Source organism: Manis javanica, chromosome 10, assembly GCF_040802235.1.
Source record: "Manis javanica isolate MJ-LG chromosome 10, MJ_LKY, whole genome shotgun sequence".
Classification (NCBI taxonomy): Eukaryota; Metazoa; Chordata; class Mammalia; order Pholidota; family Manidae; genus Manis; species Manis javanica.
The window spans coordinates 98,201,689-98,270,630 of record NC_133165.1 but is presented as its reverse complement, the minus strand read 5'-3'; the positions used below and the strand labels follow the sequence as shown (position 1 = coordinate 98,270,630).

Below are 68,942 nucleotides of genomic sequence, written 5' to 3'. Positions count from 1 at the left end.
CAACCACTAAAATGTTTAATGTAGCATGATTGCTAAAATATGTGATTATGTCTAGGCAAAATATAAATATTTTAGTACAATAATTTTAGAAAACAATATAATAGCTAAGATAGCCTAAGCTATCTATTTTTAAATTATTTAATATATATTGAACATGTAGTTTATGGAACTGTGAATATCTCCAAAATTCTGCTTTGGGCTCTCTTCTCTTACATTCTCTTCCCAGGAATTCCCTTTGCTCCCATGGTGTTAGCTTTCATCCTTTATGTGAAAATTATTAACATTTTATATTTCATATTTTCTAGGTTTATTTTAACTTTAAAGCAATTTTAAATTTATAGAAAAGATTAAAGAATTGTACTAAAGACTTCCATATACTTTCACTCAGTTTCCCCAATTGTTAACATTTTGTCAGTCACTTTATCATTTTCTCTCTCCCATTTTATATGCACATCTATGAAATAATATACACACATATAATTACTTATTGTATATATCTATATAGATTCCATATACACACAAATGCACACATATATACAGATACCTATACATGCACATATATATACATATTTGTCCTGAACCAATTGGGTTGTTAAATACATGATGTCTTTACTCCTAAATACTTCAGTGTGTTATTTCATAAAAGACAAAGCACAGTCATCACAAAAGATATGAACATTGATATAATACTACTAATTCATAGCTCCTACCCAAATTTCCCCATAATGTCATTTATAGCAATAAATAAATCAAACCAAAAGCACTTTTTTGTCTAGTACAGTAGCCAGTCCAGAACACGCTGCACTTCATTTTCATGTTTCTTCACTCTTCAGTCTGGAACGGTTCTTTTATCTATGTCATTCATGACCTTGACATTTTTGAAGAATACAAGACACTACCTTGGAGAATGTCACTCTGTCTGGATTTCCTCTGTTTTCCTGTGATCATATTGAGAGTATGAATTTAGGGGGAGAGTTTCATAAAAGTGACCCTTTTCCTTTCTGGAGCATCATATCAAGAAGACACATGATGTTGATTTGTCCTACTAATGGGGAGGTGAACTTTGGTCACTTGGATAAGGTGGTGTTGCCAGGTTTCTTTATTGTACAGCTACTATTTTTATCTGTAATTACTAAGTAATTGATGCAGAGATACTTTTGAGACTACGTAACTATTCTGTTCTTTGACAAACTTTCACCCACTAGTTTTTGCATCTGTCAATAATTAGTGCCAGAATCAATCAATAATTATTGTGATAATTGCCAAACCACAGTCGTACAAAAAACTCTATCAGTCCTGTTTATTAGTATCCTACTGTAATAAAGTGCTTCCCTTTCTCCTAATTTATTTAGTTCATTCTTCATTTATTTATATCAGTGTGGACTAATGGATTCCTATTTTATTCAATGAATTATAAGCTAATATTTACATTATTTCTTTTGATGTTTATATTGTCCCAGATTTGGCTAGTGGGAACCACTCTGAGCTGATCCTGTATTCTTTCAAGTTCCCATCATTTTTTGAGCACTTTGTAACTTTCTGGTACAGCAAGATGTTCCAGGTTCACCTTATACTTTTCTACCCCAGCGCTGAGATCAGACATTTCTCCAAAGACCTCTGGTTATGTTTAGAGGAGAACAGCATTTAGACCCCAAGATCTGGGAGCAAAGTATGCCCTTGTTCCAGGATGTTATTGCTTCTGGGCTCTCACAGTACACACACACACACACACACACACACACACACACACACACACACACACACACACACACACACACACACACACACACACACACACACACACACACACACACACACACACACACACACACACACACACACACACACACACACACACACACACACACACACACACACACACATTTAAATCAATCTATACCTTTCTTTCTTTTCTTTTCTCTCTCTCTCTCTCTCCCTCCCTTCCTCTTTCTATTTTTCTTTCAAAAGCCATAGGTTCACAGTAATACCTCCAGTTCCAAATCAGAATACCATGGGATTCATTCTAGCCTTTTTTCTTTCCACATTTATAACTCCCCTCTCTGATGGAGTTAAAACTGGTCTTCATTATCTCCAATATATTGTCTTTTATTAGCTCATTCCCCTTGATATAACCAAGGTCCTAGTTCTGCTGGCAGCTTCCTTGGCATCAGTGTTACAGGTACTATGGGCCCTGGCTACCTGAAGTGAAGAAAAGAAACGAGTAAGGAACTAATTGATATTTCTTAAAGAGTAGAAAAAGTAATAGGAAGAGAAGGGAAAGCAGCTGTGTCTCTCTTCATTAACCCCAAATCTTAACAGTACAACAGTAAAAGTTTACTTCCTGCTCCCATAAAACTTGGTTTTGATCAGGTGACTCTCCAGGGAGCTCTCCTCCAGGCGGTGACTCAGGGATCAAAGGTGCTTTCATCTTACAGCTCTGCCATGTCAACATATGACCACTACAACTACAGGCTTGGCAGAAGGGGAAGAAGAGATGGAAACTAGGAAGAGGCACACCCACTCTCAATTGCCTCAGAATGAAAATGACACATCACTTCTGCTCATATTCCTTGAGCAAGAATTAATCCCATGACACCACTCGGAAGCATAGGATCAAGACAGAGGAGCATATGGATATTCAGGAACCCGTCATCTTCATCAGTGTGAACACATTTGAATAGATTCTGTTTATACCTAGATAACAGTGTACCTTCCTGATGAACATTCTTAGAAGGCAAGTGAGGTTAACCAGGGAACAATGAGCAAACCTGTTATGCATTCCCTTAGATACACACTGGGGAAATGTATAAAATGATTTAGGTTTTGGATTAGTTCATTTAAAGGCAGTTTTTCTAGCAGTACTTAGTAGTTAGCAGGATCACGTGTCTATAACAGCCATTCCTGCTCCAAAGGCTAATACCTTTTCTTATGGTGTAAGCATCTCTAGTGTTAGGAAGTGTTCATTAAAAACCTGCTGTATGATGGACGTCTCTGTGCTTCCTTCTTTAATTATAATCATTAAAAAATTTTTTGAAACAATTTCAAACTTAACAGATGTAAGAATAATACTAAGAATTCTCATATATATACTTCATCCAGATTTGCCAGTCTTTAACATTTTGCCACGATTGCTTTAATGGTTTTATCTATCTATCCATCCATTCATCTAGCTATATAATTTGAACTATTTGAGACTGTTTCAGACTTATCGCATTTTACCCCTTCATACTTCAGAGTGCATTTCTTAAGAACAAGGATATCCTCTTACATAAACACAGTACAATCTTAAAGCCAGGAAATTTAACATTGATAATCTACAATCCATATTCAAAATTTCAAGTGATCCTAACTGCATCCTTTGTAACAATGTCTTTTTCCTGGTCTGCATCGGATTGAAGACAACACATTTCATTTAGTGATCATGTCTTTTTTAGTTCCCTTGCTCTGTAAATTTGTCTTTGTCTTTCATGACATTGGCATTTTAGAAGAGAACAAGGTCAAGTATTTCATAAAATTTTTCTCAATGTGGGTTTGTCTGTTGTTTCCTCCTGAGTAAAAGTTGTGCATTTAGGGAAGGAAGACCATCTAAGTGATGTATGCTTCCCAGTGTTCCCTCAGGAGGCATTCGTTGTTTTACACCATTACTGAGGTTAACTTGGATCACTTGGCTCAAGGTTGTGTCTATCCAGTTTTGTCACTGTAAAGTTATCTTTTCCTCTGAATTAATAAGTAATTCGTGGGGAGATACTTTTGAGACAATGTAAATATCCTGTTTCTGAAAAATTTGGCAACCACTCATGATTCTTGTCTAAGTCAACTACGATTGTGGTTGCAAAATGGCAGTTTTCTAAGTCCTTGTTCTACACTTTTTTTAGTTGACTATTCAACTTTAAGAATGAGCTTTCTTATTTATTTATTATCAATATAGAGTCTGGATTCTGGGTTATAATACATTACTATTATTTTGATATTCAGATTATCCCAGTGAGAGCCACTTCCAGCTGACTTCTCACCTGCTTTTAACGTGTTTATACTTTTTAAGCACATCTTTATTCTCTAATGCAAGATATTCCTGGCTTATTTGTTCTTTTTCATGCCCTAGTCCTGCTATCAGTCATTCTCCATGAATCCCTGTTTCCTTTTAGAGTAATGGTATTTTAGTAACCAAGATCCAGGCACACCTTAATCCTTTTTGAAGGAAGGGCTCACCTTATTGAGCCTACTTATTTTGGTCATTCTGAACTGCTAAACTGAATTAAGTTCCATCTGCTCAGGCTAAGAAAGCATTCACCTCCTTTAAATTACCTATAATTATCTAATCAGAAGTTCTACAAGGGTGTTTTGCTCACCAATAGATCCTCAGCACCTGGAGCGTTAGACATGCATACACGAAAATGTCCCAGAAGTATTTTCAAATGGTTTACAAGCTATCAAGCCTGCCTTACAGAAACCTATTTAAGATGTTTCCAGTCCTAAGTGCAAGGATTACTATAGAGCAGTTAACATTCTTTGCATTCATTTGTTGCAGCCATTTGTCACGCTATTAGATTCATAGCTTAAAATAAAGTATATACCCTACAGTTTACCTTGATGTTTATTGGAAATCATATTAGCAGCCTTTAGGAGCCAAGAGTTTATTCTACAAAAAATTTTCAGTGTGCCTTTTTCAAGACTGTCCAGTTTTCAAGATTTTCTAATAGGAAGTTATTTCATTGAAGATCATTCCTTTTATTGAGACTAACGCATTATGAACATTCTAGAAAGTCTAAGGTGTTATTTCAAAATGAATAGTTGATTATTTGATGCTTATTTTCCTTGATAAACTGGGATTATGGTCATTGTCAGGAAAAAAGAAACCACACGAGTTATTTTAACAGGATGTTTAATATGGGGATTGGTTAAATGGGCAATGGAGAACTGAAAAGGCCCAAAGAGAACACCAAAGTCACACAGATAATAAGCACAGAAACCAGTTATCACTCCTAGTGCTGGAGGATCAGAGAGGTTGGGGTTGTTAAGAATTTAGCAGCTGAGGGGAGAGGCCCCGTGGAACTGGGACCCAAATCTCTGAGAAAGCACTGACAGCTGCTGCTAGCGTCTCTGAGGGGACACAATAAAGCTGACTCAAAAAGCTGGGGACAGAAACGAACTGTTGCTGCCAGAGTGAAGGGAGGGAAGACTCGAAAGATTCTGACAGGAACAGCAGCAAAGTCCCATCACTCTCCTCTTGCCTTCCAATCTCTTCTAGCACCCTTTTGGGGAAACCTAAAGTAGTTTTTTGCTTGCCTCTGTCCTAATGCCACAGAGTATATAGAGAGTGGGTTTGGAGCTTAGAGACAATTAATAACCAGCCCAGCAGTAATAGCTGTTTAAAGCAATCTATTACATTGATACATTTAGACTCTGAAATACTACCCTATAGATAGAACATTTGAATGCCTACTGGATGGATTGATACCTATATATACTTGATTTCTTTACGTTCAGCTTTTGTTAAAGTTCTGTCAAGATTTGTGTGTTAATTCTTCGAAAAATAATATTGAGATAGAGAGTGCTGCGAGGGGAAAGAGAAGATTGGAGGGAGAACTAGAAGAGAATGGAGGCTTGTGGAGGGAAGTTGTGGAGCCCCAGTGCTAGGAGGGGATTAAGCCTGTGCTGGGGGTGAGGGAGCTGTGCTGGAGCCAGGATTCCGCTGAGACATCTGCTGTGAGAATAAAGGAACCCCTTTTGAAACCCCCAACTTCTTGCCCATGTCTTTATTGGGTCTTACTGAATTCACAGCAAACTTGCCCAGGGCAGGGAATCCTCTCCTCCCAGAGCAACATCCCAGCTATCGAAAGTCTCCTTTTGCCACTTTGCTTTTACCAAAGGCCTACATTAGTACCTGTTTTTGCTAACCAAAATATATCTCAAAAGGATTTCCACTTTTATGAAATGGTAATTGTTTTTTTGCTTTTCCCCATTTCCACTAAAAAAAGGCGTCTTGGAAACACTCTACTTTTGAATACCAGGTCAAACCTGTATTACAAAGTACAGTGAGTTCCACAGTGACATCTAGTGTACCTTCTTTGTAAAACTGTTTAGACTTCGGTATTATTTCTGAGATAGTTTGTGGCCATATGGCTCGGCCTATGTTTAAAGGCCTGAAGTAAACAGACTAACCAAAGTCTGTTTATTAACCCTTATTATGCTTTTTTAGATTACAGTACAAGATGTGGTAGTTTGGGGTTCTCACTGTACATGTGTGTTAGCTGATTAGAACTTACTACAGCAGTTGACACTGCAGTCTAAAAGTAGTTATGTTTGGTGGCTTTAAAAATTTATGGTAAAATTTACATAGTTTATGAGAAAAAATTACGGTTGTTTGAATTCATCCAAAAGTTTAAAATTTATTAACAACTCTCCAATTCAAAGCTGTTTAACTCAAGGTGTTAGTGTGAAAGTGGCATAAATGGGACCTGTATACATAAAACAATAATTCTTTTTGTAGAATATTGGGAAGGTAGAAATCACATGATTGAAAATACCAGACACTCTTGACGAATAAAGTTAAGACAGTAATAGGTGTATGCCTTGGCACCATTCTCTTTAGTATGGTAAAAATGCCCAAACCAATCCAAAATCACTCACTTACAAAACAAAACAGCCCATAAGGGAATATTTACTGATGATGCCATTTAACTTGTTTCTGTTATATGTATTTAGAATAGTCTTAGGTAAAGCGTCACCATTTCATAATACCGCGCCCCCCCCCAAAAAAACCCTTAGTAATACATCTCTAATTTAACTAAATAAACATCACTTAAAGCCCTTCTGACCATTTAACCAAAGAAAAAATTTGACTTACCTGATAATGGCAGTCACTTTTTGCACCACCATTTTCATTCTACTCTGTTCTAATTTGGATACTTTAAGTAGGTGGAATCATACAGCATGTTTTGTGACTGGCTTATTCCACTTAGCATGTCCTCAAGGTTCATCCATGTTGTAGCATGGATAGGATTTTGTGATTTTCCAAGGCTGAATAATATTTCATTGTATATACATATCCCACTGTTTATCCATTCAATGAATATTTGGGTTCCTGGCTATTGTGAATAATGCTGTTATGAACATAGGCATGCACATATATCTTTTCCAGATCTTGCTTTCAAATCTTTTGGATATATTCCCAAGAGTAGGATTACTGGATCATGATTAATTCTATTTTTATTTTTTTGAGTAATCTACAGTTTCATACTGGTTGCACTATTTCAATTCCTATCAATAACACACAAGGGTTCTAATTTTTCCACATCCTCAAAACACTTAAGATAACACTTTGACAGTGGCCATCTTAATGGGTGTGAGGTGATAGCTCATTGGATTTGTATTTCTGCAATGATTAGTGATGTTGAGCACCTTTTCATACACTTGTTGGCCATTTGTTTTGTTTTAGAGAAATGTCTACAAGTCCTTTATTCATTTTTTAAATTGGGTTATTTGGAGCTTTGCTGCTATTGAGTTGTAGTTTTAAAAAATATATTCTGGATATTAACTTCTGATTAGATATACAATTTACAACATGCTGTATAACAAGATGAACCTTGAGGACATTATGCTAAGTGTCATAAACCAAAAATGCATTTAAATACACTTTATCCACCAAACATCAGAGCTTAGCCTACCCTGACTTAAATGTGCTGGTAACAGTTACATTAGCCTACACTTAAGCAAAATTACTAACTCCCAAAGCCTACTTTATATTAACTAACATGTTGACTAATACTGTACTGAAAATGAAAGAATGGTTTTGTGGCGGCTCTAAGTGTATCAATTGTTTACCCTTGTGATTGCATGGCTGCTGGCAGCTGTGGCTCAGTGCCACTGCCTAGCATCCTGAGAGGGTATGGTACTGCCCATCACTAGCCCAGAAAAAGATCAAAATTCAAAATTCTACTGAACGTGTATCACTTCTGGACCCTCATAAAGCTGAAAAATCGTTAAGTCAAACCATTATAGGTTGATCATCATCTGTACATCTTTAAACAGTGTTAATTCTCTCATTTTGAACTTTAATTTGAATCAGATCATGTACTATTTTCAGAACTTATTCTGAGTAAATTGTCATATACATGTATTGGGGTTATCTTCTGCCATTGAGTTGTTAACTTCTTAACAATGTCTTTTGATTTGTACTTCTTAGTATGAAATCAATTTACCAATTGGTTGGTGCTTTTCAGATTCTATTTAGGAAATGTTTGCCAACTCTAAGGTCAAGAAGATATTCTCATGTTTTTTTGTAGAAGCTGAATTTAGCTTTCCTGTTTAGGTTAATGATCCACCTCAATGATTTTTTGTGCATAGTTGAGTTGGGGTCAAGGTTTTTTCCTATATAGAGATCTAATTTCTCTAGCACTAATTTTTATACATAGGTATGAAAGTCATCCTTTCACTGACAGAATTGCATGGAACAAGTTGAGAAGTGACTCATTGATTTCTGGTCCTTGGGAGTGCAAAACTGGCGGGATGTTTTTTTTATTATATTCCTGATAAATTCATTATAGAGTCTTGATAGAATTCTACCATTGAGCTTTCTTTCTGTATTTGAAGTTATATTTTCAATTTAATAGGTACAGCACTATTATTTTTTTCCTGAGTTAATTTTGCAAATTGACTTCTACCAATTATGTCTCTTTGCCCCACATACCCTTATTCTGCTTTGTGATGTTGAAGTTAGGACTCTGCAACCACATTTCTGCTCTGCAGGCTGGTTCCCTGTTAAGACTCTGCTAATGGATGCTGGAGAACAGGGAGACTTGTTCTTTCTTGTGGACTTATCTTGCAGTTTCTGTGATAATCAACTCAGCGATGACTCTGGCAGCTGAAGTTCTTTCCTCTAACAGTAGCTGAATCCAGTGTGGAGTTTCTTTGTGCCCCTCCTTCAACTGGCAGCATTCCCTCTTCAGAGGTCTGTTTCAGCCCCAAGGGTTCCTGTTCCAAGCTTCTAATTTTTAATAGTTTCAACCTCTTTGCTCTCTCTAGCCCTTAGGTTTTGTAGCTGCTGTAGTTGCCATCTCCACAGAACATCAAAATTCTCTTAGTACTCTTTCAGTTACCTAGTAACTTTGGTTAGTAATTCCTTAAATTATTTCTGTTCAAATAACTGGTGTCACTTCTGCCTCCTGATTGGAATCTGATATACTGACAAAGGGCTACTACTATCCAGAACATATAAAGAACTTCTACACATCAGTATGAAAGACAACTGGCACAGAAGCAAACCCTATAGCCCAACAGACAGAATACTCACACATGCACCCACCAAAGGACATGTACAGAAATGGTCACAGTGCTTTGGCAATGGCCAAAACCTTGAAACTACCCAAATGCCCACTGAAAGTTAAATGGATAAATTATGCTATACCCATAATGAAACACAATATAACAATAACAATAAACAACCTACCCCAACAATTATATAGATTAATCTCATAAACAAGTGAAGTTAAAGCCGCTCAGAGTACATGTAAGGCATCAAAAGCAGGGGAAAAAAGTCCATGGTGTTGTGTTCGCACAGTGGTTACTCTACACAGGGGTTGGGGAGGGACAGAAACGAGAAGGGAGATGAGTTTGGGATTTTTTTCATTGTTTCTTGATGTACATGCTTGTTGTATGGCCTCACTTCAGACACAAAAACCCTTCCTTGACATACTGTCAATTTTCAAGCTACTGCCTTATTCTCTTAGAGCTGTCTATACTTCTGTCCCTGTCAAAATACTGCAAGTACTGTCACCAAAGTCACCCAATGGTCAATGTAGTAGACATCTTCCTCTGCCTGCATTTTGCTTGGCGTAACTGCTGACCATTTTTCCTAAAATGCTCTTTAATGACCTGGTGTTCCTTCAATACCCAGACCTTGAATACTGATACTCATCTGTAGCCCTTTCTGACTTCCAAATCTGGACAACCTTATATATTCCCACCACTTGGAATATATTGGAATCCTAACTATTTCTACTTTCGCTGCTAAGGTAGTTACCCAACAGATGACCTCCATTTGCATTTGTATATAGTGTCTGAGTGCTTATTATGTGTCAAGTATTTTGTTAGTTACTAGAATTTCCCACAGGGATATCAAAATCAGTACATTCAAACCCTAAGTCTATCCTTTTACCCATCTATAGTCTTTGGAATTCTCTTTCGGAAACTGGCACCACCTCCCACTAAGACAACCAAGTAAAAAAACCTCTAATTTTTTACTTATCCTTCTCTGACCGTATCTTTTCAAGTCTGTTGAATTTACCTTTGAAAGGTAACAAATCTACCTCGTCTCATTGCTGTTTTCATTCACATTTAACTTTATAATCAATTTTTTAGCCTGAACAGATCAAAGTGAACACTCCAAAGAAATGTCCCTATATTAACATGTTTCCAAATGCTATATTAATTCCAGATTAAGTAGCTATATAACCCCTCATTTTAAGGTAGTTATGTTAGCCAAACTACAAGATGAGCCCCATTTTCTAGTACTTTTACTTCTTGTGTAGTTTCTTCCCCACTTTATCAGAGTTGATCTGTAAGACCAATAGAATAAGGCAAAAGTAATGGTATATCATTTCTAAGAAGAGGTTACATAAACAGTGTGGGTTTGATCATAGGTGCACTTTCTCTTTTGGAATGCTTTCAGAGAAGCCAGCTACCATGTCATGAGGGCACTCAGGTAACCTATTATGTTTCCAGCCAACAGCTGCCATTAAGGAACTGTGACCTGTCACCTACCCTGTGAGCTTGGAAGCAGATCCTGCTCCAGCTGAGCCTTCAGATGATACCCCAGCCTTGTTGGACAGATTAAATACAAAGTAATGGGATCTGGAGTCAGAACCACACAGCTAAGTCAGACCAATTTCTGACCCATCGAAACTGCAATAATTGTTTGAAGCTCCTAAGTTTTGAGGTTACATGGCAATATAACTGATTTCTTCTCTCAATCAAAACACAAACTGTGATAATTTGTTAGTAGGACAAGTAAAAGAAAGCACACTTCACACTGCTTCCCAATTTCAAAGTATTCACTATCACAAGATCAACATGTTAGATTCTGGACAATAAAGTCAATACTGGTGTAGTATAAAAGCATCTGATTTTCATAATCAGCTTTGCTTTATTTCAAACAAGCTGACAGATCTTTGGTTCTTTGACTTACAATGGTTAAACATTACTGACTTCTCACAACCAAAGAACAATTAATAGTAACATGTAAACTGCTAATAAATCTGCAGTGCTGCAAGTTAATGGAATGGTCAAAAAACTGAAAAACAATTTTCCTAAAAGAATACCAAATACAAGTTCAAAGATATTTCTAAAACTGCATCCATACACTCTGCTGAAAATTATACCTGGCACAGAGGCATCAAATAAATAAAGTGGGTGGTAAAATTTTATAAGCCATCAATTTCAAAGTACCACAAATACATAGCATAAATATCAAACTAATGATGTATATCAGAACATAATATGTTTTAAGACCCCCTACACTCAAATTCTGTGTCTTCTCCTCTACTTCGTTCTCAGATCTTAGTGGCAAGATGGTACGTGACCTCTGAAAAGCTCTCAGTAACTACTAATTCAAAGTGAAAGACTGGCAACATTATAACCTCTTCCTCTTGAGACTGTATTAAAAGGATTTTAAAATGCTTAACACAATGACAGAATGGGAGAGAGATACATCAAAAGACAATACATTTCAAAAAACTCTATGAAGATGGAAAACAGATAAAAAAATAGAAAATGAAGTAACAAGGTAAAGAAAGGGTACAACCAGAAGTGAATACTAAGAGAAATCCTAAAGAGGTTTGGAACTTGAGGTATCCTCAAAGTTGTAGAAGGAGCAAGAATGAACAGGACAGATGGCACTATGTATACACTGCTGGTCTTTTAGGTTCTCTCTGCCATATCATATGCAACCAGAACCATCATTAGCCAGCTGTACAAACCTGGACAAGTTTCTTAACCTCTCTTAGCATCAATTTTCTCATTTGTAATGATAGGATAAGAAAACACCAACTGCATAGGATCATCTTGAGGATTGAGTCAATACATATCAAGTGCATAGAACATATCTAGCACATACAATAAAGTACACTGTATTATTTTAAGCCTCTGATGCTATTTGCTTTCTGATTAATTACAGTGTATATATTACTTTGAGAATCACTAATTTAAATTAAATCACCCTTGGGGGATACATAAATGATGGAGATAAAGGCACTTTCATCTTGTGAATACAACTCCATGATGAATATATTACAGTAACATCTTTGCTTAGTCTCAAAGGAAGACTAACAATCATGAGTGCCACAGGTTAAGTACTAACACAGTGAAAGTGGTGAAAAAAGGGAAATGGAGACTGACAAGTACTAGTTACTACCTGGTAAGAGAGTGGGAGAGGTGTCTCAGAGTTTCCCCATGTCATTCTGTGAGTATAACGGCTGTACATTGCTTACCAAGGAGCAAACAAGGACCAGAGTACTACAAATAGAAGCAAAACATGAAACAAACTTCAATGAGAACGGAAACTCAACAATCCATAAATACCACATAAGAAACGTTATCAGGAAATTTCGGTTTGGGCTATCTGAAAAGCATTTATTACAATGACAAAACTAGAGGTTAATTACTTTTTTATTATTGAATTATATTGTAAAGTCTACATCTACATTTTAATCAGGAAGAAATGCTTTGCATTTACATCAAGGACACATTTATTCTAGTGGAATAAAACAGACACAGACAAAAGACCAAGTACATATTAAAAAAAAGTCTAGATGTTTTACCTGGTCCTACTTTTGCTATTTAGGACCATAGCTTTCCTATTAGAAAATTGATCTTACATATACATTAAGTCTGATTTATCTTCCCACATTTTTAAACATTAAATGCAGTTTGTCACAATTTCTAATTATAAACAAGATTGAAAATAATATGGGAGACAAGGTTAGAGAAAAAGAAAGTAGAAGTAGGCTATTACTATACAGCAGAAAGGTTGAGTAAAATGTGCCCCCTCTGTGGCTCATCTCAAAGAAAGACTTTTACTCAGAGAGGCAAGCATTTCTGATCTCAGAGTTAAGTTTCCCACTTCCCCTGTGGGAACAAATCTACAGATGTTTCTGGCCAATTACAAAGTGAAAATATCTAAAAGCTAAATATCAGAAAGGGCTAATACAAATTAAAATTGTGTGCTGGTGTAAATATACATCTTCAGCTTGTTCCTTTATTAAACCTTTTTATTTCAGATGATATTTAAAAATAACTTACATCTTTAGTGTGCTTTATGGTCAATGATGGTAAAGTTGAAACTCAAATGAGTAAGTTTAAAATTTTTGTTTCACTTGATTCTACTGAAATTTCAATTACCTAGTACTTTACTTAACGAAGATATGCACGAGGTAAGTTTTAGCTAAAAAAATAAAATAAAGCAACCATTTCAGGAGTACACAAAAATCATAATGCCCATCTCAAATTTTGAGTTTATAAATTTATGTATTAACTATTGTGTATCCAAGAAAAGTTTACTATGTAATTTAAAAAGCAAATATTTCTTGCACTTTCAAATCAAATTATGTTCAGAAATACAGGGGAAAAAAACGGCAAAATTTGTTTTTGGTAACAGAAGACAATGCATAACAAATCCAAATGGAACCTAAGACCAATGTCTAAAGTTTCTAACTTCTAAACAGACGCACACACATATTATTTAAAGGTATTTGGTAGCAAACTGGATTGACAGAATAAATGTTTTGTTGTAAATAAAAAGTGTAAGTTTCCAATAATTGCCAATAATTGCCAAAAATTCCAATAATTTTAAAAGCTCCAGCTTTTAAAAACACATACAGTCACCTAACAGTTCTCTAACACATATGTATATGTTGCACAAAGATCCCTGCTAAAAATCAAGTGTATTTAAATGGGTCTTACTGAAGTAGGAAATTTCATGATACTAGAAATCTTTTAAAAAATGAGTACAATAGGGCTACAACAACATTACTATTAATAAAAATTACAGAAGAGATTATTGCTGTACTTTCCCCCATAAACACCATCAAACTGTTGCAATTACAAAAAGTACAACCCCAAGTTACCTTTTCTCTTACTGAATTTCATGTTTCACATATCTCTAAAGTTTTTATTCAGCAGAGAATAAATCTTTTCTGTAAGATTTAAAGTATTTAAATGTGTAGCTTCACATTATACTACCATGATTTGCACTTCTCGTTTCCCAAATACACAGAAACAATGTACATTTTTCTCAAAAATGAAGATGTCCACATTAAAAAAATAAAGCCTACAAAAAAGTTCCATAGCTAAAAAACATTATTCATATGGCACAAAGTGATCTCCTACTAGTCTAAAGTCCAAAACATTTAAATGAAGCCATTTATGCGTCGTGTTTGCTTTTCAATGGAATACTACATTTACTGAGGGGAAATCACATTATTTTTTGTTCTTGAGTTAATGAGTATACACAAATTTTTTTATACAGTTATTAAAAAAAATAGGAGACCAAGTTGAATGTGCCAAAGAGATATAGTTCAGTTGGATTTTCCAGAGACATTAAGAAAATTACTGAATGGATTTACTTGGTTGGTTTCCATTGCTTGATAGACCAAAAACAAAAAAATGGCTACAACAACAAACAGCAGAATTTTTATCCACATGGGAACGGAGCGTCCCTTTTTTGTCTTTTCTGACTTGACATCTGCCAAGGGCACATACTTAGGAATGTATTTAGATGAAAAAGATTCGTCCATCCTGAAATCACTGAATTCTAACGGCCGGCCTGCAGCCCCTTTGATCGGTCTGCGGCAGCTAGCACTGTCGGGATTGAGAGGAAGAAGAAAATAAACTTCAGGTGCAGTCATGATTTGGGTAACATAACATGTCATTGCCACTCGTAATTCCAAAAACATTCCTTGAGTTAACAGTAGAAAACCGTCACATATGAACAGTTGAGGTCATAGGCTTAATGAAAACCTCTATACACCTTTCATTTGAAAAGTTCAGATGCTCTAAATTTTCCAATATTCAGAACATGGAAAATATTCACTAGGCTTGTCTTCTTAAAGACCTTTCAGAACTAATGTATGTAGGAGATGAGAGGAAAAAAATTAAGTAGTTTGGCTGTAATTCCTTCAGTCAGAGAACAATTCAACAGGTATCTACATAGACTTCTCAATTAGAAAAGAGAGCTTAGGGGAAAAAAGGATTTCCCTCTCAATATGTTTCTGTTTAAGTTTAAAAATAGGATTTAAATAGTAGGTAAATAATTTATAATACAAAACTGACCTAACTTTCAAGAATATTAACTGGTAGCTTAGAATTAAACTGCTCCCAAAAGAACAGCTGAAGTAATAGAAATGCCCTAACAGAATATACTAATACTTGTTTCAATGTTATCTGAATACCTAATTCCTGTTGGTGTAGATGCTTCAAAGGGAAACATTTCCTTAAGAATATCCCTTTCTACTCTTCTTTCTTCTGTTTTTTCTCCCACCTAATAAGAAACAAACAATCACAAGTTAAAATTTAGTGTAAATGTGCATTAATTAAAACATAATTTCAAATACCAGTATCAGAGAATACAATGCACTTAAATCTATCGTAGCTTTTGTAATTGCTATTTCCAAATTCATTATCGCTTAAGTATCCACACACTTCCAAGGTTCTCTCCAAACTTCTTCAATGTGAAAATATGTTAATGTCGTTTTGAGGGGTTATGGGGAGTGGTGGGGAGACTGCCACACATTCAAGTAAGTTAAAAACATGAAACAAAAACCTAAAATCCAGTACAGCTAATATGGCAGCCTAAGTTCCCTCACTGGACTTCACATGCTTTTCATTAAGAGTATACTATTTCTTCCTCTGCTAACAATGTTGTAATAAATAATCAAATATAGAAGAGATCAAATTAACATGGATCTTTAACAAATTTTAGTACTGTTTTTAAGTACAGTCAATCCAATCATCCTAACTTAAAAATGTAAAACAATTTAATAACCTGGTTGTTTTGCTGCATTTACCTTTATGCCCAGATCAAAATAACCTTAAAGATTCATTAAAATTATAGGGTACCATGCAGTCAGTACTTTAAAGCTTAATTATACGAGTTAATAAATTCAAGCATCATACAAAATCATGTAGAGTCCCATCATGTGACTTTTCAACAAAATACAGTATAGCTTCCCCACAGCCCAATAACATTTAAAACACATCCATAACAAGGAGTACATGTTACAAGCAGCACACAAATGACCACTTCTTTGAAAACTGGAACTTAAGAGGCACACAGTAGCAAAAGGATAGTATTAGCACATCATACTATATTAGTTACTTTCCATTGTCACTAATAAAAGTATGTTTTTAAAATAATATATGCACACACACACACAACCACACCCAATAAAGCTTTGCTCCCTCCCACTGCAAAAAACAAATATATTGTCTTTCAAAGATCAATGATAGCATCGATCTAAATTTTATGCATTTACTTCAGCTCTTGTCAATGGTTTCTTTGGTGTTCTTCTGGATATGTCTGAGAATTCAGTGATTGGCAGAATAGGAGCTGCATGCTTGAAATTTCCAGTCACCCTATTGACAACCTGCCAAGATTCAAATTATTCAGACTCAGAATTATCCAAACATAACAAAGACATGTAAAAAGAAAAGAAAAAAAGATATTCTATTTCTGTAATATTTGACTTTTCCTTAATAAAAATTTAGGCAAAAGAACCTATACATGAACACACTCAGGCTTCACATGTGAAGCTCATTATTCTTGAAATATTTTATCAGAAAAGTATCCTTACAATACTTAGGATTCTTGCACAATGAATTAAATTTATATATATAAAATTGGCTGTACTGAAAGATTCTAATATTCAGAATTATATGGGGAAAATGAATTTAAAGTAAAATATTTAAAACCATTAAGTTTGAGATTTCCAAAATGTACCACCTCCCCAATTCTAATTAAAGGTTAATTTACAAAGAATACCACTTGTATAGTTTATGAAACATATTTACTAAGGTTTCGTTGCTTGAAGCCATTATAGTTTCAGCTATGGGAGTACTCTCTGAAATTATTGCACCATCTATACGAAAATGTTCTGAAGTTTCCACCTGTTAGTTTGAAAACAAAACAAAAACAATAAATATAAAATCATCACTAAGGCCCTACCAATCTGAAAACCCAATTCTAAGCAAGAAGCCTTGAATCACCCTTTTCCTCGGAGTTCTTCTCGACCCTCTCGTGGACTCCCTAGTTAATGCCTGCCGAAGTCCGCCTTTTGAAGATCCACTTGTCCATTCAGTCTCAGTTATTCCAGCTTGAGAATAGCTCTATTCAAGCATCGACACATTAAAAGTCATATTCTAACATCAAACACCTTAATAATTGCCATATTAGCACAGTGAAGCCATGAAGTCTCCAAACACCAGCATTTTCAAACAATGCTATGCCCTCAAAATATTTCTAAATGATATTAATTGAACCAATAGAGAGGCATCAGAAAACACTTCAAATATGGTTAAATACCCTAAAGAGTCCAACCATAGAGCTCACAAATTATAATAAAAATGAGCGAAAAAGCACATCATCTATCACTGGCTCCTTTTGTGATTTGCTGTTTGCTCTATGGCTATAGTATCGCATCTCTGGCTATCTAAAAAAAAGTAGGCTAATCATGATTTATAAGAAAGTCATTTATATAAGAAGTATTATAAAAATACAAATTTCAAAATTGTTAGCCTAAGATTAATTAAATCATGTGGCTGGAATGATTTAAATAGTCAGTTTAAATCTTACCAGCTATTTGAATGTAAAAATCTCCAGGTGTCAAACTCTTCTTACGAACAGGTATTAAAAATAAGCAGCAACAAAAGCCTGGTGGTTGATCACCTCTTTAATGAACACATGAGCCTAAGATGTCACCACCTAATCTTAGTGCTACACCCTCCTCACAACAGGAAGATAGAAAGGCAACAGTAATACACAATTATTACCCTCCAGATTCACTCCTCCCTGAAGAGCCGACTGACTTTTCCTCACTTAAAAAATAATTTAGCAGGTTTTACATAATAATTTGAAAACTAGATTCGTGCTTCTCAAACTGTACTGTGCACATCAATCACCTGGAGCTTTTGTTAAAATGCAGATTCTGACTCAGTAGTTCTTGGCTGGGGCCTCAAATTCTGCATTCCAAGCAGCAAGTTATTCAGTGTTGAAGCTCCAATTAGTAGATGGTTCTTTCAAATTCTTTTAACTATAGAACATCCAACAATGATTAGTATTATACGAGTGTGCTTATATTGTCACTGTTGCTTTCAGCTGATATTTTACCTAGATAACGTATGTTTTTCTACCCAAGTCACTGTCTATTAATTTTAGACATATATTTCACTCTTATCCTAAGATAAGAGTAGTCATCCAGTAAGTATGCTTTTTTGGCTGGAAGCATTACTTCCCCACAAGGTATAAACATAAACATGTATCTGATTTTGTATTTTATCTATATTTGAGATTGACATGGTAAGAGTTTCCCTTTGACTCACAATCTAAATCTCTGGGTTCCTTTTCTTGCGGTCAATTAAAAAATATTTGCTAAATGCAAACTTAATGCTACTCAAAAGACAAACTTGTGACCAAATTAAACACATATAATAAAGGCGTTAGTACATAACTAAAATAAGCTCAAATTTAACTAACAGTTAAATTCCTGTTTATTTCAATACAAAGGAACAATAAATTCTCAATCCTAGCAGCATGGTGTCATCTGGGGAGCTTTTAAAAAATATCAATTGCTCCCAACCCACCTCAGACAAGTCAGAATCTCTCCTAGAAGACCCTGGGCATAGTTAATTTTTATAGCTCCTGAAGGGATTCTGATGTGCAGTCAGGGTTGAGAATAACTGGTTTAAGATCACATAAATGACTTATGATGCATCTCAAAGCCAAATGTATACTTTTTAAACTACTTTCAAAACTGCTTCCTCTTTAATAATCAATTGTTTCAATGCCAAGAAAAAGAATTAGTGGTATTTAAAACCTTTTTTCTTGAAAGGGCAAAGAAAGTTCATACGATGAAGACCAGATATTTTACCTATGTCCATGGAGGGTAAAGTGGTGGTTGGGGGGTGGGGTGGGTGAACCATCCTTTTTCCTTAAAATTGGCTATCTATCAAATGCCAGGCCTTTCCATTTATTGTATTTTATTCTGGATATTTATTTTGAGTAAATAACTAAAATAAACTCATCAAAAATATTACCAAACATCTCTTGGCATTATTATGGGTAATTGAAAAAATAATCACATTAATCTTTGATATTGAAGGCCACTTCCATTTAAAGATTATTTTCTTTTGTGGAAGGAAATAAAAGAAACTCATTGGATGCATGTGGGAATTGTTGGGAACAGATACAAGAAGGACACTTTTCACTATTAATCATTTATAGTTTCCTTTATTCAGGTTAATTAAATTCTTTGGTTGAGCATATCAACCAATTCTATTAAGTTCCTGACTATCATTACATAATTTGGAATTACTGTGTTCACATAAAGTTAATTTACAATCCATGATACAACTTGAAAAGGTACCCAAGATCAAAATTTTTTTTCCTACCAGAATCTACTATAACAAGTGACTTTAAGAAAATATAAATTAAAAAATAATAAAATTATATTCAATGTTGTAACTACTCAGTAAGATGGATCAAACAATTCTTGATTGAAAAGAAAGAAACTTACTACTATGTCAAGTTAGTAGTCAATGTGATTGCTATATGCTCTGTGGCCAAAGTAAGAACTGCAGTGCCATCTATTTTCAGCAAGATGTTCTATACAAGGTCCTGAATTTATCATGAAGAAAAGAGCAGGAAGAAACAAAGACTTTCTCACTTTTTGCCTTTTGATAGGTTTATTCAGAAGACATTAGGTAGGTCAGGGAGGAGCTGAGCTATCAAAGAAGCCTATAATATTAAATGACACACATGAAAAAGGCTGTTCACTGGTTCATCCTTCCATTATTCAAAATAGCACATTAATGAATGTAACTCAAATATCTATTGCAAAAAAAGTGGCTGAATACATCGCAGTACATCCATAAAGTGTGGTACCATACAGCCGTACAAAGCAGTAAGGAAGAGGGCTATATGATATTCTGATATGGAATGATCTAGGATATACGTATAGATCAAGAACAACAAAAAAGGAATGTGCAAAGCAGGCTGCCTTTTATGAAGGAGAGCATAAATAAATATATAAATCTACGTACTTACTTTTATTTTTAAAAAGAAACAAAATATAAACTAAAACTTAATAAACATGGTAACTGGTGGATGGAAAGAAGCAGCCAGATTTGACTCCATCTCATATTGCCTAAATAAAACCACATATTCTCAATGATTAAAAAATAAATACAAAAGAAAAAAATTTGTTCAAGTGACTTTATGCACAGTATTCTGATTTTATATCCTAAAGACAGTAAAAACCGGCCCCTCCTAAAATTAAAAACTGCGCTTAGCAGTTTATTAGTTGTAATACTGTATTACTTAGAAACATATATATAGTGATAATTACTAAGTAACAATATTTTAAGAACCAAGGTAGTCAGCATAAAAGAAATGCAAGTATAACACATATAAGTTAGATAGCCTGTGTTCACAAATTTGATGAATTCATGATTTATTTTCTTTCTAAAAAATAAGCTCTCTTTACTGAAAGGGCGAGAAGCAATGACAACCCAGTAGTACCAGTCTAGAAACCAGATTGTAGGTAGCACCCAAATAATATTTCCCATTAAAGTGATTAAGGTTTTTTGGAAAAATGACTGATGTTAACAGGCAGGAAATATACATGAGCCTGGGACATCTTACTGTGCCAGGAAACAAGAAATTACAAAAGACAAACAGGGTCAATCAAAGGATACAGGAACCAACCCAGTAATTTCCAGTGGCTAAAAATGGCACAATTTGAACATGAAAAAAGAATAATGATTGCAATGAATCGTAAATCAGATATATAAAAAACATCTAGTAAAAAGATCATATTGATCACCTTTCAAAGTGACTAGGGCACTTCAATTTGAAAAACGGCAAAAACAAAAGGGAAGAAGTAAGGATTTATCCTAGCTTTCGTATGAATTTTATTTCAAGGTAACTAAGCAGTTCATTCATGAGGCAAAGTTCTCCATAAAAGAGCTCTAGTTACAATTGTAAAGAATAAGGGGATAAGAAAAATCACCTTACAACCTCAAAGGAAATAATGATCTAGGCAATAATCACAAATGGCCGTCACAACCACTAATGAACCATTAACAAGTGATGTGGAACTTTATAATGGATGGATCAGGCTTTCAACATCTGTACCTATTAGTAATTTATTTTAGCATCATCAATTTATTTTGTGCCTCCTGAAATGATGCAAAACGAAGGCCACAATATCATCTGTAAAGCATTCTTGTCAAACTAAACCTGCATCTAACCACCTTAAACCTGTGCTGTCCAATATGGTAGCTACTAGCCATAGGTGACTATTTAAATTCAAATCGAATAAAAAAATAAAACTTCAGTTTCTCAGCCACACAAACCACATTCCAAGTATTCAACAGCAACATGGGGCTACTGGCTACCATAATAGACAAAAGATGTAGAACATTCCCATTATCACAGCCCTACTGACTCCCAAGAAAGAAAGGGTATAGAAAAGCAAGTTAAATGACACTTGAAGAAGCAATCTTCCAAGCTCAGAATGAGAAATTCTGAACAGAACTGGTTTCTTTGCCAAATAAATTTGGAGGGGAAGCAGTTACAGTGGCTGCTTTTCTATAGCTGTAAACTTGAGAGAAAACAAAACAAAAAACACCAAATGATATGTAGAGCTTGCTTGAATCCTGATTTGAATAATTTAGTCATAAAGAGACATTTCTGAAACTAGAGGAATTTGAACATGGATTAGATATGAAAATAATTATTAATGTTATTAGGTATGATAAAGGCATTTTATATATATATATATATAAACAGCCCCTATATTTCAGAGATACATACTGAAATACTGACATTTTAACTTATGAAATGATATTATGTCAGAGATTTACTTTAATATACTCCAGCAAAAAACAAAACAGCAAAATCAAAAAGAATTTAAAAAGCTGGAGGGCACTGGTGAAGAAGAAACTAAAGTAGTGAGACACTGGTAATTATTGTGGGTCTGTAACTGGTGAGGGTCATTAAACTCTTGACTCCACTTTTCTATATGGTTTGAATTTTGTATAAGGCCATTGTCTAATTCTGCCTGTCATCTGCTACATTGACTCTCTCCTTTGATTATCCTATCCTTTAGTTTAGATTGCCTAACTCAAACGATTCCCCTGAAACCATCTTTAATACCATCCACCCTTCCTCCTTTTAACATATTATTTGACCAGTTATGCATTCTTGCTAGCCATCTTGGCTTCATACTCTGGAACATAATTTTCCATGATTGTCTACTTTAGAGTCCTTACACCAGACTTCCTACTTTCTCTTGCTCCATTAATTCCTTATTCTTCAGCACATCCCTGCAGCTCTTCCCTAGCAATACTAGATAAAAGGAAAATAAAGTACTTATTCTAATATTTGGTTCTATTATTAAACAAACTCTTCTTTCATTCAACATACATTCTCTATACAGCCACCAAGCTCATTTCTAACAAAGAGATCTGAAATTCAACTCATCAACTACACCAAACCATGAGACATGGCTTAAGAAATCAAGAATCCATTCTCTGAGGATGTGTGACTTTAAAATGACAGAGAAGATGGAAAAGATAAATAACTAGACAAATCTTCCAGCTAGGCAGAATAAGGATAAGGAAAATGACTCTAGGGATGGCTGTTTTAAAAAGCATCAATGCTAGATCAGTCAACAATTTGTTCCTATAAAGCAGTTCATTTATATCTGTTAATTTTATCTGCTTATTTTCCCCCTAGTTTCCTACAATTTTCCTTTTGAAAAACTGCATCTTACCTCACCCACAATAATAGATTTAAATTTTCATCTAGAAATAGCAAAGAAAACAGTGTGGTTTTAGTACTAGACTAGCTTCAGAGTTGAGGAAAAAGCCACAGAAAACAGACAGAAGTAAAACCAAAGCCAGAAACCTAGAGGTAAAGACACAAACATAAAACCCTTCCCAACTTTTAGAAGTTACATGTCAGAATTGCTTAGGTATTTCCACCTTTTAAAACATTTCTCTTATAAAGCAGTATGACTGGCTTTGAACCACACTTAGCACAGAATCAAACACAAATGAGACATTAAACATTTGTTTTGCAGTAAGCACAGGATACACTACTGACAAAAAGTTTCAATTTCTAATACCATTTAATGAACAATGGAATGAACACTCTCTGGGTGACAACTATTAACCAAAGGCTAGGACACAGGCAAATTAGTGTTCTCCGATTACTTATACCTGAATACAGCAATCATAAAACTAAAGATACCTGATTGTGCTCAACTCTTCTTTGCTTGAGTGTAACTGGAGTCTTTGCTCTGCCCTTTAGTGGTTCTCTCTTCTCAAGCTTGAGCTCTATTTTAGAGTCTGGAAATAATATTGGAAAAACCATTACTTTCTGAAACATAATAAACTATGTCATCCTAACATTACTTTGGAACCCTGGTTTCAGGTACACTAATATGTAAAACAAGTTTGTCTGTTCATATTACCTCAATAGACCAAAACTGTTTAAAGTTTTTTTTCCCATTCTTATTTTATTCCAGTTTTATCACCCCCACTTCTTAATCTGATCACCACTTCTTTCTATGCAGTCTCCTTTTGTTTTTCTGGGACTGAGCCTAAAGCATAACCTGAATTCAAATTGCTCCTAGGGCAGCTTTTCACTAAAAACAATTTAAATGTGGGAAAAGGACATTAAAATATAGTTATCATTCTTTTGTCCATACAGTCACTACTACTATATAAACAAAGGTTAGCTGTTAAAAATTTAGAATATGGAAGAAAACCTATAGGGAATTTTAAGAATGGAAAAACACACACACAAAACATCCTGTATGGTACTAGCCTCTAATGACAAGTGCAGTGATGTTAATACATAAATGCAGTTTAAATTTCTTCAGTCTTCTTTTTTGATGTGATTATAAAAAGCCTGGGTACAACTGACATAAGGAGGAATCTTGTTCACAGAAAGTACAACCAATCACAGATCAATTCTCCTCATAATATAAGTACTATTTCTTTGAAGAGAAGCTCTTGCATATTACTTAGTACATCACCAAGATGGCTGTTAACCTAACAATTCATATGTATCTTTTGTAGGCTTCAATACTCCATTCTCCTAGATTTTATTACCATTTGAAGAGCTAGATTTAAAGAAAAAAGAGATAAAAATTTTAATGTCCCCAGTTTTGTGGCCATTTATCACAGTATAGCAAACTTAATGTCAGTTGTTACTTCTAAAACTTGCATTACCAACAATTTGTTAGACTTTTACCAGACAAAAATGAAGTCTTGAATAAAGCTTTGTTTTGTATATTTAAGGGAGTGTGAGCTGAGAGCTATGTGTCTTGCTATCTAGTCTAGTACATCAGTCCAGAATCTACTTGCAAGTCTCCCAAAATTAACCAGTGATTTTTACCATTAGTCCAAATAATCAATCACTTTTTTTACAATTAAGGTATCAACTCTATCCCCCACTCCACAATACTTCTATTAATATACCTGTTATTTGGGACAATCATTAGCATTATAAAATCTTATGCTTTGTTAACTCAGAATCAAAAAATTAGAAAGCACAAAGTAAAATACCCAATAGTAGTTAAGCAGAAATTGATGAAACAACAAATGAGGATCTGGTTACATATTAATTCCTCTTACAAATTTAAATTCCAACAGCCAATAAAACATGGTCTTCAAATTGAAGAAAAACCATGTAAAATGTATTTTCAACTATACCATTAGAATGTCAAGTTGAGTTTCAGTGATGGAATGGAAAAGGGATGTTCCTCCGCAAGTATCTAACTTGTTGTAACTCCAAGAATAAAACACACATACAACATGTTTCTGGAGACCACACAAAACTGTTCAAGTTTAACTTTATTGAATTTGCAGAAGCATTCTACAGTAATACATTAAAAAAAAAATCACATAGCACTTAGTAGGTACATGTATACATGTACATTTCAGAAGACAAATAACAAAATAAAATTACTCCAAGAAAGCTACAGAGATGGACACGTATAGTCTAAGAATATAATAATGGCTAGGAGTATCCATGGGGCCATATTTTGCTTATACTTACTACTACTACTTTCCATAAAAATACAAAAAACCCCCCCCAAAAACCCAAACGTTTCTACAGATAACTTGTCTTACAACTTACAAGAAGAAATGAAAACAGAGGTTAATATACAGCTTTATATAGACACATAGACATTGGCGTATTTCTTAGGACTTTTTAAGAAAAAGCTAGTAATTCAAATTTGCTTTTATAATTTAGATTAAGCCTAATCATCCATGAACTACAACATACTTTGAAAGTGTTACTTAAAAAACAAGAAAAAAAGCCCATCTTTCCATTGTCTAGTTCATCTGACAGACTATAGTGATGGTGAGAAAGGACTGTCCCAGAACTGACCTAGAGCAATATTTCTCAAAGTTTGGTCCATGAACTGTTTGCTGCCAGTCCATGAAGCTCTTGCACCAGATGTCCATCAGCATACTGTTTTATCAATAAAATTTTAACACAAAAATAAACCTTGTCATTGACCTAAAATATCTCTAGGTTCAAATTCTGGAGCATGCTTATTTTGTCTGGTGACCAGTAACAGTTTGAAGACTGGCACTTTAAGTTGCACAGATATAAGTATTATGAATGATACTGCAGACAGAAGTAAAAAACAAAAGTAAGAAAACGAGAAAAAAATGTAGATGAGTTTTTGAAAGTGAAAGGATATTTACTAGTATTTAAAACTGAAGTCTCTATACTCTAGTTAATGGAATTTTCCTAATTTTGAAGAGTTATAAAATCTTAAGTAAAACAGGAAAAGATGTGATCTAGAAAACTTTAAATACTATCAGGCTTTCTATCTGTGCAACTTTTAAAAAATGTAGTTTACACAGGCCATTATTTGTAGACTGTAATTTGCTGGGTAGGAGCTTGAAATTAGCCCAATCTGGACACTAGAAAGACTTTAAAGGAAAATTTTCGCAAAAAGGCACTTGGGATTCCTAGAAAAGCTTCTAAGTCTCCCATATTAAAGATAAAATGTATGTATTTACTCTTGACTTTATTAGTGTTTATTGCCACGCTTTTTAATCACTTTGTATACTTCTCCTCCAAATAATGTTTCACCTTTAAAGGGAATAACAGCCATTTTATTCTTAGAAGCTGGATTGATTTTGCAATCCTTTAGCCAGAGATATCGGCGACCTAAAGTAGAAGATCCCATGGTATGTGCAGCCACCTTCACTTCATCAAATGCAGCTTCACAAAGAAATGAAGCTGCATCGTATGTTTTGCTCAGAATCCCAAGTACCTGGTGCAAACGACTAGGATCTGAGCTAAGAATCTGTGCAGCCTGACTAATGTCTGCTTGCACAGCCCGAGCTACAAAGGCAGTATGGGTCGCTATCTGCAACGCTGATGCTGCAGCTTCATATGCCCTACAAAGTGTTAAGTCCAGCTGTTTATCACAAGACTCAGTGGAAGATGCCTGAGTTCCTACAGGCGGAGTGGCTTCAGAAATAAACCCCAGGATTTCATCATCTACTTTTGGAACTGATAATATCTGTGTTGCCTCTCTGGAAGAAACTGGATATTTGCATGCCAATGAAGGCAGCTGCCTATCAATTTGCTGCCACTCCTCTTCAATAATTTTTAAAATAGATTCATGGAAGGGAAAAGATATCTCTGAGGCATCTATTTCATCAGGCTGTGATTGCTTAGGCATTTCTATGCCTAAGGTAGTGAGTGAGTGAGAGACAACAGTTTTGGCTGAAGAAGACATCAGTTCAGATCCAGGTACATTTTGAAATGCTACCGAGGAACCTGTATCCTTTTCCCCAACCGACTTTTCACTGAGCTTAGGAAATTTTCGTGGAGGAGACAGGGTTTCAGTTTCCTGAAAATTAGATTGATCAATTCTCTTCCATATATTTTCTACATCCAGTGGGGGTGTAGAGTTAGAAGTCCCAGGCACACTACCTACCCCACCCTGGACCAGCAGAGAATTAACATAATCTCTGATTGCCTGAGCAAGTGGTGGAGAAATTACTTGTGATCTCTCAGACTCTTCTAGTGCTTTCCTCTTACTGGAGAGAGCTGACTGATCTGAAACATGGGACCTTTTATTACGTAATGGTTGAATTCCACTTTTCTCTCCACAGTAAGTATTTTCTACTATGTCTTTATAGCAAGTAGTGGTGGTTTCTTTAATCAGTGAAGGAGAAGCTGCAGCAGAGACCAACCTGGCAGTGAGTTCATGCTGAGAAGATGTCGAAGAACTTTTCTCTAAACATCTATTATGGCTAGATTTGGAGGAAATAAACAAATTCTCTCCAGAGGCTAACTTCTGAAACTGCTCTCTGCCAGGCAAAGTTGTGGCAATAAGAGGTTCCCTAGGTGGATCTCCCTCAGAGGTATGTACTTTCTTAGCTGCCTGTTGTTCAGTCCTGCCCAAAGGAGGACGGGTGGAGATTTCAGGAAAAGAAATACCCTGAAAAAATCCACCAGTGGGAGTAGTTGGAAGTTCAGAAAAAGGAACAAAATCCCTAGTGGACTTCACTTTCTTGTGTTCTTTCTTCTTTCCTGTAGAGGCAAAAGAGGCAGGAAGTTTAAGCATTACTTGTGTTTAAGCTGATTTTATTCTTTGCCTCTTTGCTAACATAGTGCTGTTGAAGGAAAAGACTATATATTTCATATTCTGAACAACCAATTTGACTGTGCCCTGGTAGACAATGCTTATAGAAACATAAGCAACTTGGGTCAAATTAATCATGAAATTACCAAGTCATATGAATTAAAAGTTTATTAATATGAAATTGTTTTAATAATAAAGTTTGAAGAGTTCATTTATTTCTTGTACTATTCTCAAAAATATTCACACGTCATGGCCCAATTTTCTTAAGTCTACTAAAAATGTCAAATATTTGCTTTAAAGTTGCCTTGAAAACAGATCATCTAGCAAAATCTATAAATTTAAATGCCTATCAACAGAAAACAGAGAAAACATGCCTTATGTAAAAAAACCTGCTATAAATTAATTACTCACAATAAACCAGACATATATGTAATAAATCCGTAAGATGAGATCACAATACTATATAACACAGAGTAAAGAAGAGCAAGTGGTAAGTTTTAGTATATTATTTATATAGATTTTTTTAAAAGTACAAAATAATATCATTATTTGATAGATGCATGTGAAAAAGTATTTAAAAACAGGCTGGAAAGATAAGCATCATATGAAAGAAATTGCTTCTGTGGAGATGATATTTGTAAAAAGAGTAAGTGGGAGATTTTTGTCTTTATTTGTAATACTTTATTCTTAGAAAAATGAGATTTAAAGCAAAAAGGAAAAAGTTACTTGGTAATTTTAGGTGACAAAAAATTAGATATTTGTACTTTTCTGTTCCTTAGATTTATCAACAAAAGGTATTTAAATCAAGTTACATGGAGGGTTACTCTAATGATATGAACAAAAATCACATGTATTTTGGTAATGTTTTATCTTCATGATCACTGTATCTGAAAAAGTTACAGATATTTGATTAACATCAGTTAAAATTTTACCTTCTTCATTGTCACTGTATCTGTCAGAATCATTACTTCCATTCTGTCTTGTATTTTCTGCTGAAGAAGAAATAGATGGCAAAGGAGTAGACGATCTTGAGTCTGTTCCTTGTTCCCTCAGTTTCAACAACTTTTTCTCATATAGCTTCCTGGTTGTTCCTGTATAGTAAGGCAGAACTTACCTTAGCACTTTTATTATTTAAGATTCAGCTTAGGCATTATCTTTAGTAACATTAAAATGTTACTTTCACTTTTTTCTGAACTTAAGTGCTTAAAAATCATTTATCATGGATTTTTTTTCTAAAACAGGTATTTTTCTGAGATTTTAATACATGATTACAATGTTTCCTTTAACAGCATGGAATACATAGATGAATACAGATCTTATTACAGATCATCTACTGCAGAACCACGTACGAACGAGTATTTTTGACTGAAAAGTTTTGGACTTTGTGTATTTTCTCCAACACTATGTAACAGTACTTGCCTTCATAGAAAAATTATTTGTAAGCAACAGACTGTAGTCCTCTAAATTACTATGATTAAAACCCCACAACCCTGAGAAATTAGTATGCCTATAAACAGCTTTTAATGGCAAAAGTTCTATAAATCTCTTCTTAAGAATTGAATGTATTTGACATACAACACTGTGTAAATTTAAGGTGTTAAATCACATTTAAATATAACTACTTAGCAGTTGAAATGACATTTTATGGAAAATGTGTTACAAATAGAAATTATATACCAATTAGACAGAAGGGTAAAATTGCAAGATGAATTAGTAATGGAATCTAGTATACTACAGGGACTGTACTCAACAAAACCTTGATATATACCTGAAATTTGAAAAGGTAAGTCTTACGTGCTCTTACCATACATATACGCACAAAAGAAAACTATGTGAGGTGATGAATATGTTAATTAGCTTGACTGACCACCATCTCACAATGTTATGTACATCAAACATAAAGTTGTACACCTTAGGATGGAAAAGAAAAAATGAACATCTGGTATACCAACATACAATTTAAAGGATGTTGATATATGACACATTTTCCAGCATCAATCTTTTGGAATTTTAAATGAAAAATTTTAAAAGAGAATGAAATGTCTACAGGTAATTATATTAATGTGCTTATTATAATCTATTTGGAAGCAGTGCATTAAATGAAACAGAAAACAACACTCTAAATCCTCATTTGGAAAAAACCCACAGGAAAAAACAACCCTCCAAATCTGCAGTGTTCAAAATTTTATATAACTTAGAAGATCAAATTAGACCTTTATCATCTTGAGGGTATTGCAAAGACCCTTCAGAATTAAGGGATAATGAGCCGTACAAAATCACCAACTAACAGCAACCCAATGGTGGAAAGCCAGTGTTATTTCGTTCCAAGTTTTCTTTCTTTAGTTTGTTCTTTATAGTATCACTCCTGAATCCCCATCATGGCAAGACTCAAAGGTACTTTTAATGATAACTGAAAGGAGGTACTATACCAGGCACTGAATAATTTTTGAGTTATATTAGCAGGTCCGTCACTAACTTACTGATATGGATGAATTTGGCCAACTAAGTTTCCTCATATTTTCCTCAATTATCCCATAAGACACATAGGTCTGACTAGGTAGTGTGCTCCGAGCACCATAAGACACAATCTCCACAATAGAGGTAATCTCAAATATTACCTAGTTTAAATCTCTCATTTTATTCCCCTCATTTATAGTTAAGGAAACTAAGGTCCTGGTCATATAAACGATTCATGATAGGCAGGCCTTTATAATCCAAACTCTGTTATACAAGAGGGGAAAACAATTTGGGACTCTGCTTCACTTTTAGAAGATTTGAAATGTTATCAACGTACCCACAATAGGACCAGGATTCACTCCATATTTCACCAGCTGATCCAGAAGGTCTTCATTAGTGAGCTCTGCTACATCTACATCATCTTTATCTTCTAGTCTGGGTTTATCAGTTTTCTTTGTGGCTTTCTGTAAACAAAGCCCAGTTATCATTTACTATATAAATAATACCATATACAATTAAACACACAAAATCACCTTCAAGTTGATTTACAGTTATATTCAGCCTTAGCAATTTGATTAAATTTAAAACTAATCACTTGGCAGTATTTTCTAAAATCAATTATAATTATACAAACCTAATAGCCAAGGAAGTAACTCAAATTTTAAATATACTGCCGTTAAAATAGTAAATTTTGGCTGATTCATCTACAGGGGGAGGGGATGGCATAAAAAATCCAAAAGAGCAAACAGACATTTTCATCCAGATTATCATAAATATAATTTACCCCTGGCCTCATTCAATTAGCCTTAAAAGTTTAAATTAATCTAGAAATGTTTAAGACTTTACCATAAAGGTTTATACTTAATTATTTATAAAAGTGATTTCCTTTAAGCAAGCATATCAGAACTTAAGGAACTCAGATAACCTTCTTTTGATATAGTGACTTTGGTAGCCAGTTTTTGACACATGGAGGATGTCAAACTTACTTTATGCCTATATATCACCCTGACACAGCTTTGTTACCATGCTTAATTCTATATGACCATTTCACTAAGAATAGTTTTCAGACTGTGAAACAAGCTTTGAGAGAAAATTCAAAGTTTTTAAAAGTAACTTAAGCAATACAGCATTTACTGGAAAAAAACATGAAATTCCAAGGTTAAACAGAATTAAGGGAACAAAGTATGGGTACCTTTTAGGGTTGAGACAAATAGCCTTACAAATGTCTCAGTAATCCCAGAAAGCATCAGAGTACTGAACAAAAATGGCTGTTTAATGGCCACAAATATCAAAGTCAGTTTAGGCCCAAATTACTATTTAAAGCACAAGAGTCGATCCTGCATCCCAAACATATTTTATGCAAAATGGCAAAAATCATAAAGGTGTAGATACTGCTTACTTCCCAATGATGCTAGTGGGTTAAAAAAAAAAATCAGGCATTATTTGTCCAAGTGTTAGAATCTGAAATACTTTAAATAAAGCAAGATGATAAAACATTTTTTCAAAGATAGCTGCTAATAAGAATGATGTCAATTCAAGAGAAATCTTTAATTAAAAGATGGCTATTAAAAAGTGAGGGTACTTTCCATAGGCTTTAAAACCTGTATTACACTGATTTGGGATCATCAGGCTCAAATCCTGAAGCAAATCATATACTTTAATGTCAAAATAGTTGCCTACTGTCTAAGAGTTCTAGATAACAAAGTCTTGAAATTCTTTAAAGATTATTGAAAAATCAAACACGCCTACTCTCGTGTTAGTGACCTATTTTCTAAAAAGCATGGTGAAGTTGGGAAGAAAAACTCTTATTACACAACATAAATGTTATGTTATTTGAAATGTACTTTAAATAAAGAAAATCAATGAGGTACAGATTACTTGTAGATAATCCCTCCTACCATAAAGAATGTTCAATTTCTATCAACGAAACATTCAGGAATTTCAACTTCTTGCCACAGCATGAGGTTTTCAAGAAATCTTTTTCTTTGGCAATCATCACGTTCCACCTACTTTTTGTTAGTTATTTGTATACATGCTTTATTTTCTCCAGTGAACTCCTTGAGCAATTCCCAGAGGCGGTTTGGTATGAAATCCTCAAAAACTTTTGGAAAAGTTACACCTATTTTACAGTCTGACCCCATTCTGAGTCCTAATCTTGGGCGTGAAATTTGTATTTTAATATCTGTTTCAGGTGATTTGGGTGCAGCATTTAAGAAGGTAGCAGAAAGCATAATAAGGACTGTCATATTCCTATTTGTATCCCAATCATCTCTTTTTTTAAAAAAAAAGGAGCAGGAGAGTAGCTGACACAAGAATAGGCACCTGGTAGATGTTTTGTTGAATGAATCAATGTATCATCTGGGCAGGGGAAAATAAGTCACTTATTTTAAAAATACCTATTTCTTATTAGGTAATAACAAAGGCTTACCAAATTGAAGCAGGAAACAAGCTCTCTTGTATTTTATTAAAACCTAATGTAAAACTACAGCTTTAAAAAGAAATCTTGAGGCAAAAAAATTGGCAGAAGGTAAACACAGAGCATGGTCTTGTAAGAGACTACCTGATTTCTATTTTTAATTTATAGGGAGAAAAGTAATGCCATTTTATGAAGTATCAAATTTAAGAAGAATAATTAGGAGACAGGTAGTATAGTGTATGTAATTATCAAGCTGGTAGTTTCAATCAGGAAGAAGGAACCATTCTTTGTACTGATTTCTGCCTCCAGAGAGCTTTGTTCCTTTAAGTAAATCATGTAATCCTAAATTTCACTCAGTCAAAAACACTGAGTACCCACTACGTGCCAGGCCCAGTTCTTCACAACTACCAACTGACTTTTTCAACATGAAATCCAATAATTCTATGATATCACCTATAAGCTACTCATATTTTTCTAACCTCTATCATTAATTATTATAAAAGAGATTCTAACCTATGTACCAAGATGTGTTTTAAGTGCCTTTTATATATTAAGTCACTGAATACTACAAATCCTATGAGATCAATACTATTATCTCCATTTTACCAGAGAGGAAAGTGAAGCCCAAAGCTGTACAGCTAACTCAGGCAACCTAAATACCATGTTATACAGTAACGTTTGGACACAGCTCACAAACTTACCCCATCTAATTCTGAAAACTTTATTATGGTAACACTGTATTGCTCTGGCATTAAATAAGGAAAAAAAGAATCAGAAGTCACATGTTGTAACACGTATCAATAGCAGAGCACTACACACATCCAGGAATGTAAACTCTTGTAATCCTCCATCTTATTAAGTAGTTATTAGATTATCTCTATTTTCCAGATGAAAACAGAGCACCTGACAGGCAGTATTCATGTTCAAGGTCACCTGAATATGATTCAGAAGTCTGTTTACTTAGGATCTTAGAGTATGGTGGTCAATTTATTAACATTTACCATTACTAACATACTTCTTGCTGTTCTGTCCCATGTCTTTAAATAGTTCCTGTTAAGAATGCATAATCCACAAGAGAAGACCATTCAAGAATGCTTATGCTCCACTGCACTCCAAATAGCTATACTGTTTTGCACCTTGCGACAAAAGGCTGACTGTCAACTCTGAAAAAGTTTATTTTTGTGTCAACAATCTAGATAATATCAACATCTGAAAATCCTGGCATCATCAAGATGCATACAACATAAAGCTTCGAAGGAAACTAAAAACCCAAACCAAGTTTTGAATATGTGAGTTTTTTGGTCATATAAGACCAAGTGACCCTAAAGGAGACAATGGTGATGGATAAAATGAAACAATTTCTCTTTCATTAAAACTATTCCTCACAAACTCATATTTAAATATGTTTAAATGCTATGCCTTTGGCCAAATTCACATTAATGTTTGATTTGTTTTAAAACGTTAAAAACAAATCTGCTTAATTTGCAACTCTCAATTTGGCTTTCTTACTAAGAAATGTGACTCTATATTGGAATTTTTAAGGGAATGTCTTGTGTAGAGGAACTTTACATACTACTTTAAAGTGACTAAGGTTCTTTTCCTGTAAATTCAAGATACTTTTCCTGTGCCCAATAAATTAAATTGAAATAAAAAATGTTTACATTCAGTCTTCTTACAGTCCAAAATACATAGTGTAGATTGGGACAATCTCTTTTAAAAAGTTGCTTAAGGAAAAACATTAAAACTGAGATGGTTGTCTCTGTTGAAAACAAATTATCAAAATAAGAATGACTTCTAAAACATACAACCAAATACATCCCTGATTCAAGAATAACACATTTGCAGAAAACAGCAATACAGGATTCCAGAGACCTGTTTAAGTGTGTTGATTTAAATGGAAAATACTTTATTTTCAATCGAATCTTTATTCAAATCTAGATCTGAATAAAAGATCTAACCAAATACACAATATTTCTTTTTCAAAGGGATTGGGGAAAAACTGGTAAGGAATAGGTTTTGCAAAAATAAATTTGTTTTTTATACATTATAAAGGAGTCAAGTAGTTTCCTTTAAAGCCACAAAAACAAGACATCAGAAATAATAAGGTGGAGTTGGCCTTTTATTTATTGAACAAAATATTTTTTGGCACTACTATGTGCCAGGCACCGAGTTCAGACTTGATTCAATTTCTCGAAAGACCAGGCAAAGATTTGCCATTATGTTTACATGTGTTTATTACATCTACTTGTACCTTAGTCCGGAAAAAACATCACAGATTTTTAAAAACTAAAGTTAAGCAGTGTAACTTTGAAGGAGGCAGGACTTGTGAGTTACACTAGTCACCGGAAGCAGCAACTTCAAACTCCACATTCAATGTCTATAATAAAGAGCATTGGACATTCTACCAATAACTAGTTTTAACTACATTCTACAGATTCACTGTAGTGTGGTAATTAGGCAGGTTCATACCAACAAAATAGCATGTGAAAACTCACAGAACACGAAAACAAGCTATTCTCAAAACAAAATACATTTGCTGCAGTCAATCTGAGATTTGCCCGGGATTAGATGTTCCACATTGCAATATTGACATATCAAAGTATCACGAAACATTTCTCCCGATTCCAAAAATCTTTCCTCAAGCAAAATTTACCAAAAAAGGAGGAATAAAAAATCCTTAGTAACTATAATTTTCAAATATTTGAGAGTCTATGTAACCACTTAAAGACATATTTTAAAAATGCGTTTTAATTTTGGGTAACGTTGCCCCGCCAACCGATGGCCTGTTGCTGGAAAAGAGGAACACAAACCACAAAATAAATGGTTCAAAAAGCCCTCCATATGCAAAAACATAAAATGGCGGGAATTTCATTATTTCAAATTTTGGTTAGAAATTAGTGTGTCACACATTGCCCTCCAGGGAGCGCTCTGAGACTCGGTTACTAGTCTTTCAGTTAATAAAGCGGGAAAACGCTCGAACGTAACCTACAGTAGTTTCGGGGTGACCCCCGTTCGGGCTTTTCGCAACAGCGCGGAAGCCCCCCGTCCAAATACCCACCCCCGGCGGCCGGTGGTCAAGGAACGTCGAGCCTTCCACGCGCTCGTCCCCCACACACACCGCAGGCGCGCACGCCGAGTTCACACCTCTCAGAGACACACGGCGGGGGGGCCCCAACTTCGCGACGCGACTCTCCGGCGCCCTCCCCTTCCCTAGCCACAGGCAGCAGACTGAGGCCAGCCTCCAGGCCGGGCGCGCATACCGCCTCGGAGGCCCGCGGGGGCCCCGCGGAGGGTGGGCTGCGTGCGCGCCAACCGCCGCCTTTGTGGCCCCGGCCGGCCGTCCTTACCCTGCCGACGGAGGCCCGGCTGCGGCCCGCGACGGCGGCGCCGGGGCCGAGGACCGGGGTAGGCTCCCGCTCCTCGTCGCTGGAGAAGTCCGGGGGACCCTTGCTGTTGGCGCCGGCGGCGAGCGGCGGCCGGTTGCGCGCCGTGAGGTGCTGCAGGTAGAGCTGCACGTACACGTCTTTGCGCTGCTCCCCGGCCGGGAGCATCACATTGTTGGCGACCAACTCACTCTTCAACTTCTCCTTCGTCAGGACCGAGGGGTCCTCCAGGAACTCCGGCATCTCGGCGGCGAATCCCCCTCCCCGCAGCCCTCACACCCGCCGCTCACGCCGGCGCGCTCGCTCCTTGCCCGGGGGGGCCGCGCGCCGCCCGCGAGCCTCAGGGCTCCCGCCCGGGAGGAGCGCCGCGAAGCGAAGCAGAAACTCGCACACACAAAGCCAAGCAGAAGCCGGACACAAAGCCCCCAAAGCACTAGCGCCTACCAGCTGGGGGGCCAAGCCAGGAGCCCGCACCAACCCCAGCCCACACACTACAGGCAAGGGACGGCAGCCTGCTTCGCCCACGCCCCAAGAACGCGCGCCGCCATTGGCCCGCGGCGGGAGGAAGCGCGGCGGCGATTGGAGGGACGCCTCGCGCGGGTTCCATTAGCCGCGGCCCCGTGCGAAGAGGTGGTGGAAACGTAGTTTAAAAGCCTCTCGGGCGGGATCCCTGGTGTCTGGCCTGTTTCGGTTTCCCCCTTCTCCACCCTTCCTCTTAGACGCTGATAAGGCCCGAGTCGCGCCGCTTTTGTGCGCGGTTTCCTCTCCCTGCTTGAGAAGCAGCTTTCCTCCCCGGGGGTCGGCCGCGTACAGCCGGCCGGTTTCACGCCGACGGCGAGGACCCGGGGCTGGGCCTAGATTCTGCACCGAAGGACACGGACCCGCCTAACAGCCGCATCCTTTCCTTCCCCAAAAGCTAGCCCTGATGGGGAAGAAAAGAGAGGCGTGTTCGTAAGCACTCGTCCTACTGGATTTGAATTACTGAGGGGAAGGAAGGGAAGAGCGAGCAGTGAAACCCCGTCCCTGCTTGCGAACGCTTCTTTTGTTCCTGAAATTCAGGAAAGGCCAGACAGATATCTACTGCTGGGCACTTTAAAATGCCGTTGAGTCTGACCTAAAAATTGTACCGTCAAATACTAACATTAGCTTCCTACCCGATAGGTTGGGACATTTATAAATTATTTCATTTGAACAGTTGGAGCTAAACTGCATTTTTGGTGAGAGCCTACTCTGGGTTAGATCCTTCCACCATAAGTATCTTACTATAACTTAATCACACCTTACGTTCAATACAACAAAATGAAGCTAAACATTTAGGACTGCCTTAGTGGGCAACTTAAAACGAGACGGTGCATATTAAATTTTAATCATAGAGGAGCCTGGTGACCTGTAGTTAGGATGGGAACCTTATCAAAACCAGATTACTGATTCAAATGATAAACTGGTAATCTTAGAAATTTGCTGCAATTATGTCTTCCTGAAAACAAATACCATTGATGACAAATATTTGTGTTCCTTATTGATACGTACATCTTTCAAGATGCTTCTTTCCAAGAAAGGAAATAAGTCGATCTTGGATTTAGGAAGTTTTAATCATTTCCCCAGACTACGACCACCAAAGTATGCTTTATAAGCTGCTTAGAAAAAAAAAAACATCCACCCGATATCTGCATGGAGTAAATTTTTAAAAAACACCTTTACTAAAAATGTTTCCTGTGAATTAAGTCACTTTGTTCAAATTGAGAAAACCATTTCTTTTAATGATGGATGATTTTCCTAGGGGCAATTTTTAATTTTAATTTCTCAGTATATTTAAGCAATAGTAATAAGCTCAATAATGCAAATTATCAGTTGTATTTTAATTGGCACGTTGTTATGTAGATTTTTAGGACACTTTGTAAAAGTTACGTCATTCTCCCCCCCTACTCCCCTGCTAGATTCCCTGGGCACACAGGCAAGCGTTTTTTATCTTCAGAGAGGGGAATCGAGCTGAGAGGCAGAGGACTGTGATTTTGCAGTGACTGGGAACCCACAAATCCACAAATGCAATTAACGTGAGTGGGATTGCCCCATCTGCAAGGTGCATGCTACAGTACAGTTTCTTCTGGTATGGTCTCAAATTATGGGCAGAGCACCACAGTCTTGAGCATAATCTCTGCAAGACTACAGTTGATAGGTCTATTCTACCCTATTTGGATTAGCAAATTATGGTGCTAAATCATTGCCTTGCTAAATTGAAGAGTTTGGCTCTGGCCTATGTTAGTAGTTTTTAGGAGAGTGGTTTTGCTGCTGTATCTGAAAAGGGTCAGAGTTACCAGGGCTATATTTGATCTGACTAGGGTGGTCTACACAGAAAGGCTCTAGCCTCTGACAGCTGCCCTATGGTCTGAGGATACTTGGGCAGCCAGGTCCCTGAAGTGGATCCTCAGAGGAGGAGGCATTGTTAGGCAGAAAGACAAGATATAAGTGGGTGGAGGGATAATAAGGCCAGTGCAGTCCCCAAGAGAGACTGAAAGAGTTAACCAGATAAAACCAGAGAGCCAGAAAGGACTCACAGAGTTAAGGACCGGAGTGAATTGGAATGTCAGATACCTGCCAGATAAAGGATCCAAGTGCCGCACACGTCCTCACTGTACCGATTACATCATGCCATTGTAAAATCTACTTAGCTTGCAGAAATTAACTTAACCTATACGCCATTCTTCCTCTTCTTCCAGTGCCTTAATCAGGTAACGTTGTAACCAGGACAGGAGACAGACCTCAGAAATGTAAATAAACCTATGTAACAAAGAATGCTGAAGTCTGAGTCAACAGTCACCTAAATAACCCTATTTTTAAGAAAAAACTTCAAAGGAATTATGAATCACCTGTGTACATCATGCCTTATACTGACTCCTACCTGAAGCCATATAAAACCCCAGACCCTAAACGCTTAGGCATGCCTCCTCAGTGAGGTTGCCCGCGCGCTCCTTTCTTTGAGTGTGTCACTCTCTCTGTTCTACTCCAGATAAATAGGGAGGGGCTGCTGAGTGTTCTGATTTGGGCTTGCAAGTTCCCGTTGCCTCGGTGACCCGGACAGGACTGCAGCTGAACAATCTTGCTCTTCAGTAGCCTGCCGGAAAATCTCCTTTCTTTGCTTTGGGAAGTTCTAGAACATAATCTCACTCCATCCAGTGCTCTGCAGCTCCCCCAAATCCTAGGGTGATAGGGGCTCAGTTCCTACGCCATGCAGATTCAAGTGGACACCAGACACCACATGACCCTGGCTTTAGGAGTTGGCAAGGGATTTGCCCAATACTGAGCAGGAGTTCAATGAGCTCCCCTTTCTTGCCTCTGTCTACCTTGACTCTGGCCCACTCCTCCCTTGGAGTGCATTCAAATGAACTTCATTCTGCTTTGCAGCTGTGTCTCTGCCCTTCAATTCTTTGTTGTGGGACAAGAACCTAAGAGAATAAATGCAACCTCTAACAGCATCACCTACTTGAAGATAATACTCTATCTAAATTTGAGGTAAGCAGTGTACAATGCTGGCGTTATAGAGCCACCTGAAGATGGTGCACAGGAACTCTGCTTTTGTTCCTTTGCACTAGGAATTTTCTAGGTCATTTAATCCTCAAAGGCAATAACTCAAACTACTTTTTCACCACAAGCCCCCTCATCCCACCAAAATCACCTGTTGAGTCTGAGAAAATTGTTTTAAATACAGTACTATACACCACAGGCCAATATTAAAGGTAATATAATTCACAAAGAACTTAATTCTAGATGCCTGAAATGAATATTCTCTGAGCAAAAACAATCATTTTCATTCCCTTTATCTCTCCTTTTCTTATCCCTGGACACTATAAGCAGGAGGGTACATGCAAATTCTACATTTCTCAGGGAACATTGTTGATGTCATAAGCTATTAATGAGATTGCTTCTCTACATCATCCACAAAGTCATGAGTTTATCCAGTTCAGACATAGAATTGTCCTAGATGCACCCAGTATCTAGGTAGATTCCCAGTGCCGTTATTTTTAGTGAAGATAATTTTTGCTGTTAAGTGCTGTAGAGCTCCAAAGTAGAGATTATTTCTTCTCATACTCTTGCATATCTTAAGGCCAAGATGTTGAGCTGCAGAGTTTAGACAGCTTTTTTCCTGATTGCTACTTCCAAACTATTTCTCTGCTTTCCTGCTTCAGAAACCTTTGAAGTTCATGTCATATACTAAATCATCCTCTACCATCTTTACTACTACTATCATTTATCAACCTCCTGGCCACTCTCTTTCAGAGGTTATAGACTGCCAATCCTTGCTATAGGTTTCCTCACCCTTTTTTTGTCTGCATTCTGTGTGAATTTAATATTCTTATAGATGACCTATGCAACACCAGCACTTGGCCTCTTAGATCTTTGACCTTCGTCTTCTCTGGAACTTGTTCCTCTATTCCATCTCATCCAGTCACTCCAGTGGTACGACTGAACCTTGTCATCAATAACTGTTTTGCTTTCTAAATCTCAATTTCAAGCATCCCAATTGTTAATCACTAGCCTTTTTCCTTCAGCTCATTTCACTCTCACTGACCTGAGACCTCCAATCCCTTTACTTTAACACTTAAAAAAAACCCCTATTATTCTGTTTCTGATGTCATATAATTATTTCCAACTCACCCCACTTACATTCCCAGATTTGATCCCCTTAAAAGCTCTTTTGCAAGCATTTTCCTCACTCTTACCCCAGTGTCTCTTTAAGAACCTCAGCCTTGCTTGGATGGAACCAAGCTTTGTCACAGCTTGCACCCAAGCAGCAAAGATTGGTGGAAAAAGAAATCATACAACAGGAGCACTAAATATTGGCTGACAAAGCTATTCATTCTCTGGATGAACTGTTCTATCATAATATACCTTCACTTCTCTCAAAGCTTTAATATCCCTTTCTCCCACTTCTCCCCATTTTCAGCTGGTGACCTTGTGCCATATTTGAGAAAATAAAAACCATCTGTAGGGAATACCTCAATTTCAGACAGTCAAATCTGAACCCATTTTCTCTTGCATCTTGTTTTAATGGAAGGAGTATCCTATAAGAGTGTACTTCACCATTTGTACTCTGGTGTAATCCTTTTCAAGTTCTTGGCTCTTTTGTGAAACTTCTGAATTAAAAAAAAAAGACTTGGTATTTTATTTTGTGTTAAATCCATCCAATATAAAAAAATTTTCAGTTATCTTTTCTGTTGAAACAAGTTTTAAAAAAAATATTTGAATTGTTATATTTATACCTAAAACCTCGGGAAACAATTGAAAGATATTTCTATGTGAAGTCATAGCTTAAAATAAAATTGATGCAATTACTCTGTCAGAAAACTCTTCCAAAAATTTTTTTTAATCACTTGGATAACTGCCTCCATTTTCCTTTTGAAGTTTTTAATGATATTAACATACAGCTGATTGTTTTGTTTTTCGTTATCCTGTTTTGCCTAGGACATAGTTGTGAATTTAAGGGTGTCACCTCAAACAGAGCAGATGACAAAATACTATAGTCATTAAAAATCAAGTTCTTGACATTTAAGAATCTGAGAGAATGTGCACAGTACAGCATTAAGTATAAGACAAATAGAGAACATAGAGGACCATATTGGAGTAAGATCTCAGTTCTGTAAAGAAGTGTGTTACTGAATATGTATATTCAAAAATATATACAAAGAAAAAAGATTAAATGAATATAGACCAAAATATTTATAGTTTTTCCCCTAGGTGTTGGTACACAGATGATTTTTTTTCTTCCTTATGGTTTTCTGTATTTCTCAAGATTTCTACAAAGATTTTATAACCATAACTTTTCTTTTTGAATTAGGATGAGAAATAGGGGAATCATTTGGTTTATCAGAATTCAAAAGTGTGTCTTTTAGTTTTGCACTTCCAGAGGCTCCATCTAACCAGTTCATCCAGGGTACAGCAGTCTTAGAAACTGATAAAAATCATCTCAAAGAGAAACCTAGCTTATTTAAACATTTGAACTAAATGCTCAGAGCATTCTTTACTAGTGGATAAGTCCACTTGAAGAATAAATGACCAACTGGAAAATTTTCAGTGAACTAGAACAAAATCACAGAGCTACTAAGTGTCAGAATTTGGGAATTCACATATGGATCTGTCTATTCCAGAGTCCCTTTCCTCACATCATTCCAAATAATGATTGTAGAAGTTTAAGTAAAAATGAAGTGTTATTTTTAGGTCATTTCAATGTTAAAGGAAGTCAGAAAATGGGCCATTCTAAGAAAGTACAGATGTCCAACCTTGGGAAAGGAGATGGACCTTGTGAAGTGACAGTTTTAGAACTATACCAGTATAAATAATGACATGTATATATATTGCTTTACAACATTTTTATTTATTTTATCTTATTTGATTCTCTTAACCTTGTGAGGTGAGGAAGACCTCCAGTTTGGCCTTGCTTTATAGGCCAGTGGTTCTCAAACTAGCTTGCATCAGTCACCCAGAAGGTGTGGGTAGAACCCTAGTTGTTAAGCCCCACCCCCAGAGTTTCTGAGTCTGTAGGTGCAGGGTGTGGCCTGAAAATTTGCATTTCTAACTTATTCCCAGAATGCTGTTCCTGGAACAATAGCTCTAGCCCTCCCTTTTTAGTTTATTAACATTCTTATAAAGACAGAGCTGACCTTGTCACAGTGATGAATATCTCTGCATTGCCCTCAGAATAAAATCTAAATTACAATGGCACACAATGTGCCAAGTGATCTGGCTGGCTCTTGTTGATCTCTACAGCTTTCTCTCTCTCTCTCTAGCCATACTGGAGAACTAGTAATCATCTGAAGAAGCTGTATTAGTTTGGGAGGGCTGCCATAACAAAATGATTAACAAGGTCGTACAACCCACTCTTTTTTACTCACTAGAGTATGATCTTATACAATGAGAGAACATGCTTGGTGAGCTAAGATAAAGTATTGTTACTGATATATGCCATATGTGCAAAGGTTGCTGGGGGAACAAAAAAAAAACGTTAACTTGTTATAAGCTTTATTGCATCCCCCCAAAACTCATATTGTAGCCCTAACCCCTAGTACCTCAAAATATGATGGTATTTGGAGATGAGAGCATTGAAGAGGTGACTGAGTTAAAATGAGGCCATTAGAGTGAGCCCTAAGCCAATTCAACTGGTGTCTTATAAAGGAAACTTAGACACCAAGGATGCATGCATACAGAGGAAAGGCCATGTGAGGATACAGCAAGAAGGTGGCCATCTATAACCTAGGACAGGTCTCAGTAGAAACCAACCCTTCTCTCACCTTGGTCTTGGAATAGTACCCTGAACTGTGAAAAACAAGTTTCTGTTGTTTTAAGCTACCCAGTCTGTGGTATTTTGCTATGTTGGCCCTAGTAAACTAATATAAACTTCTTTCATAGTTGAAGAAATCAGATCCCAGGGATATTAAGTGACAGTGCTTGACTCATAGAAGGCATTCACATGTCCACGGGATGAATAAATGCCTTAAAGTCACATAGAGAAATTTTCATCATTTAAAAAAATCCTCCTTTATGAGGCCTTCTTGAACAGTATACTGAAGGACAGTTAGAGTCCCTTTTTTAGCACCTCCACACCCACCTCGTTCATACTATTTTCATGGCACTTATCCCAATGTTACTGTATTTGATTACTTAACATATCTGTCTCCTGCTGCTCATAAAAACCCATTTTTACTCACTGTATCCTTTCTTCAGTGCTTAGCACAGTATCAGGCTTATCGTAGGTGGTGGTCTATAAAGATGTTGAAATGGATGATCTCATCTCAACTGAACTATCAGAAGAGGCAAGAACACTAAGTGAAAATGTCCAGCTATACTGCTGTATTAGGTTGAATCATATGAAATTAGCCTTTGATATTTTCAAAACAATGAACAGAAAAACTCTGGGACTTTTATGGAACATAACTAATAAAGACACAAAAATATTGAATTCTTATAGTCTTGTTATTCATTTTTTTGTACACTATTTGACACACTGCCTGTAAGGCACTATTAAGTACTGAGTCCTGGAACTTACAAAGGAGAATGAGTAAGATATGTTCTTGGCTATTAAAAAGATTAATTGATAAAGAGACCTGAGTCCACTTGCATGAATTGGTGAAAATATAAAGGTTGCATTAGTATATCATTTGAGTCCACCGGCTTTTGCCACGTTCATTCGACAGTTTGTTTCCAGCTTTATTATAAAGCTTTTAGTAAAGTGGGGAATCTGGATTCACTCTCTCGGTTTGGAATCTTGGCTGACCCTAGGCAAGTCAGTATTCCTCTGTGTGCCACAGTTTCACCTGTAAAATTGTATAGTAATTACACGTTATAAGATTTATGGTGCCTGGCACATGGGCTAAAATGTAAACTATTATAATAGTCGAAGTTAGAAATTGTAGTCGACTTCACTCATTTTCAAAAGGCAAACGGATTTAAACCGGTTTTGGAAAAATCAGGTTGTACAGTATATTGTACACTTCCTGTTCAGGGCCACCGTGGGCTGATAGGCTCACTAGCGCTCAACGGTTAACAGTTCACATTTGTACACAGTATGCACGTTAAATGGCAGAAAACTCACCTTACAAGGCCAAACAGTACCAAAAAAAAACAGCTTTACAATAAGCTTTGTCTTTTTGCAGACTAAGGATTAGTAAGATAACATTTTAAAGAGTAAGACTTGATTCTCAAATTAAAGGCATTTTCAAAGAAAATGGCGGGAATACACGTAGATTTAGAGAAGCCTCATTTAAAAAAGTGAAAGCCATGACCCCGACGTGATTCGAACACGCAGCCTTCTGATCTGGAGTCAGACGCGCTACCGTTGCGCCACGAGGTCCTGCTGGGCTGTCGCTCGCGCAGTTTCTTAGGACTCGGGTAATATGGCGTCTCTTCCGGACGCCCCCGCCAACCCCCGGCCTTTTGTTTTCATTTTGTCCTCGCCGCTCCACTCAGTACAGGTTGGAGCTGGAGACTCATCCCTCTCGGCCTGATTTTTCCGACAGCTAGCCCTCTACCTAAGTCAGGACGGAACCAGCGAAGGCGGGAGAGAGGTTTCTCGCTTAGTCGGGTCCCGGGACCAGCGGAAATTGATCCTTCCTCTTCAGCCTGCGATTTCCGTTCTTTCCCGCCCGGCTGGGAGCAGAGACTCCGCCCTCTCTCTTTCCTCCCCCAAGGAGCTCTGCGCGCCGAGGTCGTGACCTCCAATTGGAATTTGGCGGGGCGCCAGTGCGCGTGCGCAGGCCTTTGCCAGATGGCGGCTGTAAGCAGTCCTGCAAAGCTCGCTGAACGCATGCCTCCTCCCCACCTTTCCTCCTCCGCCTTCTGTCAACAATATAAAGCGTTTACTCTCAGGGTAGGCTCTTATTTCACAGTGACCATTAGGCTTAAAAGTTGCCATTTTGAAAAGATACACTTAACATAAGATATCAGCGTATTGTATTTCGTCAGTAGAGCCAAGGAATTGAATTACATGAAAATAGTATAGTGGTGGGTTAGTAAAAGGTTACAACCTCCCCGTCGGGGAATTGAACCCCGGTCTCCCGCGTGACAGGCGGGGATACTAACCACTATACTAACGAGGAGCTGTTGAGTAAGGTTTTCCAAATATTTCTTCAAGGAGTGAAATACTCCTTTTGCCATTATCTCCTTACTGCCTGTCAGCCGGAAGTGTGAAAAAACCCGGAGACTTGGGCCGCAGCTTTCCTCGTTTTCTCTCATCACCCAGAGCTTTTTTTGGTCGAAGACAAAATAAATGACTTTGAATAAATGAAACTAAATGTACTTCGAGTTTTAGAGACGGTGAATTGTTGAAAATAGTTTCCCAGGGCTCCTTACGCTTTCCAGATGATTTAGATTGCTGGCAGGACGTTTTCGTTTGTTTTAACAGTGACCAGGAGTATGTGAATTGAAGCAGAGCTTTACCTTCACAAATGTGTATTTTCATTCTGAAGTCGAAGTTCCAGGATATATGGTTGCCAGAGGTCACCAGAAGTCAGGGTTGTCCCACGGTCCCGTGTGTCTCCGAGCAGTTTGTAAGCTTTCGTGACACAGGAGGGCTCAAGCGTTTGATCAGCTGCGGCCAAATGAAATTTTATTACCTGATTTTTTTTCCTGTTTTGATCTCTCCTGAGGCGTCTACAATTTACTTTAAAATTACAAATATACACCTAAGTGACTAAATAATGATACATTAAAGTAATTAAAAACGAAGACGTTCAAGTGATTAAACAGGGTTAAGAAAGTGCACTAATACAGAATAATTTGTATCACCCTGAGCCTTTCCAAAAACAGTAGTATCAAGCCTGTTTCCAAAAGAACCAGGAGGGTCTCGAGTACGGACTTTTGACATTATCTCAAAATAAGCAAATTCCTAGCCACAAACTGACATGATTGACAGTTTACATTATAGAACTTTAACTTATGTGTCTTAAGGAATCTATTTCTTGTGTACAATGAATATATTGTTATAGGTCATAGGTTACATGGTATTTTCCATCTGATGAAAGGGATTATTTGTTTAATGCAATTTCTGAAGCCAAAAAATATGAAGGCATCTTTTTTTCATTCTTAAATACACCAAAAGCCTCAATAAAACTCAGTGTCCTGGGGCCGCCTTCTACTTCTGATCTTCCAGTAACTGTTATGAGGTCCAAAGGGTCCTTGTGATACGATGATGTCATTTTCCTGGTAAGATTGAAGGCACTTGCCCTCTCAGTTGGCAAAGCTGCCCAGCAGTGGAAATCCAGGTCTCCTGAACGGCCTGTTTCCACTGTTTCCACATTGTGGGAGAAGAGGTTTAATACTATCCCTTCAGAAGAGACACCATCCTCTCCACATAAGCCGTGGTAAAGCTACACCAGTGTCCAAATGTGTGTGGTTACTGCTCTTTTTTTTTCCCTCCCTAGGGAAACAAAGAAGCAGCCTGAGTCAGCAGAGATCTCAGCACCTGTTGTTCATCTTCCTAAAATGGAAAGGAAAAGAGAAAGTATTACCCTGAACATGGTAGGGAAGCTCAGAGATTCCTCACAGTCAGTATTGGGAGAAAGGAAAGGTTAAAACCTGACTGGCAGTACAGGGGACACAGAACTCTCTTTGGGGATAAATAGCATGATGGCAATTGATGGGTTGTTGAAAGTTTAAAATCTTGCCATACCTAAATAACTGTAGCTTATCACAGCTTGCAAAACCATTCCCATTCATTTTATCTTCTCAACAGCCCTGTGAGGTCAATATAGCAAGCGTTTTATTTCTATTTTATAGGTAGATAAAAAGAATCTTGTGTAGAGTCATACAGGTAGGAAGTGGTGAGAGGCCAGGAATCACCCAAGCCTCAACTGCAAATCGTGTACAATATTCACCCTGCTGCATAGTTACACACACATATATGAACAAGTATATATGTGTTAGGGGGAGAAAATCTTTATCACTACAATCAACATATGTGTCACAATTGTTCCTATGTTAATATTTACTAATGTCTAATTATGTAGCAGGCACTGTAGTTATTCCTTCAGTATTGAACCTACCATATGCCATACATTGTTTTAGATGCATGGGGAGGTTTTAATGGATAAATCTTGTTCTTACGGAGTTTGTATCCTAAAAGAAAGAAGATAGGCAATAAAATAATGAATAAAATAAATATATCAGGTGAGAAGAGGGAAATAGAAAAAAATAGCATGGTAAGGGGGTTTGGAGAGTGGCAAGTTAAATAGAATGGTCAAAGTAGGCCTCATTTTTGAGAAGGTAACATTTGAACAGCTTTGAAGGAAGTAAGGGATGAAGTTATATAGCTATCTGGGAGGCCTGTGGGGCCTTAGAGGTCACTGTAAAGACTGGCTTTTATTCTGAGGGGAAATGGGGAGCTACTACAGGATTTTTCACAGAAAAGTAACACAGTCTGATTTATGTTTTAAAGGATTTTTGTCTACTGGGTTGTGAGTAGAGTGGAAGGGGCCAAGAGCAGAAGCAGGGAGACCAAGCAAGTCCCTTGCGGTAATCCATATGGGAGATGAGAGTTCACGCGAAAGTGGGAGTGGTGGAGAATGTGAGAGATGCTGATGTATTTTGAAGGTAGAGCCAATAGAATTTCCTGATAGAGTGAATGTGAGACATGAGACTAAAAGAGGCATCAGAGCTGCTTCCAAAAATTTTGACCTGAGCAACTGTAGGGATAGAGTTGCCATCAACTGAAGTGGAGAAAAATACTGCACAACTTCAGAGGGCACTACCCATACTATATTGGTTTTAATACTATAATAATGTATATGTGTACAACATAGTGATTTGACAGTTATCTGCATTATCAAATGCTCACCCCAATTAGTGTAGTTACTTTTAACATAAAAATGTCTTATTATCGACTGTATTTTCCAACTAGATAAGATCATTTAAGAAGTGCACTTGGAAGCAATTGTTCCCAAATAAAACAGAATTAGATACTTATTTTAATTGGCATGCAGAAGCCTTTAATAGGTTCAAAAATTCCAAAATAGTTTCATTGAAAGATTTATTGCAAATGGCTAATGAAAGATAAAAAGCTACCTTAAAAACTATAAGATTGATGTCACTCCTACTGCTCTCTTCTATTCTTTGAATATGAAATTTGAGTACTTTCATCCCTGTGACTGATTTATATTGATTGAGATTTTATGCCTCTTTATCCCTTTCACCTGTTCTTATGGGGTTTGTATCCTAAAAGAAAGAAGATAGGCAATAAAATAATGAATATAATAAATATATCAGGTGAGAAGAGGGAAATAGAAAAAAATAGCATGTAAGGGGGTTTGGAGAGGACCACCCACTGTGTCATTACTGGCCTGTAAAACCCTTCCATTTTGTACAGCTCCTTGGAGCTTCTTTCTCTTTGCTAGATAGGAAGCTGATTGGATCATGATTATCAAATAAAGCCAATTAGATCTTCAGATTTACCCAGTTGAATGTTGTTTTCTTAACAGATTTAGTGGCAGTGGAGGGATTTGAAGTGAATTTCTGGTGGCATTCAGGGACAATGAGAAACACAGGTGTGATATCCTGTCGGCTCTTTGAGTTCACTGTCTTCCTTGATGCTTCTGAGGCTGTGGGTAAGTTCCATTTGGTTCTGAGCTCTGCACTCTTTTCACTGAGTTCTCAATCTAATTGGCTTTCCAGTCTGTTCCCCACTTGTTTGGAAACCCTAGTCCTTGGTTTTATCCCCAGATTCCATATTGGGAACTACTGGTGGCAGCTGCAATTCCCTATTTATTTGGAATCAGTCCGAAGTCCCCATTTTTTTGGGTCTGCTGGTTCAGTTCTTTTCCCATCCCCAGATTCTACCTTGAGAATCTACTGGTAGTTTAGACTGCAGTTCCCAGGTTTATGAGTGGAAAAGCTCAGCCCTTTATTCTGTCCTCAGATTCCATGTTGGGAACTGCTGGTAGTTTAGTCTGCAGTTTCCCATTTGCTTGGAATCCTTCCCCAGATTCCACTTTGAGAACTATTGATAGCAGCTGCAGTCCTCCATTTGGAATCAATCTGCAGTCCTCATTTATTGAGGTCTGTTCATTTAATTCTCTTCCCAGTCCAGAATTCTATGGGAATCATGGGTGGTTACTGGCTTGAATTGAACTGGGTCTGATTTAAAAACCTGACTAGGTCTAGGAGTCTGACTTCAGCTGGACTGGGTCCAGTAAAGGTGATTGCTAATGGGGATCTCAGAAGCCAGAAAAAGTTGTTGGGCATGAGTTGAACCTGTAAAGACTATTAGAGGACTTGGCACCTTAAGAACAGTCTTGTGATAAGATAAGCTGGTAATGGAATGGGTTGGACTGATACTAGCTTATCTGCAAAACTCAAGAAAATTTTCCTGTACCAAGGTACACTGTAACACACCCCACAATTCCCAACCCCAACCCATCCCTCTTAGGTATTAGTTTGGCTCTGAGAAGCTCTAAGACCTAGCTAAAAAAAAATGGGATCCTTTATATCCAAACAGTTGAGCATGCTGCCTTCTGGCACACCTGCCTAATTTTTGTCTGAGAACTGTGGTCCCAGAAGCTTTACATATTTACAAAAATGGCAGTCTTATTAAAAACAACCTAGAATTACAATGGCCATAATAAGGAACATTCCAACTAGATAAGATCATTTAAGAAGTGCACTTGGAAGCAATTGTTCCCAAATAAAACAGAATTAGATACTTATTTTAATTGGCATGCAGAAGCCTTTAATAGGTTCAAAAATTCCAAAATAGTTTCATTGAAAGATTTATTGCAAATGGCTAATGAAAGATAAAAAGCTACCTTAAAAACTATAAGATTGATGTCACTCCTACTGCTCTCTTCTATTCTTTGAATATGAAATTTGAGTACTCATTGTAGTAATCCTCTGTCTGAATTGTCTTTCCATTCTGAAGAGACTATTAAACAGTTACCTTTTAAAATAAGACAACCTGAGACTATAGGCAATTCTCTTGAGGTATCTTTTACTCCTTAGTCAAAGGATGAATTTAAGGCCACAGTTAAAGAATTTCTTAAACCTGAGAGCATTCTCAAAAGTTTTCATAAATAGATTACCTCCTGAACTCAGTTGAGAGAAGAGAGGGAAATAAAATTTCACATTGTCTCTTCCTTTTCAAATCTAGACCAATTGTTTATTGATCCTTTCTCTCCCAGGTGTAGCTATTGCTTTCTTGCTTGTCTTATATTCTAAGGACTTGGCTTGGCTTTCTGCTCATCTGGGACATGCAGGTTATTGGTTTTTCTTTTGTGGCTATCTTTGGGAGAGACCCTACATCTTGTGAACATGTTGTCTTTTACCCTCATGGAGGATGCCTCTTGGGTCCATGGGATTGTTTAATACTGCCAGAAATATTTAGTTTGTCCTACCTGAAGTATGACAAAATATTTGAAAGGATTTAATAATTTAATGATGAGAAATTTTTTGGCCAATTGGAAGCTGATATTCAGAACCTGATAGGAACTATTTTAGCCCTTCTTCCCAAAGCTAAATGTATGCAGAGGGCAAGAAAAACATTCCTACATAGGTAGATGGGTGTGTCAGTCCTTGATATCATTTAGGTGGAAACCCAGTTTGAGTAATTAAAATCAGCTTTCTTTTTTCAGCAAATCTGGTGTTTTCAGGACCAAAGGTATGGCTCCAGAAACAACTCGAGGTCCACCATATCCTCTTTACCTATCCCCAAACCTTCTCTATTCATCTCAAAAGGCTTGTAAATATTTGCCTTAGGGCACCAAAATTCTTCTTGAAGGAACTAGCATTTTTTCCTTGTGCATTTGAGATGTAGATGTTTAGCTCTTGTCTAGGTAAATCTTTTTAAAATATAAACTGCAGAAAGCTAATTCTTATGTGTGGATAAAATGAGAGTTCCTGTGGCCAGGATTCTCATCTGGCCCTGCTTGACTAGCTCACTGCACACCTGTGGGCAATACATTGCTGTTGATTCTATCTAAAGAGCTCCGCCCAGTACTCTGCATGTAAAATGGTGGCACAGCTGCAAGAGGGCAGAGCAGAGGCTGGAGTGGTGGTAGTGACAAGGACAGAGGCCCAGAGGATGGCTGGGTGGGCAGAGGGGCCCAGAGGCAGAGATCGGCTTGCTGCATGCAGACTCGCTCTGAGTGAATGGGATTTTAGTGACTGACCTGCCACCTGGAAATAAAGTTGGGTATAACCCTTTCACCTCAAGAACATGTTGCTGCCAATTTCTTTGGTCACATTGAATCCATAGCGAACTTGCCCGGGGCTGAAACCCATTGGCAAGACATTATGAGGAGGATAAAAGAAGAAAATGTTATTTGCATAGACCTAACTTTTATTAACTAGTGAGTTTTGCATTATTACACCATTTCATGGCACTAATTTAGAAAACGGTAGCTATAAGAACTCTGTGTGTGTGTGTGTGTGTGTGTGTAGTGTGTTGTAGGTGTGTGTAGTGTGTTGTAGGTGTGTGGTATTTTTCACCTCTGGATGGTATTGCCAAAATTAACTTGTAAAAGAGTGTAATTCTGGGGGGAAAAATCCCAGGAAAAATACCTTTGAAACTGAAATCAGTCAAAGGGAGAAATAAAGTGGGAGAAACCCATTTATTTCTTACAAGCAGACCAATTTTGTTCCCCTCTGTCTCTTGTGACCCTACTGCAGAAGAAGACCCTCTCCAGTCCAGATAAGCCCTCACTTGCCTGTGTAATTACCTATTGATAGGGACTGGACTACCTCTCTCCATCCCTTGGAAACACCTATTGATATGGAGATGCAATAAGGCCAGGCGAGAGATTCTGGAAATATTGCAATTTTATCCACAAAGAGCTCGATTTAATTGGCTTAAATAGAAAATTGGTTTAAGGAAAATTAAGCACTTAGATAAATTCTCAGAAATAAAATAGTAACTTAATCCAAATGAATTTCAGATTCCTGTAATTTGGGAAAGTATTTGGTATTAAAGCTAGTTTGTTGGTTTAAGTGAAACAGGCATGTCTTTCAAGTTATCAGAATTAAATATAATACTTTTATTCTACCTAGGCTTACTAAAAAGTCAAATGAGTTCATGTTATCTCCTATAGAATTTGTCAACAAAAATGGTAACTTCAGATGATTGCTAGCTGTTTAATGTCTTGTGAAATTTTCATGACTATAACTAAGAACAAGTGATTTAAATAGCTATAAAGAAATATTAAGAAAAATAAAAATTTATAAATGAACTTTTCACCAATAGTTTCCCCAAATCTTTATAGTAACTTAAAATCATAGTTTTGCTAAGTTAAATTAATGATAGATAGTCATTAAGTACACAGATAATTTTCAAATAAGACAAAATTTTGAAAACAATGACTGGATGTAACTCTGGGAAAAGGAAATTCCAAGGCAAGATTGCTCTAAAACTGAAATCAGTCAAAGGCAGAAATGAAGTTTAAAACCTGTTTATTGCTTACAAACTGCAGTCCGGCGCGGTCTCTTTCCTGCTCTGGCAGAAGCAAACAAGACCTCTACCTAACCTCTCAGGTTCAGATAAGCCCTCGGTTGCCCAGGTTATTACCCATTGATATGGAGATGAAATATTGTCCACCCCTGAGGAACACCTGTCGATTTGCAGATGCACTAAAGCCAGACAAGATATTCTGGAAATACTACAATTTTACCCACACTGAACATAACCCTGGTTAGCTTCTTTTGGCTTCTTATTACAGAGAAAGTAAAAGATATTTGGATGTGTTAGTGCTACATTGACAAAGGCATATGCTTCAAAAAATTATGAAATGTAAAGTCTAAAGAATGCTGTTATTACAGTTTACAATTGTTTACTTCTTAGTTTTCACTAGTAATTAAAGTTTCTATCTCCATATGTAAGGAAAGTAGAATGTGTCTGTCTTGCTAATGTATTTCAGCCCCCAAAAATAAGTTCACTGTGAATTCAATGAGACTGAAAAAATGACAATGGAATGTTCCTGGGGTGAAAGGGTTTATACCCAACTTTATTCTGATGGTGGCAGGTCAACCACTAGAATCCCGTCCACTCAGAGCAAGTCTGCATGCAGCAAGCTGGTCTCTGCCTCTGGGCCTCTCTGCCCCTCAACAGTCATCTCACTCTCTGTCCTCAGTGCTGCCACCACTCCAGTCTCTGCTCTCCTCAAGCTTTGCATCCCTGCAGCCATGCAGCCCAGAGTACTGGGCAGAGTTCTTTGTCAATAACAATGTATTGCCCATAAGTGTGTAGTGAGCAAGCTGACCAGGGCCAGGTGAGAATCATGGCCATAGGAACCTTCACTTCATCCACAGTGTGTTCTGAGTAAGAGAAGGTATGAGAAATGGAAATGCATTTTTTGTTGAGGGAAAAGAAAGTAATTTTGTTGAAAAGTGAGGCTGGTTATTTAAAGAGGAAAAACATAGGACAAAATCTGAAAGTAAAAAAAGTTGTACAAGGTCTGTGGACAAGAATCTTGGGAAACGAAATTCATGCAAGGTTAAGCTTAATGAATGTAAAGATTAAAAAACTCATATCAATGTACTTATGTAAAACTGAACTATCATCTGCTGAAAGTCTAAGTGTTCTTGGATCGTTGGTCTGCTCTGAATAAGAAATTAGAAGTAAAGGGTTTTCTTTACCTTTGAAATGATCTTTTTATCAAAATAATTTCTTGTGTTTGCTGTCTTTATCAGGTCTTTGAATACTTAAACCTAGTATTTATGATATTAAAAGTATTACAGAATATGTAACCTTTGCCTGTGAAGTCTTTATTGGTCATTACAGTTAAATGGATGACTACTGTTTCACAGTGACCTGTAATCCTATTTGGTGAAGTGTTTTAAAACATTTTAATATTTTTGACAAACTTCCCAAAATTCTAAAAAGGAAGATTTTTTTGACTGTGATCTAACTTCTGGAATTGCCAGAGGGCCCCTGGAACATCTCAAAAGATTTGTTCTCCTTATAAAAAGGGAGATGTTAAACTAATTAGCTGATTTGATATGTTAAATTACATGAGAAGCATTGTCAGATAAGTAGTATTAAGCCTTCCTTATGTAGGGAAATAGGTGTTCCAGAAATTGTGTGAAATTCTTGGAAATCTGATACGTTCTGGTATAATGTTATCAGTCATAATTGTAGTTATTATCTTAAAATACTTGCATATTATAGAAATAACCAAATTTCCTTGTCAAATCCATTATAATATACTCTCATCAGATCTTTAACAGTGAGCATCTTTAAGTCTTTTCACAGATAGTTAATGTTTTACTCTGAAGCTTTTATAAGTGTTCCTACAGAAGTGCCTCTTCTTCAAGGAAATTGATGGAAATGACTACAGGTTACTGATGACTCTAAGATCATAAAACTGAACTAAGTGAGAATCTCCAGAACTAAAGGAAACACTGGATTCAAGCAGAAGTATTAATTACATGGGACTGAAAGAACTGAGGAGGAGGATTATAATTTTGATGACTCATTGTTCAAATCATCGCTGTTTCCTTGATGCTTTGTTTTTCCAGATTTAAGGAAAGGCTTTTCTTAAGCTATCTATGACTTTAGTAATCTGGTAAAGTATACCTTTGTAAACAAAGGTGAAAACATTCATTTTTTTTCTCCCTATCTGAGCCCTCCAGAATTCAAAACTCTTGGGTATTCTTTTCACAGCAATATAATTGGGTTTTTGCATAAGTTCAATGAGAATCTGTTCTCCTTGTAACAGGACACAATTGGAAATACTGGTTATATTACTAAGGCTTTGATTGGAATGTCATATTTGAGAGAAATGTAGTCTGATATGTTCTGGCAGTCTAAAGGAACTAAGGTTGACTTTAAAACTTGGCCTGGTACCTGCTTACAAGCTTCCAGCAAAGCAATCTTAAAGAGAGCTTATATGGTTGATTATTATTTTTGCTGTACTTATATAAATAATCAGGCCAAGTTTTAATACAAACAAACTAGTTTTACTGTGATTATCTTGGTGGAAAATGGGGGTGACGTTTATACCTTTGTCTGTATTAGATTCTGATCCTGTTAATTATCTTTGAGGTTTTGTTGATCCTGTTAATTGTGTTTGAGGTCTGTAAACTGGCGTGGGTCCTGAAATCTTCTAGCTTCCTCAAAGGTCTGGCTACAACTCTTAAAATTAATGTTTCCAATTTCCTCCCACCCTTCTGATTTGGAATCACCAAGGACAATGACTGCCCTTGAATGTCCTTGAGAAGGACTGTATCAGGTCCTCCTCATTATCCAGATGGCAGCCAAACTTCAAGGACTTGAACCTTGGCTACACATCTCATAGCTGAAGAAGGCTCCACCTGACCTCTGGTCCTGCACAGATGCTGGAGACCTCCAAATCAAATTGATAAGAAAGAGAAGTAGCTGACATGAAGGCCGACTGCTTCTTCCACGACGTATCAAGACTTCCTACTTTAACTAAACATGAAAACCTTTCTTTTATACCAGAGTAAAGTCCATCAATATCTCCCAGACCATTGCTAAGGGGCATAACTTTTCAGACTGCTGTGATATCCTATGGTCTGTTTCCTTGTCTCTGGTTAACAACTCCAAACTTGAGGAATTTTGCCTTGAGGCTCTATGCGAAGAAAGGGACACAGGGCTAGAGTCACTAGAATAAACTGCCTGTGTGGTCTACAGACACTTAAAATTTTACTGGCCTCCCTGGCTGTCACCTTTCTAGTCCTGAGCTACACATTCAAATGGGAATTATGAGTCAGGATTCATTTCCTTTGGCAGAGCCCTACTTCCCTGGGTAGAAGTAAATGTAAATGAGGCTATGATCAGGAACCTCTCTTTAGCTCTTAACAATATTGCAGAATCTGCCACTAAAGCTCTAGCTGTTCAGGAAAGATCCTTAGACTGTCTGGCCAAAATCATTCTTGATAACAAGATTATCTTTTAGCTGAGCAAGGTGTCTGTGTGTGTTAACACCACCTGCTCTATCTGGATTAACACTTTAGGGGAAGTTGAAACTCAGAAAGCCACGTGGCTTAAAAGGGTGACTCCTTCAAAGTGATCCGTCTTTGATTGGTCTGGGTCTTGGTGACCCAAATGGCTCTGAAGTGCATTCCAAACATTGGGAATTACACTGCTCATGTTATAATATCCCCGGTGCATTGTATTCTCTCAAAAGCTTTGAATGCACATTTGCAGCCATTGACCACCAAGCAAATAATCTTCCTAAAACTGGACCACTGCAAAAAGAATGAAGAGAATGATCAACTGAAAAATTGTGAGTCTGATGACACGACTTGTGAATACCACAGAGATTTAGCACAAAAACCCTCCAAAGGATCAATAAAGCTTTGGGAACTACAGAGTAGTTGTTGAGAGTGGTGCTAAAATGTTAAATTTTGATCACATCTCTCAGGCTGAGAGTTGTGATCAAAAGGGGGAAATTGTTCAAAAGAAATAGGGCAAAATGGGGTCACTTTTGCCAAGCCCCACCAAGACTGAATACCTAACCAAATCTCAGTTTCAGCCTCTTCTAGGAGTAAAATTTTAAATGAATCATTCTAGAATTTCCCGATCAGCGTTAGTGAGGTAATCTGTATGGGAAGACCCTTTGCTCCTCCCTCTAAGGGAAGGAGACCTTGCCTAAACAATCCTTTCTTTTCTTTTGCTTATAGGGCTCCTTGTCACTCCCAGTTCTGCCTGTAATATCCTTGCATTTTGTACAACTCCTTGCAGCTCCTTTCTATTTGCTAAATGTGTTGCTGCTTGGATGATGATCATTGACTAAAGCCAATTAGATCTTCAAATCTGCAAAGTTGAACTTCTTTTTTTAACAGTTGTGGGGGTAAATGACAGAATTTCTGTAATCTCCCGCCTAGGCTTAATTCATTTCCAGAGCAGGTGTTTACCACTGCAGAGCATCCCATCTATCTGGGGCAAGATGTGGAGAGAAAACAGCCATTCTCTCTTCCCTTCCATTCCTGATATGTAACTGTTGTGGTGGCTGTCAGTGGAGTTCCTCCCAGAAGGGGCAGGCAGGAAGTAGACAGCATGCCGTGGGGGGCATAGAGCAAGCCACTGCTGGAGGACATGGATGGTGCTGAGAACTAGCTAGCTAATTCAAGCAAGCTGTGAGCAATAAAAACGGTTTCTCCCAACCTACCCTTTCCCTTGACTTACTTCAGTTTCACTGGTTTAATAGGGGATTTGCCCTGGCCTGGGAACACTCTTACCCATGGAGCTAAACAGTACATAGGTTTTTGTTTCTTTTGGGGTCAATACCTAGGAGTGGAACTGCTGGGTCTTAGGGCAAGGGTATGTTTATCTTTATAGGAGACTGGCAAACTTTTCTTAACTGATGGTAACATTTTGCATTACTAGCAACAATTTATGACAGTTCATGTTTTTCCACATCTTTGCTGGCACTTGGTATTATAGTATTTTTTATTTTAGGCACTCTAATGGGTATGCAGTGGGATCTTGCTGTAGCTGCTGTAGTTTTAATACGCCTTTCCTTAATGATTAATGATTTTGAACATTTTCATGGATTTATTTAAGCATTCACATCTTTTGTCCATTTTTTAATTGGGTCATTTTCTTATTGTGTTTTGAAAGCTCTTTATGTATTCTGATTACTACTTTTTTATCAGATATATGTTTGGCCATAAATAGCTGCTTTATATCTTGGAGATTATCAAAGTATGCATAATACATCTTGGGGGATATATTTTTCTCTCAAGTTGTGTCTTGTCTTTTCACTCTCTTAAATAACTTGTTTTTATCAGAGTGTACATGACCTGATTTCTGTGTTTCTTCCCTTTTTTCTCTATTATTCTCACTTCCTCAACCCAACCTTTGAACATAATGTAAACAAGAAATTGGGCCTGCTCAGTGCCTTCTTTCTTCCCTTCCTCCTTCTCCCATAATTAGAAGAGCCTAAATCCTGGGTGATTTTGGATTCTATGATCATTCATTCACAGAATATATTATCTACATCTTTTAAAATGCAAAACTTCACATGCAAATACAGAACTAAGCCTCTACAAACTTAAAATTCAAAGGTGAATGTTTATAATTTGGGCTGGAAGACAGAACTAGATGGGTACATGTTTAGGTTATTAAGGGAAAAAAATATATATCAAAGATGCTCATACTGCACCATTTTCCAGCCTAATTTACTTAAATAGTAATCCAGTGTTAAAACAGAGAGGTTAAAGCCTATCTCCCTCTAGTTCAGTCAACAATCTTTATTTTCCTTCTCATTAAAAAAACCCCCCAAAACTTCATTGATTTATTCTTTGGGCCAGACATGGAACTAGGCACTGGGGACAGAGACTTACTTCCTGCCCTCAAGGAACTTAAGGGTGGGGTGGGGGGTGGACTCTTTAAGAGTTTTAATACAATTTGTTACATGCCCCAGTGGAGGCACAGCCCATGCATATTGAGAGCCTACTATGGGTAGGCTCTGTGTGAAGTGCCTTAGCACTACTTAATACATTAACTACTTAATCTTCATTGCAGTCGGATGAGTTTCATAAAATAATCCTCCCCCTTTTACAGATGGGGAAACCAAGGCCCAGGAAGGTTAAGGTCACACAGGTAGAAAGTGATGGGAATGTGTGCAAAATACTAAGGGATTACAGAGAAGGAATCATAGCTCTGCTGGGGGTGTTCAGAGAAATCCACTTTTTGGTGGGGCCTTCAAAGGGTGATGAAGAGCTTTGAAAGAGAAGGGGACAAGACTTTCCAGCACTTCTGCAAGAGGGAAGTACTAATGCAAAGTCTTAAAGCTTGTGAAAGAGTATGTGGGGATTTTGAAACCAGTAAGTTAAGGGGCTGTTGTTTGTGGGATGGGATTGCAGGAAGCAGGAAATGTCTTCACTGTTGACTATAATGCACAGCTGAGGATAGTTAAAAATCACAGGTTTTGAGGAGCTGGCAGGAACCTTTCAGATCTTTTTGATTCTTTCATTTATACAGATAAGGAAACAGTCCAGAGAGCTCCAGGGATGTCCCTAAATTATCGGGGTCAGTAACATTGCCAGTCTTCCCTTTCTTTGGTGTAGTAATGCCAGGGAATCTGCTGGCTCAGTGATTAGGTGATTCACTGGTGCCTTCCAGGGCATCACATCTTGACGTCACCTCCCTGTGCTATCTGCCCCTGGGTGGGCCTCAGCTTCCTCTCCTTTGAGGAAACTGCCTGCTGGCCTTGGCCCCAAGCCTCAAGGTCACTGACCTCTCTGTTCCTGACTTTTTTCCTGTCTTGCTGACCACCTGCTAGACTGCTGGTGTTAGTAACTGTATTGATTGATCTGTCCATCCCTGTGACCTGTGCTCCCCTGCTCCTCAGGCAGCAGGGAAGGACAAATTCATTCCACTTACTTGGGGTGCAGTGAGATAGCTCCTACTTTTCTTTAGCATTTACCTGTTTCCTTTTCTGAACAGAAAGCAACAGAAAAATTCCCATTTCAAATGCATGACGTGGTTCTGGCATACAAGTTACTGCTATCTTAGGAAAAAAACTGCCGGTAGCACTTTTGACATTTCCTGTTCTACTATCTGTGATTCAGTCATGTGATTAGCAAGGTTAGTTATCAGAATTTATTGATAAAATGAAGTTGATACAGTAAATGAGAAGAAACCGCATAAAATAATATGCATAATACTAGAATATGTTTATGATCTCTATTCTTGTTTTTTATATTTTCTAAATTTTGTACTATGCACATATATTATTCCTGAACTCAGAAAAACCAAAAAAAATTTTTTTTCAGTTACTAATATCAGGCAAAGCAAATAGCTGAAATTCACATGTGTGGTAGTCTTCCCTAGAACTGTGGTGATTATTCTTTTCTAGTCTGATTTTCCTTGTTAGTCAAAGATTTCATTACTTTGCAGTTTAAGCTGTTTATTTATAGTTCCTTAAGGCAGGGAGGTTGGGGATGAGGGACAAACTTCAGCGTCAGTAGAACAGGGCGTGCGGCCTTTTTTTCACCTCGTCCCTTTGTCTGCCAGCCCTGCTTTCCGAGTCTTTTGTTGTTCTCCGCAAGGCCTTCTTCCATTGAGGATTTAAAGAAAAACAAGTGTCTACCCTCCGCGCGCCCTCTGGTGTCCCAGTGTGGTATAGGCGGACATAACCCACAAAGATCACAGCCATTTTCCCACATTGTACTCGCCACAGGGTGATGCCTGGAGACGAGAATTTTAGAGGAAGGAATGCCACACCAGTAAGCTTGGCAAGTTTAGTCCTTGAAACTATAGGTGTCGATACTGATTTTTAAAAGGCAAAATCAGCATCTTGGTATTTAAGAAACATCTAGTAAATCAGTTCTGAAATCATCTGACACAGGTTTCTGGGTTCTAAAACTAAGAAAATCAATGTTTGTTCTATAATTACCTCATGGATAGATACTTTGGATTAACTGCAAAGAACTAGGTGAAAGGGATGTGGATACCTAGCCTTTAGCTTGATGGCTCCTAATTTCTGCCATTCTGAGTTTTATCAATATAATGTGAGTTGATGCTAATGGTTCTTTTTGCCTATAATTTACTTCTTTGTATTGCGTTTTCATCAAATTACATGCTTTTTAAAATTACATTTCCACTAAAAAACAAACAAATCAATTTAGACAAAGAATATTTTGATTTAAATGTTTAAGGATTGATAGAATCCCAGGCATTACAGTTTTATTTGAGTAGGTATTTGGGAAGGCAAACTACCTCTACCCTCTCAGGATCTCTACTGGGCCTAAGAATTAAACTGACATAAAATAAATTAAGAGGAGAAAAGCATACAGATTTTATATGTACATAGGAACCTCCATTGGAAAATGAAGACCCAAAGAAGTGGCAAAACCTAAATGCTATTATAGTAGGTTGAATAAAGAGAGGCAATTATGGGCAAGGAACCAAAATATGTGGGGAGGTTAAAGGAACGTAAGAGTTATTTCAATAAGGTCATTTTGTACAGAATGCTCTGGGCCTCGACTCCACATCTCTCGTGATAAGAATTTCTTTCCTCTTGGTTTAATGCCATAAAATACCATGGGTATTTTAATTGACTGCTTTCAGGAAGGAAAAGTGGAAGCCCGAGCTCTCTTCTTGTACTTGCTGTTTTTCAAATATTGTTAGCTCAAAAATAGTCCCTATGCCAAAGTGGCATATTGTGGGGTGGCATATTCTGCCACCTTTCATAGGTGATTCATGCACAAAGTATGAAATTTAGTAAGTACCAAGGAGTTTACAGAAAACTCTCTTTCCCATCCCAAGTGATGTCAGAATTGGTCTGGCAGCTCACTGAAGTCTTCTAGAGCTTTGGGTTCTTTCTTATTTTCTCTCTGGGTCTTTCCTCTCTGCAACTGTTAGCATATTTACTTTTCTTCATGATTGTCATTTCGTGGTTATAATATAGCTGCTGCAGCTCCAGCCATCAAGGAGACTTTCCAGGTTGGAGCACGAGAGAGGGGGTAGCTTCCACAAATGTTCCTTTTGTATTTGTTTCTTTAAATGAAAAGAAAGCCTTCCCAGAAGCACTCTGACATTTGTTTTCCTATGTTTCTTTGGCCACTTTTGGGTCACAAGGAGGCTGGGAAAGTGACCATCTGGCAAAAGGAAGTGGATAGTGATCATAATGTCGGTTTTTAGTATTCTAATGTTTTGTGCTGCATTTAAGAACTGAAATCTGTTAGTATAATACTGTTTTTCCTTAATTTAACAATAATGTTTTGATCAGTTTTCTGTCTGGAGATATCCCAGAAAATTATATATTGCATTAAAATTTCAAGTCAAATGTGTATATCTTTTGAAAGCATTCTGACCACATCTTTTGTCTTTTTCAAATCTTTCCAAGGCATCGTATTGTCGATTTAATTCCAATTTTCCTTGTTAACTAGGTTGAGTATCTTTTCATTTTTATCTGGCATTTGTACCTTCTCCAGACCTAGTTTGGATTCTGATTTTCTTCCTGAGTGGACTGGAAGACCCCTGGTGGAGTCGTTTTAGAATGGAGGGGGATTGTTTAGAACAACAACAAAGACAATGGTGACATCATCATTATCTCAGGATTACTAGGGGTAACCATATTTCCCAGTTTGTGCCTGTTGTCCTGGTGTATTTTATTAATAGCACCCCACTCACTCTCAAAAGCATCTCAGTTTGGATGAAAATTATATGGTCACCTATTTGAAATATACATTAAAATACCACAGTTGGTCAGATGGGGGTTTGGTTGGCTTCCTTCACTATTGTATCCCCAGAGCCTAGATAAGTGCCTAGTACACAGTAGGTGCTTAATAAGTATGAATGAACCAATACATAAACTCATTGCTTAGAGCTTGGCACATTGCCACCTGTGCAACTGGATGCTGTTAGCAAGGAATATGGAAGAATGATTTTGGGGTATACAACTAATGGTGCCTGCCAAAACATGCATTTTAGATTTTGATAGACATTTTCAAGTTGTTCTCCACAGGGGCTGAGTCAGTTTTTACTTCTGCCAGCAATATGTGAGAGCATCTGTTTCTCTAACCTTCATCCACATGGTATTATCAAAATTTTGATCTGCCAATCTGGTTGCTCTAATTTGCATTTCCCTTATTAAGGAGAAGACTGAGCATATTTTCATATGTTTAAAAGCCACTTGAAATTTCTTTCCTGGGAACTGTCTGTTCATTATACTTTGCCCATCTTCAATCAAGCCATTGGTCTTTTTCTTACTGATTTATAGGAATGCAAATTATTGTTCCCAGTTTTTCATGTCTTTCGGTTTGTTTATGGTGTTTTTTCTAAGCAGAATTTAAAAAATGTATTTATATTTAAGGAAAAATATGTATATCTTTCCTTTTATAGCTTCTATGTTTCATACTCACAAAGGCTTTCTCTACTCCCATTATAAAATAATTCTCATTTTTCAGGTTTTCACTTTTTCACTGATTCATCTGGAGTTTAATTTGGTGTAAGGTTTGAGGTATGAATCCAATCTAATATAATTTATAAAATATCTCACCTTTTCCCCACTAATGGAAATTCTCAAGGGTTCTGATTTGCAGTGACTTCATTTCCTATGACCAGTACTTTTTATACTCTAGCAAGTTCTCAGGAAAGAAATTCAAGGCAAAGCAGTCAGGATGAAAATTTAATCTTTAGTTTAATTTTTTACACTTCTTCACAGTAACTCTACTTTGTGCTAAACACTGATGTGTTAAGTATAATACATGTAAATACTGTATAAAACATATGTAGAGTTTGAAGAATAATGACACACTGTTATCTAGGGTAACAAATGAAACAGTGCCAGGAACTTGAAATTCCTCCTTGTACTCTAATCACATTCTCCACCCTTGTCAAGAGGTAACTATCCTGATTTTTTTGGCGATTATTCATTGTTTTGCTTTATACTTTTACCACCTATATGTATCCTTATATAATACATTGTTTATATTTTTGACAACTGAGCAAACATTTTGGCTTCAAAAGCTCTCAGAAGATAAACCAAAGAGATTTCTGAGTCAAGTTTAGCTTTGAGAGAATCCAAGAGCTCCTTCTGGGAAGTCAGGGGTTAGGATCAAAAGTGAGTTTTCGGAAATACAGGACATGCCACAGTTGGGATTTTTTGGTAGAGCTGTAGTTTGGGTCAGGTAATGGACATCTGCAGGAATGTAGTCAGAGGGTGGGTGGCTGTCTATTGGCTGCTTTCTAGCACTCTATGGCTTCACTCCTATTCTTAAAAGGAAATGAAAGCTGACCCCTTTGTTGGGGTGAAATGAATTTCCTCAGCTCACTCAGGCAGCCGGCTGCTGTGTGTCTATTAGTTTTCTATTGCCACCCACACAATAAATTTCCACAAATGCAGCAGCCTCAAACAACACACATCTATTATCACCCTTTTTCGTAGGTCTGGAGTCCTGCACATTTTAGCTGGCTTCTCTTCTCATCCTAAGGCTGAAATCAAGGTGTCCATTGGCTGTATCCTCATCTGGAGGCTTTACTAGGGAAAGCTCCCTTTTCAAGCTACCTCAGGTTGTTAGAATTCATTTCCTTGCAGCTGTAGGACTGAAGCCTACAGGGTCTTGCTGGCTGTTAATAGGGACTTAGGTACTGCCCTCAGCATTTAGAGGCGGCCCTCAGGTCCTTGCTCAGCAGCTGGGATTAAAGGCAGTGGCTCCCTTTAGAGTGCTGAGATTTTCTGTTGCTTGCAGGTGAAGTTCCAGGAATCATTGCTTCTATTGGCTTCTTCCCTGATCTTCACACCCTCACTCCCTTAGTTGTTTAGGCCTCCAATTCCCTCAATTAACACCCTTCCTATCTGTGTATGTAGAGTGGCTTCTGTTTTTTTTGGCCAAACCCTGACTGGTACAATTGTTTTGCTTTCAGCATTACTGTTTGGAAATCTGAAGTCATTTTGATTTCTAATACTTTATGTTTTACCCCTTTTCTTCTCTGAGGGCTGGTAGAATCATCTCTTGAACCCTCAATGTTTTGAAATTTTGAAACTCCACAGTGATGTGTCCTGAGTGGCTCTGTTTTTGTCCATGGTGAATGGCTTGCAGAGAATCCTCTCAAGCTGGTACTTCATGCCCTGAAGTTCTAGGACATTTTTCTGAATTGATTATTTTCTTGTTTGTTTTCTCTTTCTGGAATTCCTATTATCTGGATGTTGGACTTTTTGGAACTAGTTTTTTAATTTAAAAAATTTAACTTGCGATTTCTCACAGCTTTGTGTTCTTGTTCTACTTTTGGGAGATTTCTACACATTTAACCTTCCAATCCTTATTTTGAGTGTTTAATTCTATTAACACATTTTAGAATTTTAAAGTGCCCATTCTTACACTTAGATTATACTTTTAAAGTGGCATTAGTTCTTGTTTTATGGAAACAAAATATTTTCTTTCTGCGAATATTGGAGAGTCTTTTTGAAGCTTTCCTTTCCCTTCTGTTTCCTTCAAGCTCTTTCCCCTCTTTTTAGTTTCCAGTGTTTGTGCTAGGGACTTTTCTCAGATGCTTTGAAATCCTGGGTTGTCCGCTCCTGATTAAGAGCAACCATCCAAAGGACACGGGCCATTATGAGAGTATGCGTAAAATCTTGCTCACTTTTGGGAGCCTCACATAGTGTCCTTAGTGACGAGCCTCTATGCTTATGACTGTGTCTTTACTTCTTTTCTCTTGAGCTGTTTAGATTACTTGGGAAGTATTTCAGTTATCTATCTGGATGATTAAGATCTGGTTGCCAGTGTTCTAGGAGCTAAATATGGAAAGAGAGCTGAGAGTCTTAGCATTCAGCCTTAGTTGAACACGCAGTTACTTCATACATCTGATTTCAGTACGGAATCCATGGTTTTAACTGTTCTCAAGTCTAGGGAATGCCACTTAATTTTCTCCAGTGAATAAACCATCAGTATTTTGCTGATGTGGGAAATGGGCATTGGTTTAGTTGTATGGAATGAGTAAGGGGCTCTAGGGGATCATCTTCTACCACCCCTAGTTCCGTAGGTCCCTGGTATTATGCATTTCCTAAGACCTTTTGAGGATTCTGAAGTGTGAATCCAGTTGGTTCTCAGCTTTCCTCATGACCAGGTGATAATTCAGCTTTCTTGGGTCGGCCTTTAGTTACTCCTCATTTCTAGTTTCCCACATTTCTTGCTCTTGCCTTCTCTTTTGTTTTCCCAGATCTTACGGATTTATGCATCAATGCTGGACATCACATCCACACATCGCAACATCCAGAACAGCAAGGAAGTTTTTGATCAGGAAGATTAATTGTTCCAAAGTTAAACCACCCCTCAGACTCATTGGTCAGATTTGTATGGCCAGCACATGCCATCCCCTAAATCAGTCACTGCGAAAGGGAAGGGAATGCAGCAGGGTCCAATAGCTGGGACTGGGGGAAAGGTGCACCGTGTTGGAGCCTCTTTCTGCCTTATGCCTGTGCAAACTGGCACAAGAAATAAGGGGAAATGGCTGCCAAGTAGGCAACCAACATTGTTTGCTGTTCCTGATACGAGCACACCACATGTACCATGGAAGGCTGTTGATTAGTTGACAACCAGTAGGCAAAATCAGGTTCAAAGTGCTTTGAATGTCTCACAATCATGTACCATAATTTATGGTGCCGCAATCAATCCATCAGTGGGACAGAGGTAGTAGATAAGGGCTATATTTTATAAGATTGAAAGATCTGACCAAATTAGCAAAGTTTCAGAGTTCAGCTTTAGGAATAAAGTTAAGATACTGGAATAAGAATTTGATTAAATTCATAGTTAAAACCAGACATATAACATTAATACTAATGGCAAAAAAGCCAAGAAAGAAAATATTTCAAAAGGGAAAAATGTGTTTTTTGGGACTTCTACTCGTGAAAGAAATGGTTCTCAGTTGGTGAGAAAGATAGCGGGCCTCTCTTTATGGCTGAGGAGGTTAGCTAGTCCTATTACTTTTGATGAATTATTAGAAGACTTCCTACTTAGAAAAAGCTGTGTGCATTTAAAAGAAGTCATTAATAATAAAATCGATTGTAGCTTGTGAAAAACAAAACAAACAGGTATGTGTAGTTCCTTTTGAAATATTTGTTCTCAAGTTCTGAAAGGATTGTGCCAGATGGGTTCTTAGTCCCATCTTATAGAACCTACTCTAGCTAGTTTAAGCAGAAGCGTAATTTATTCAGGCCTAACTGGCAGTTCAGAGAAACTCTGGCAGGGTCAGAGTCAGGCTTGGTGGCCTCACGATTAGAGACAAATGACCTGGTGGTTTCACTGAAGGCTCCATTACAGCACTGGCCACCGAAGACCTGTTATGGTGCTGTTACTGCCCTCTGCTGTGAAGACCCCCACTGGACTGTCTGCCACTGCCGCCACACTGCCTGTTTCCTCCTATTGTTCTGAAAACTGAACTTTCATATGCATGTATCTGATGAGTAGAGCCTGTGTTAGATGTCAGCATCCTAGCTGCAAGAGGGTGAGAGAGCAAGTTTCTGATTCTGCCTCTGTGAATGGGACCCCTAATGTAGAAAAGCTCTGAACACACAGGAAGAATGTACAATAGATGCTGGGCCACTATGAAGAGCACACATGCCAAATGGAAAGAGGACCGACAAGGCTAAGAGCATGGACTTTGGATTCAGGTGGACCTTAGTTCAAGTTCAGCTCTACTGCTTTCCCTGACTCACTCTGAGTCAACTACTCAAGCCTGTTTCTTCTTCTGTAAAATGCAGATAATAAAAATAGAGGTGCTATTAAGATTAAACAAGGTAAAGCATAAAGGATTTAACCTGGTGTCTAGAGCATGGTGAACACACCCACTAATGACAAGTTCATATTATTATTGCTGATGTTGTTGGAATTTTTATTATTGATAAAAGGACAATCAAAGCAGAATATATTAAATTGAACCTTTAGGAAACCATTTGATGGCTTCTGGCCCAGGAATTAGTTTCACTGTTAAATTCAGATCCCCCTTTCTGGTTTAAAAGAAAAATAGATAGGTTAGTATCAATATCCTGATAAAATTTTAAATGCCTGCCATACTCACCATTTTTCTAGATCTTCTCCTCACTTTATTTGTCCACCATTACAATCACAGAATACCAGTTGTAAGTCAACATATGCCTCTATAAAAATCAAAGTAGAAAAAGAACAGCGCAATGCATGTGGGTATTGACAATGTTATGTTTGGTGTTTCTTGGTGGAGGGGGTCTCATATGTATACATACTGACAAACGTAGTGGTTTGATAAAAATTTTGGCTGAGAAAAAAATATTAATTTATATGAACAGCCTTGTGAAATAAAAAGTGCGTGGATGCATTGCCAAAGTGTATGTCACAAAAAGAACCAGGAATGAAGCAGTGGAATCCTCTGTGATCAGGTTTCACTGACAGCTTCCTCTCTGCTTTTAGGAGAATGGTGGAAATATGGTTCTTTTATGGTACATAAGCTTACCTGTAAGTGCTACACAGCTTCGTCTCTCAGAGTGTAATGGGCAGAGCACAGTGTTTTGGAGTCAGAAGGTTGGCCTTCAGATCTCTGCTCTGCCATTTTTTAGCTGTTTAACTGGAGTCTCACATTTGTCATCTGTAAAATTGGGATAAGATACTTGCAGAGTGCTTGTGAAGTAAACCAACTGTTTATTACATTTGGTGCTTCATAAAGTGACACATAATATGCATTAGCCACACATGACAAGGCCACACACTGACAAAGGAGAAAGGCGGCAGAGATGATTTAAAAAAATTAAATTGTGGCATGACTTGGATTGTACTGCATTAGCTGTTCACAGATAGTTTCTTATGTTAATTAGCTTTTAGGCTGGCAACATTCTTTTGGTTTTCCCTGTGTTTTAGACTATTTGGGCTGCTCTAATAGAC

General features: G+C 37.3%; 1 protein-coding gene and 2 non-coding genes across 5 annotated transcripts; all 3 read right to left on the bottom strand.

Annotated features, from left to right (window-relative positions):
- Window positions 1-12,645: 12,645 nt before the first annotated feature.
- Window positions 12,646-37,181, bottom strand: TMPO (thymopoietin). Of its 3 annotated transcripts, XM_037023009.2 has the most exons (9): window positions 36,117-37,035; window positions 30,691-30,817; window positions 28,829-28,987; window positions 23,522-23,619; window positions 17,257-17,376; window positions 17,062-17,157; window positions 16,527-16,637; window positions 15,444-15,532; window positions 12,646-14,853 (listed from the first exon to the last, which is right to left on the bottom strand). In XM_037023009.2, the coding sequence occupies exons 1-9, from the start codon at window positions 36,393-36,395 to the stop codon at window positions 14,571-14,573; spliced, it is 1,362 nt and encodes a 453-aa protein (XP_036878904.1). In that variant the 5' UTR covers window positions 36,396-37,035; the 3' UTR covers window positions 12,646-14,570. The 3 variants fall into 3 exon arrangements, with proteins under 3 accessions (XP_036878904.1, XP_036878905.1, XP_036878903.2); XM_037023010.2 differs by lacking the exons at window positions 16,527-16,637; window positions 17,062-17,157; window positions 17,257-17,376; XM_037023008.2 differs by lacking the exons at window positions 12,646-14,853; window positions 15,444-15,532; window positions 16,527-16,637; ... (1 more) ...; window positions 17,257-17,376; window positions 23,522-23,619 and adding an exon at window positions 25,114-27,844 and having other exon boundaries at window positions 36,117-37,181.
- A 7,741-nt stretch (window positions 37,182-44,922) lies between these two features.
- TRNAW-CCA (transfer RNA tryptophan (anticodon CCA)) lies at window positions 44,923-44,994 on the bottom strand. Its single transcript has one exon. It is a non-coding gene; the product is annotated as a tRNA-Trp (tRNA).
- A 673-nt stretch (window positions 44,995-45,667) lies between these two features.
- TRNAD-GUC (transfer RNA aspartic acid (anticodon GUC)) lies at window positions 45,668-45,739 on the bottom strand. The gene has a single exon. It is a non-coding gene; the product is annotated as a tRNA-Asp (tRNA).
- Window positions 45,740-68,942: the final 23,203 nt, after the last annotated feature.

Coding starts and splice junctions, on each gene's coding strand:
- TMPO (XM_037023008.2), bottom strand. CDS start 36,395: ATGCCGGAGTTCCTGGAGGACCCCTCGGTCCTGACGAAGGAGAAGTTG. Junction 28,988..30,690: donor GAATCCTGGTCCTATTGTGG/GTACGTTGATAA, acceptor CTTACTATACAG/GAACAACCAGGAAGCTATAT. Junction 27,845..28,828: donor ATACAGTGACAATGAAGAAG/GTAAAATTTTAA, acceptor TTGCCTCTACAG/GAAAGAAGAAAGAACACAAG.